The following is a 61161-nucleotide window of genomic DNA, read 5'->3' as shown; positions in this document are numbered from 1 at the left end:
CCTCTTCCTGTATTTTGTTTGTGTGTGCACACGTGGGAGGGAGGAGATTAGGAAACCCCAGGGGTCTGCCTTTGCTTCTTCCCCATTTGTGGTTGGTTATGCTGCTTTCTCAGCACAGGTTGTGGCATGCTCCCGAATTCAAGGGGCTGAGGCAGAGGCCTCCTTTTGCTGCATTTAGTAAACAAGGAGCTTTCCAGGCTTTCAGTGCTGTTTTGAAAACAATAAGGACACTATCTTGGTGCAAAACCAACTCCATCTAGAGAAAGACCAGAGATATGGGTCCTGCTTCAGAAAAGTAGCATTGACATTTTACTCAGAAGGGGGAGGTGACGTTGGTTTGAAATCTGAAGAAGAGCAATTGTCCTCTTTCTGTGCTCTTGAGACACAGGAAATTTATTTCTTCTTTCAAATAAAATACTTTTTTAAAAAAAGGCCTCTGTTAGAATATCCCTAGCCAGATCTCCTGCTGATGTAAATCCACATCTCTCTTTGGATACCACTGTAGCTGTGTCAATTGCAGAGCTAAGGGCACAACTGCCACGTAGAGGAATTTTGTCCATACATTTCCACGTGCACACACATTTATACACCCACAGGCTTACCTGTAACACAGAGCTGGGGTGCTCTTCAGACATCTTAGAAACAGGAGGCCTGAGCCTCACCCCAGTTATGGCCAGAGTTAATCAGCAGTGACTTCCTTTCAGGCAGATTACACCCGTGCAAACGGCGCTGTGCCCACCAAAGTCCACTCCACGTACAGGCTCAGCCCCTCATGGATGCCTCACGCCATGCTGGCATACAGACTGGGGTCAAAGTATTCCTGCTGCTGCACATTTTCCAGAGTCCAAACTATAGGGCTCATATCTTTATACAGCCTAATAAAACTAATGAGATTTCCTCCCCTGTTCTGAGTCAACAAAATGTTTCTTTCTGCCTTCTCTTCTGAAGCAACAGCACAAAGATCTTGCTTTTCAACTCAAACCTTCAGTACCCCTTCAACTCAAACCAAAGTACCTCAGTGCATCCTTACCCTTCAGCTGCTGCCCAGCTCGCAGGCTTTGGGTGAATAAGACCCCCTGTTTCTGCCACAGGGGGCAGGGGGTCAGAGATGCCCACCCAAGCCACTGGCCAAAGCCAGTTTGCAACCTGAGCCTTCCTCAAGAGTGCTGCAGTCAGGCCCAGCCCACGGGGAGCAATGATATTGGCCACACCTGAGCCTCCCCTGAGTATCTTTTTTCTTCTCCATAGTCTGCCTCTTGAGCTGCAGCTTTGAGCTCTGGAATATTTAGTTATTTCAGTTGCTGGGAGAGAGGGTGACTCACCATTGGGATCAGCATCTTGAAAAGGTCACGTTAAGGCCCTATAAAAATAATGAAATTTAGACAGACAGCTCTTTCCCAATATTTGCGACTGCTCAGTTTTTCATTTCACTTTGTCACCACTTGGCAGACTTTGGAAAACATTGCATGATGCTCTGTTGTTGTCTGAGGACACAGGGGGCTGGATGAGCAATACTGATGCTTTGCAGAGGGCACTATGAGAAAAACAAACTGCGTAAGCAGCTTCTTCATTCTAGGAAAAAGCACATCTGAGTATTACATGACTTTGTCAGATGTCTTTCGCTTTTTTAAAAAAAAAAGGCTTCTATTGGTAACTCATCTGCTCCCTTTCAGTGACCAAAAAACACCAAAGGATTCTCCACAGGGAGACTGGAGCATTTGGGCTTTTATGATGCTGGCGTGTCAAGCTAGATATTAATAGTAACGTGAGTGAGGTTTTAAATAGACCCCAGCAAATGCAAATCGAGCTATTTTTAAAGCAATGCACTGAACAGGAATCACACATTAGATCAAATACTACAGCAAATATTTAATTCCAGCAGCAGTTGAAAGGTCAGTGTCTCACTATAGTGACACTACGCAGTTTTGTGAGTGCAACACAGCTGTGGCGAACCCGAAACCAGCACTAAAACTGTCCGAGTGTGTATATGTGGCACCCATGAAACCTGAGCTAAACACTGATGCACACGGAAAGGGGATTATGGCAGCGCACGCTCGTGTGTTTGCTAACTTTGTGTGCCTCGTTAACCGGGGGCAAACAGACATCTACATACTCAGGCTGCCCAACATACATTGTTCCCATAGAATATCATCCCAGTCTCCAAAACCGACTCCTGAAACAGGGCAGCATTCTTTCGTAAAGTTATCTGGCAGTGAAAGAACTTCACTGCCTTCGCTGGGCACTGACACCGGAGTTTAAAAACCTAATTGTCGGCGGCCTTTAAAAATAGGAAGCGCGAAGGCGCGGCCCTCTCCCGCGGGGGCGGAGGGAGCGCGGCACTGCCGGGGACCTCTGCAGCTACAGATCTGCCCGGAGGAATGCCACCAGCCAAAAATACTTCGCTGGCCCCTGCCTGAACTCAAACCATCAGATAAAAATAAGCTTTTCTCTTCCTTTTCGCTGCCCTTTATCCCCACGGAGCCCCCAAAGCCACGGCTGGGGGTGTGAGGGAGGTGGCGCGCGCCCTGACACCGCCCGCCGCTGGGGGGCGCCCAGCCCGGCGGCCTCACGCGGACGCCGCTCTGCTTCCCTCTCGCGCGCGCCTGCGCGTGCGCGGCTCCGCCCCTTCCCACGCCGGGCGCGCGCGGGGCGGCTCGCGGGTACGTTGCGGCCCCTCGGGGGCGGGGGGGGAACATGGCGGCCCCCAGGGGCCCTCAGCGCGGACCCGCTCCGCGCCCGGCCCGGCCCCGCCGCCGGGGTGGGTCACGGCCCTCCGCGGGCCTGCGGCCTGCCCTCTGCAGTCATGAGGGGCGTATGGCGTGTCCGTGTGTAGATACACGTGTGCTTGCGTCTGTGTGTGTGTGTGTGTATGTGTATGTGTGTCTGTGCGCCTGTATGCAGGCACTCAGGTGTGCAGGGCTCGGTGTCCGAACGCCCTCACACAGGGAAATGGGGATGTGCCAGCAAAAGCTCCGCTGGGTTTCTGCTGCGCTGTGTTTCCTGTCTGTGCTGCCGCTGCAGGCAGCAGGGGGTTGCTGTTTCCTGCCTGGTGGAGATGCAGCGTTCTCCGGTGAAGTTGTCCTTGGGGAATTGTGTGAGTGTCGAGCACAGACGAGCTGCTAGTGCGGAAAAATCGTGCTAGCCATGGGAAAGGACTGGTTATAACTGTAGTTGGTTTGAACTGAGAGTGTTTTGCTGAATAACAGTTGTTCATCCTTTTACTTGTGTTTGTCTTCTGACAGTGGTCAGTGTCTTTTAGTGGCCAGTGTCTTTTGTTTTCGGGAGAAATAAAAATTAATTTTGAAGGAGTACAGCTCGTTCATACTTCTTTTTTTCCCCCCCAAATGGCTTTAGTCACTTTAAAATTACATACTTCTATATTACATATTTCTCTAATATGCTGCTGTAGTTATATTGTAAGACACGTCCTTAATTTTTTGTGTTTGTGTACACGTCCTGCTATTACTTTTTGTTATATTACATTTGATTCAGTATGATTCCCTAAATTTATGCTGGTGTTCTTTTGCAAAGTTTTTAATCAGAAGCTATTCACTACCTGCAGATCTAGCAGGCAGAATTTTAGACTCTCAGAATATAGATTATAATCTTTTTAGAATGTTCCATGTTATTATTTGCACAGGCTTTAAACAAACAAAAAAGGCCTTCTCTTATTCTTTATTCAGGCTTATAGTAGGTGTTGAGTGGTGTTTATTCTAGTTTAACATCTTGTTAATGACACTTATATCACTTTGTTTCCTAGAGAACTGGTGAGCAGAAGAATTGTTTTTAATGAAATATCCGGCATGTGCTGACAAACAAGTCAGAAAACCCAGCCAAAAGCTAATGTCATCTGAGTCACCCACAGACAGTCCAGAGGTGCCAATGGAAAATACCCCATTCCCTGAAGTTCCTGATGTGGACGGAAAGGTGAAGTCAAATGACAATCCAGTAGAGAGACTGGAGGCAGGCTCATGCCTTGAGTCCATGTCCAAGAGGCAAAGGAAGAAGCTGTTGAAGCAGAAGCAGTGGGAAGAACAGAAAGATCTACGGAGGTATGGTTTGCAAAGCAGCTTCCCATGGTTCCCATGTAATATTTAGTGCTAATAATAACGATGTGTCAGCAGAATGTGCTTGTGAATTGCTTCATCAAATCAAGGCAGTTGAACCAGTTTTCTCCCACACCAGGTTTAAAGCAGTAGCCCCAGGCCACTTGGTCTGCACTCAAGAGGCTGTAGAGGTAAGCGTCCCCTCCTCATACTAGAATTGTTCCTCGGCTTCAGGAGGATGTGAGGGGGGATTCAAACATGCATGTTGTTATTTGTTAGAAGGGAGACAGAACGTGTGGCCTTGTTCCTCTTTTCCTGGTGCTGTCAGACTTGAGATTCTTACAAAGACACTGAATAAAAGCAGCCGCATTTGAGACATGAAGTGCTGTGCTACAAGTTACGCTGACTTATATAGAGCTTCTGTTTTGATGTGTTGAAAGTGTATCTGCAGATGTGCTGATGGTGGTTTATTCTTATCCCACTGATTGCCACGTCCTCCTTCCCAAGACAGTGGTTGTTGCTGTCTCTGAAATTTGATCTCCCAACTGCCTGCTTCTGTCAGGAGGACAGGGGGATGGAACAGTTTCTTCAGAAGCCTTTTGAAAAACTGTGCAGTGAAACGGGATGTAAATTGTCTTCCTCATTCTGGTCCTGATACTGTGATTGCTGTTCATGTGTAAACTAACTACTTTTTGTCTAGTTCTGTTACGAGACTTGACTCAGAACACCTTTAAATCCATGAGACTCCCAGCATTGGGTTAATTAAGCAAATTGAATTTGTGTCAGATGTCTGTAGATATTTACAGAACTTCACAAAAGTGGGGGGAGTGTGTTTTGTGCTGGTCTCAGTGTGGCACAAATGCAGGCAACAGGCTGAGTTTAAACTATCACAGTCACAGGACAACCACTTTGGCCCTAGGAGTCTGCATTTGTGTGCACAACACAGTACCTCAGCAGAGTTGGCAGCACTTTTAGAGGATTGATTTGTTTGTTTACTTAGGCAGAAACGAAAAGAAAAACGCCAGAAGAGAAAACTGGAACGTCAGTCAAAATTGGATTCCAGTAGTGAGGGGAATGGCAGAAAGTGCGTGCGCAGGGAAGTTGTTCCTAGCACGCTTCGCCTCATCGTGGACTGCAGCTTTGATGACCTGATGGTGTTAAAGGTAAAAGGAGCTTCAGATTAACTAGGTATATTTAATTCTCTTAAATATAGACTGTATGTTCTCAGGATTTTCCCATGGGTTACAGACTGAGTGTTGTCACAGAGATAAACCTGTTTGATTCCTCAGATTAATTCTGTATGTTCATTAAATCCCTGTGATTTTTTTTCCCCTAGAATAATGTAAATCAGGCGCAATGCATAGAGGTGTCTAAGTACACCTGTGTGGAAGATGTGTCTGTCTCCTTGTCAGCATAATCCCCTCACAATGGGTGCTTTTCCTCTCAGGATCTGATGCCCATACTCTCTGAGTAGTCACTTTAGCCAGTTAAAAGCTTCCTTTTTCTCTCTTTAGCTTCTGACTGGCTCATGGTAAAGCATTTTGTGATGGTCTGTATAAAGGACTAAATAAAAACAAACTGTGTTGTGTACAGGATGTTAAGAAGCTTCACAAGCAGATTCAGAGATGTTACGCAGAAAACCGCAAGGCATTTCATCCTGTGCAGGTGAGTTTGAACAAACTGAACGCTGACTGTTGCCAAGTACCAAACATGAGAACTGTAGTAGGAAAAGAAAATATTTAAGCTGCCTCTTTCATAAGAAAATTACTTCTATTATAACACATGTTATAAGGATACACCTATATATGGAACAGTATGTGCATGCAGATGAAAAGTGCCAGATCCAGGTGTGCCAGTAAGAGGCTGTTGATACTCTTGGTTTTAGCTGTGGCAGATTTTTTAAAAAGTCATTGTAAGTCTGAATTTTTTAAAAAGTCATTGTAAGTCTGAATTTGTCTTTTAAACGTATCACTAACTATATGAATATAGTCCTAGTACCACTTCCATCTGAAAAATATGAGTTTTAGCTAGCAGTTAAGGGTAGAAAGAGAGGAAACAGATTGTGGCAAATTGACGTTTTTGTATTTTGTACCTCTTGTTTGTTCTGTTTGAAGTTTTACTTGACCAGCCATGGGGGACAGCTGAAGACAAACATGAACGAAAATGACAAAGGATGGGTGAATTGGAAGGTGAATATTTGAGTATTTCTGTAAAAAGTTAAAGTCTTGATTGTAGTTGTTAACTATATTGTTAGTTGTGAAGAACATTATTTTTTTCAGCATGGGTTTTTGTAATACATGTGAGCAATAGCATATTTGAAAAAGTGTAGCTTTTTGTCCTTTTAATTGATTTAACTTTAATAAGCCAAAGACTGCTTCTCTTGAATCTAGATTTGATTTTTGCTTGAAAAACTACACACAAATCCATTTTCACTTATTTTTTTTAACAAATTCCATTCTTGATAGACTGAGCAGGACTCCTTGATTTAGGCAGTTCCATCAGTTGTCTGTCTTGGCAGTGCTCTTTTATCCATGTCCAAAACAAGACTTTCCAGTTGGGATGTGGTTCTCTGGTGTGCACTTTCACTTTCATCACGTTCCTTTCAGCGCTGAAGTGTTCTGGAGAGAAGTCGCTTCTCCTGTGGTCAAGCTCTTGTTGGTTTTCCTTGTGACTCCCTGTTAAGCCACTATTCCAACAGCTGCAGAGGAGGAGCACTTAGAACAAATAAAAGCAGTCCTGTTTCCAGCAGTTCTTGTGCAATAGCTGCTCCATGAGAGCTTAGCATAAACTTCTCTTACTGAACAAGTAATGTGAACTAAGCGTTTGCTTCTGGGTTCACTTTTTTAACGGGCTTGAAAACTACTTGGATCCATAGGAGAAATATGGCAATGTTTGACAGGAATCACAAGAACTTAAGGACGTGTAAAGTTCTTCTGGGTCTCAGAAAATTTCATGTTTATTTTTACAAATCAGTGCTCTAGGGACTGGATTGTTTACAGAGAAAATCAATCTGCACTGTGCTACGTATTTGAACGTGAAGGAGGAATGTGGAATGACCACATACTGTTGGATTTATTTTGCCAGTCCCATCATGGGTCTGTAAAGCTTGGCCAGCAATTCATCAGTTGAATGTAACTTCTTTTAACTACCTTTTTTTGAGGATATCCAAATTAGAACAGAGCACTATAGTGAGCTAATAAAGAAAGAAGACCTAGTATATCTTACCTCAGATTCCCCAGACGTTCTCAGCGAGCTTGATGAGAAGAAAGCCTATGTGATTGGAGGACTGGTGGATCACAATCACCACAAGGTAAGCTGTGGGTCTGTTCCTTTGCAGCTTTTTTTTGGCGCCTTATTTGACATTATTGCTGTTCATGTGTAAACTAACATAATTAATAATGAGAAGTCTTCTTCAAAAAAGAATTTTAAAAAATGTTGAAGAAATGTGAAAAACACTTGTGGTGGTAGCAGTGGCTTGTGTTCCAGAGTTTTCTTATTCTTTACTCTTCCTCTGAAAAAAATATTGAGTGACTACAACCTGAATATCTTTGTACTTTAACACAAGCTCGCCTTTAAAACAGCCAACAGCTGATGGTTCTAGAGCTGCAGCTGCATGAACAAGTTTCATTTACAATCCTTTTGACCACAGGTCACAATGTGAAAATCATATAAAGTAGTGAGTTTTCCAGTGGTGGTAGCCCTTGAGGAAGGTGCTGTCCAATCGGTTAAGTTTCTTTTTGTAACCAACTTCTAAAGCAACACCATGGCAGCACAGGCAAAACTTTTGCCAGGAAATGATACTTGTAGTGAATCTGTATGGGCTCATCTGAAACAGTAATTCTCAATCCACTTGTTTTGGTGTCTTTTCCCCAGGGAATTACTTACAGAAAAGCTGTAGAGCAGGGAATTGGTCACGCACAGCTCCCACTTGGAAACTTTGTCAAAATGAACAGTCGGAAGGTGTTAGCTGTCAATCATGGTAAGTTCTAAATCACAAAACAATTACATTATTTTAGAATGTACCTGTAATAGTCACACTTCAAACCCACCGCACTGTAGTGCAGATGCCTAAACCTTGTTTTATTATGTTGATATTTCTTGAATTTAGTTGCCTTCAGAATACACTAATTGCCCTGACCTTTAAATATTGTAGATATGGTTAAATGTAAATGACATCTTAGCCATTTAGAAGTGAACATTGTGTCCTGTTGGCTTGTCTGAGGATTACTTGTGGCTTTCTTACCATCCTGGTCTTGTTTCCAGGTTTACTGTATAAGTGAGTAAAATGTTGAAAACTATCCAACATTGTATTTTATTGTAGGGTACACATTTTATGCCAAGGGAGGATGAATGAGTGTGATGTTTTCACCTCTTTCAACAGCTTTGTTCAGCAGTAACTGCCTCAGTACCTGTAGACTTTCCTCAGTTGGTATCAGCAGTACTCCAGCTACTGAACTTTCATAACTGTATTTTTACCTGATTTCCTGGTTCTGATTGAAGTATTAATGGCTTAACCAAGCCTTGAATCCTGCTCCTTTTAAACTTTCAGCTTTATTATTAGATTGTCTTTCAGTGTCATTAAACAAAAATACATGCAAAATGCAGCCTACTCAGACCTTCATGGAAATTTTTGACATGGTGCCAATGCCTTTATTGTGCTCCACTGCACATTCTTTAGCTTAACTTACCTTACTTTATTTCAAGTTTATTTTTTTATGTAACACATTGCTCAGTGATAACTTTATTTTCTGAAAGTGCCATTTTAATGAGGTTGGCATTTGCAAGATAATAAAGATTATTTAAGCATGGAGGTGAATATGGTATGGCACAGGACTTAAAAAATGTCCAAAAAATTATCAAAAAAACTTATGTATTTTTAAGATTTTACATGTTACAAAAATTGGATCTTTCACTGTTGCTTTATATAGAAAGGAAAAGCTAATTAGAGCTAATTTTAGGAGGGGTCAAAATCTTTAATCAAGTGCATCCACAGCAGGATTCCTATCAAACATGTGAAAGCATTGGTGCCTGTACAGAAGGCACTGGTGAGACTGAAGTATTTGTCTCAGTTCCTAACAGAAATACTGTCATGCAGCTGGAGACTTGGGCTGTGCTTGTCTTCGGGCTGCAGCAGTAGCAGAATTGCAGTGTCTGTTCCTGCCTGCATTTCATCAGCTCTGCTCTGAAGAAACCACAAGAGCATGCACCTAAACCTCTGTAAAGACGGATTTGGGGGTGTGTTTCTATTAGCAATTCACTTACCTCCCTGTAAAAGCTGATGGGCTTTTCTGATGTTGCAGTGTTTGAGATCATCCTGGCTTACCTGGAGAAGAGAGACTGGAAGGAGGCCTTTTTCAGTGTCCTGCCACAGAGGAAAGGGGCTGTTCCTTTGGGAGAAGCCAATGATTCATCCAAACATGCTCTGTCTGGGAAAGAAGATGAAGACAATGACTCGGACAGCAGCTAGGCTTCAGAATTGGATGATGGGAATGACGAGACATGCAGTTTGTGGAATAAAACTGGGGCAGGAAGGAGTTTTGCTTCAAAGACCATCTGCAGCACTTGTAATGCTGAATTGTCTCAGTGCTCGGTAGTCCCAGAGCTGTTTCTGTGTATGAAAGGTTAAGTTAAATGCAGGTTTTACCCTGAAACTTCAATATAATAGCTTTTTAAAAGAGAGAGGAAAAAAAGAAATTAATGGAAAATGCTGCATTTTTTCCCAGGGAAGCTGTTTAATTTAATTTTTTTAATATTATTTTTTATACATACCAAGTTGGATGTAAATTCCAAGAGCATTAGTAGTTAATATTTTAATGTATACATTCTTGTCTCCATTTCTGTTCAAAAGTTTTCTTAAAAGCAGTGAATGACAAGTGCTCCTTTGGTTCCAAAACCTGTACCACTAGTGCCTGCTGCAAAGTGTGCATGAACACTCCAAACAAAAATTCTGATTTTCCTGAGTATCTCAACAGAGAATCACAAGCAACTGAACTGCCTGATTTATCTATTGTGTTTAGTTGGCTGGGGTCAGTAGGTGAAGTATGAATGTGGGGTTAAGCCAGTGCTTTATACTTGAGCTTGAGAGGGTTGGGTGTTAGCACAGGTGCAAATCCTGTGCCTTGGTAGGCACATGGTGCACAGTGAGGTGATTCAATCACTTTTGATTATTCCTTCATATTCTCAGCAAAATTTATCACATGGCCTCAGAACAACACCAGGAGAGAGGAACTCTTCCTTTACAGGTCACTCAGATTCAGTATTACTGTGTAATCACAGGATCCTGTATGTATTGTATTGTCTATCAGATATTTTTCCTTTAAAAAAAAATCATAATCTTAGTCTTGGATGGACGTTCTGATTCTGATTCATCCCCTGACTTCAGTGCTGTGGCAGAGTAGTGAAGTGGACATCCTGGAAGTGAGGCTTTGCTTCAGCCCTGTGAGCCTGCCTGTCCCTCTCTTCTCCAGGGAGTAGCCAGGTGGCTGCAGTGCCTGAATAAGTGCACCTCTCACACAGGTTTCTCATGCCTGAAGAGCTTGAGGTCATGGCATCCCAAGTGTTCCTCTCTGCTGAGCTGCAGTCAGAGGGCTGATTCAGCTATGATTTGCCTTTTGCCCATTTTTCTTCTTCCCTTTATTGCTGCTGCTTTCAAGTGGAGACTGCAAGTGGGATCCCTGTGGCTCCCTATGGTCTGTGAAGGCTCGGCACACAGCTGGTTATGACTTACACTCTTAGTGCACTTCTCTCTATGCTTTCTAAAAGGCAAATAGAAAAGTTTATTCTGTTAAAAGGATGGATTGTGGTTTGTTACTGAAGATCCATGGGGCTTTTCTTAGGCTTTACAAAAGTGTGATTGCTTTGTTGCAGAAACTAGATCAGCCTTTTCATAAAAGCATTGCTGGTTTTATTTCTGTAACAAAAAAGGCAGCATAAGTGTACCCAGCGTGTATAACACTGATTCTCTAACTGAAATGTGTAACATTTCAAGGAATTACGCCTCTACAGCTGAGAGAACCTCATGTTAATCCACGTAGCCCATACTAAACCTGATCTAAGACTCTTCAGTCTGTCCAAGGTTTCCTTAAGACCATTTCATACATGTGCCTTATTTACTCAGGCTTGAGAGTATAGGAGCTCAGACAAACTGGAGGCTTTTAGAGACATGCTGGAAGGGTTCCAAAGCATCTTATAGAACTGTTGTACAACTTAAAACACAGCCTTACAACATTACCAGTGAAATAAGATACACACATCCAGATGTTTTAAAATTCAGTTGCTTAAATCTGAAGCTTACCTGTTTATGGAGAAATAGAAAGAAAACATGGTCTGGGGTGTATTGCTGTTCAGAGGCAGCTCATGCCAACTGCACTGTGTCACAACAGCTCAGTGGCTGCTGCCTGTTCATATGTGTTGCTTGTCTCACCCACACAGTGGGGTCTGCCTGTCCCCCATCATAAGAAGCATGACAGCAGCTCAAGGAAGGTGATCCTCCTGCTCTGCTGAGACCCTGCCTGGACTGCTGTGGCCGGAGCTGGGGCTCACAGCATATGAAGCCCATGTTTGAGCAAGTCCAGAGGAGGCCATGAAGATGCTCAGAGTGCTGGAGCACCTCTCCTGCATACAGGCTGGGAGAGCTGGTGCTGCTCAGCCCAGGAGAAGAGAAGGCTCTGGGGACACCTTACAGCACCTTCCAGTACCTGAAGGGAGCCTACAGGAAAGCTGGAGAGGTGCTTCTTACAGGGACAGGTGGTGATAGGACAAGAAGGAATGGCTTTTACCTGACAGAGGGTGGGTTTAGGTTAGATATTAGGAAGAAATTCTTCACTGTGAGGATGAGGACTTTTAATTGTTTTTCATTTTGGATTTACATAGTGTGTACAAGTTATAGCGGTGTTTGGCACTCTGGTGTTCTAGCTTGTGGCATGCTCCTTAAGAAAGCACGTTTATTCTTCATTTGCAATCTACAGACCTGGCTGCTCTCAATATTTTCAAGATGGTCACTTTCATATTTCAGGCATGGCCTACAAATGCATTACACTGGAAGCAGAGATAAATCACTGTACTGTTTTATAATAAGAAATGACAAGGAATTTGTTTGTGATGCCAGAAATAAATATTTACATACAGTGCTTTAGGACTTACAGAAAGATCTTTCTTTGAACCAGCTTTAGGTGTATGAAGTTAATGCAACTGTAGGAAAACACACTGGGAAGTTCTCTGCTTCACACTGCTGTCCTCAGTGAAGATCAGCTCTGACATGCTTGTCTAACCAAGACTTAGAGATCTCCAATGTGATTTGTTCCTGGGCCACAATGTTGAAGAACAGAACATTAAAAAAACACTCTGCACAGCTCTAGAACAGGATCCCTGTGTTTCACCACCAGGCGTGAAACACCTGGCATCATTGCTGAGCTTAAGAAACGCCACCAGGCGTCATTGCTGAGCTTAAGAAAGCTCTGACTTTCATCCCTAAGCTTTGTAAAATTTCAGGTACTCCCAGAACTATTGCTCGGCCATGCTGGGCAGCAGAATATATCCAGAGGTCTTTAAACCTATGTAGGAAAGCATTAGAAAGGCAATAAAGAAGGTATGGCTCAAGGAACCTGAAAAGAAAGAAACAGAAAATAGGAAGGGGATGTGGCAGAAAGTCAAACCTCACTGAAATAGGCAAACTTTCTTTTAGTTGCATTCAGTGGGGAGGCCACAGCAAGGTGCCATAAATAATCCTGTTGTTTTGTTCCCACTGAGCCTCAATCTCCGTGGTTCAGATTTCTGAAGTCAGGAACCTCAGCAGTGTTTATCTGCATCCATGTTGTGACAATTTCCCAAACACTGTACTGCTGCAGGTTGCTGTACTTTCCCCCTTCTTGTCCATTTCCTGGATTCAGCTCAATTTGCCTTTGATTTGGCTTCCACATGTCCCATATGCTCATTGTCCCATATGTCCCATATGTCCCATAGTGCTCCATGTTTGCTTATGGAGCAGTAGTGTTTGATTCTAGATATGAATCAGGTGCAGAAGAGCACCTGAGTAGAAAAGAGCCTCTCTGAAGTGCCCCATCTCAGAGGCTTTTGGTCACAAAGTTGACAATGATGAGTTTTGCATGGAGCTCAGGGGTGTAGCTGTCCAAGGGGATCCACACTGATGGTTATTCCAAAATCCTGTGTGCATGACAAGGCACATGCACTCAGGGCAATCTTGGGGTAATGTGACTACCAGGTGCAGGATGTGGCATTCCTAAAATCCTTAGAGCTTGAGGATAAGGTCAGGGAATTTTGAAGAGTTTGGTGTTTCTCTGATTTAAACAGAACTTTTTATTGCTCAGGCTGTGCTGTAGATCACACTGAAGATTACAGGTTCACTGCACTATTATTGGTATTGGCTCGTATTATTGTAAAGAATCCATTTATTCTGCAGGAGGGCTTTAAAATAAGCTATCAGTAAGCACACTATCTTCTTATCCTAATTTATTAGTTATTGAAAAGCAGAGGTGGACTTCAGTGTGACTTCCAAATCTAAAGCTGAATAAACTTTGGCCCATCTTTGAAATGTGTGCCTTAATTGTCTCTCTTCCAAGAAGGTGGCTTTGTTAGCTAGAACAACAGCATCTACTACTGACAATCCTAAAGCCAAATAATCAAATGTTTGATTTGTTTTTATTCCCTTTTGCTGCATTTTTATTTCAAGTACTATAAGATGTGCTTTTTAATTTCTTGTTTGCCTTGTTTGTCTGTGATAAGAGGCCTAAAAGGAAGAAAAGCATTATTTTAAAAAGGGGTGTTGATGCTTGATTGAGTACTCTCCTTGAATATTATTTTCCCCTTCAAATTCTTCTAGTACTTGCTCTAAACCCACAAGCCAATTTACACCTTTCAGCTTTAGCATTTCTTCAGCTTACTAAAATGAATAAGGCATTGTCCTGTGAGCAGTCGATTTATTTCCTGTGTGTGTTTGGAAAGGTGTTTATTTCTGGATGTCTTTGTTCATGTTCTCACAAAACTGGATGACATCCTGTATGTGCTTAATTCAGCTCCATTGCCGTGTCATGCACATTTGTATAATCTTCAGACAATCCCTAAACTTTTTGAAGGGCATAACTTGCCCTGCCAGCTAGTTCTGCTCAATCTCTGTGCTTCAATAACAATGAGCACTTGCACTTAGGGTTTTGTATACCTAATCTTGTGGACATTCTTAAATGTGCAGGTGGAAAAATACAAAGGAGTTGGAGCAGTCACGGCTTCTATACTGTGTAGGGTGGGACTTCAGAAATGTTGCTCTTTTTTTCCTATTTTCTGCTAACATGTGTGTTCCAGGGCTTTTGTGTTACCAAGTTCTTCGGAAGTGACTCTTAAGAGGGTAACTTGGAAATTGCTATCACACAGTAAGAAGAAATGCTGGATTTTCAATTTAAACACCCCCCAGAAGGTTTATTTTTCTTAACAGCTAAGTTGACTGTCAGAAAGAAACAAAGGTAACTTTAGTAAGTTTAAAAATCAACATGGTAGATAAGGAAGAAGTAACCTCTTTTTAAAAATTCTAAAGTTTTAGCTAAAGTTAGTATGCATTTTATTATTTGTCAGTTAAATCTGTGATGCATAACTGCTCTTAAAAGCTTTTTTTTGTTGTTCTCTGAAGAGCTAGAGAACAACAGGTTCTCTCTAGGTCACTTGAGCTGTGGTTAAAATAGTCTCCTGTTAAATAGAGCCACGTTCAGTGCAGAACTAATTTTTCATTACAAGAAAGCTATTTCAGAAAGCACTAGCTCTCTTCACCTGCAGTCAACATCATGCAGTACTTCAGGCAAGCAGTGCAAGGCTGCTCAGCCCTGGCAGGAGTAAGGAGTGGGAAGCAAGCTGTGCTGCCTGGCAAGTGGCAGCAAAGAACCACTTTGCTACAAGTGCCTTGTAGGCAGAAACTGTAGCTATGGCTACAATCTGCTGAGCATGGTCAATGTTTCATGTTAACATTTGCCCAAGTTACAGTCCCCAAGTGAAGATAACCTGGAGTGGCAAGAACAGGCCTTTGCCCACTGCTTCTGTGTGCAGGCTCACCAGCCTTGAACACCTCCAGTATGCTCTTTGTCTTCAGCCTCTGACACATATTTCACTGAAATCTGCTGAGGTTAATAAATAACTGGAGAGGGGATATTACTGCATCATGTTCAGTTGGATAAATTGAGATAAAAAAAATGTTAAAGGAATTATGTATCATATCTCCATAGAATTACAGGCTATCCTGATTGGAAGGGACCTGCATCAAAGTCCAACTCCAGGCCTTGTGCAGGGCAGCGCCAAGAGTCACACCCTTTGCCTGAGAGCATTGTCCAATCCCTTCTTGAATTCTGTCAGTCTGGTGCTGTGACCACTGCCTTGGGGAGCCTGTTCAGGTGCCCAATCACCCTATAGGTGAAAAACCTTTTCCTAATATTCAACTTAAACCTCCCCTGACACAACTTCATGCCATCCCCTTGGGTCATGTCACTGGTCACCAGAAAGAAGAGATTTTAATTGCACAACATGTAGATAAACACAGAAAAAATTTCTCTTCATAGTGACAGGCCTAAAAGTGGAGAGATCTAGGGATCAGCTAAGTATTTTCTGGCAAAGGGTTCAGCTGAGGGCCTGTGCAAGCAAGTTGTAAAGGGGTGGCACTGTGGTTTCCCTGCATTCCAGGGCCATTCCATGTCTGCCCTCAGCTGGAGCCTCACCCTCATTTATCTTTAGGAATTGGGCAGAGCAAGGCAAATAAAGCAACTTCTGCAACATGGTTATGCAAGTCTGCTCACGCTTCACTGGAACCCTGTGCTGTCTCTTTTCTTGTCACCTTTTGCCTAAAGACCATGAGGTCTCCCACACACACACCCCTCCCACACACCCCCAATTTCCTCACCAGTGTGGCCATATGAAACACAGAAAAGGTCTCGGCTCTATAAACCATGCTTAGCAATACCAAAAAATCCCTACATTATCAGCCCTATGTTCAGCACGAAACCAAAACCCAGTCCCAAACCAGCCACAGTGAAGAAAACTAACTCTGCACGAGCCAAAACCAGCACAGATGTTCAACTAGGCCAAGTGCCAAGTCCAGCCCTCAGTAACAACAACCCCAGGCAGCACCACAGGAAAAGCTGCCTGGAGGAAAAGGACCTGGGGTGCTGGTTGATAGCAGCTGAACATGAGTAAGCATGTGCTCTGGTAGCCAAGAAGGCCAGTGGCTTCCTGGCCTGGATCAGAAATAGAGTAGCCAGTATGACTAGGGAAGAGAAGAATCTCTTCTTGAATTAGTTACAGTCATACAGGTAAACATGAGAGAAAGCTATACTTAGTAATTACTACTAAGGTTATATGCAGCATTTTATCTCTTTTTTACTTGTTTATGAAAGAAAAATCTTGATTTCAGGATGCTGGGCATAATTTAAAAATAGATGAGGTTTGAAGTCCCCAGGAAAGGCATGCAGTGCCGACTTCCACCCAGTCCCTTGCAGCAATGTGTCGTGCCCGGAGAGGGGAAGTGTGCGGGCATGTGAGCAGTGATGGGGCTGTGCTTGTGGGTATTGACAGAACCAACAGGTCAAGCACAAAACAAGCAGGGGGTTCCATGTGGTAAGAAACATTCTGTCACAGCACTTCTGACTTACTGATTTTTGTTCTGCCCTCAGAATGATTGGCACATTGTCCTTGGACACAGTGAAGTGAAAGCCATTCCAACAGATTAATGAGTAGCCGGACTGTAACACGAAGAATTCAGGAGCACATACAGCCACAGGCACACAGTCAGTGTATGATTCTTAAGCAATCTGCACAATCCCATGTCTTCATGGATGAGCTGGGCTCTTACAAGTGTCACCAAAGTTCATCAGCAAAGCCTTCATGTTCTCACTGTGTCCCTGTTGCTGTGAATTCAAGAGGCACTCTCTCCGTTTCTCTTTGCACCTACAGTGCCCCTGAGACTAGTGGGTTGGGAGATCAGCTTCCAGGGAGGTGGAAAAAGGGAAATAACTTCTAACCAGGGCTGTTGCTTTTGCCCCATGACATTGAGGGCAACCACAGGTGAGCTGCAAAAAAAGGGTAGGAAGAGCATGACAAAGGAGTCAAGAAGAGGGAAGCACTGAAAGAGTGAGGTTTAATCCAATGAGTGCTTCACTGTCATTCTAGCACTTCTTCTGATTAAGGGGTGGGGCTCTGAGCTGGGAGGCTTGGCTAAAAGATCAGAGCAGTCCACTTGTGGGAGCACTTCACACAGCCAGGTTCCCGTGTGCTGGAGAGGGCTTGTGGTGCCAGCAACCCAACTGCTCTGCGGGTAACTGAGTTCTTGGTGCAGGAAATCAGCGGTGGCAAGCTTTAAAACAGACACAGCGGTCAACATGAGCACGGCAGGCAAAGTAAGCAACAGTTTGTATTAGGAAAATTTCTTTGCTGCAGCTGAGTAATGCATTTTTAAGTCTGAATTCTTTGCAGGGACACTGTAAGTCCTGGTGGTATAGCACAGGTTAAAGTTTAGGATGAAGCTGGTACAGAAGAGCTGCCTTTATTTGCAGGCTACTGTAGTTTCTCAGGAAATGGTTGTCAACTCTTCAAGTTTATTTGAGGCAACATAAGGTAATAGCACCAGAATAAGTATAACATCCTGTCTGGGTTAGCAAACTTTTTAATCTCTGGATAGTTTAAAATATGATAGAATGTACTAAATGTTTAGATCAATGTATTTATTTCCACTCTGAGATCCTACAGTTTAAACTATTTTTTAAACTATTTTTAGTTTAATTTATAATTCTATCAGCTTGTTTTCTAAAAAGAAGATATAGCTAATATTGTGTGAAATTTCAGGGTGAATTGTGCTGCCATTAGGACAGTTATTAAATTTGAATATGCATATAACAAGTCTCAAACTTTAGTTAATGAACACCAGAAGTAAATTTCGCATGCAATGCAATACTGCAATACTGAACTGTGACTCAAGTTATATCTTTGCTAGAAATTGGATTACAAGAGAGATGGAGGTTGATACGAATACATGTTCCTTCTTGCAATGCTGGCCAGATGCTAACAGGCACCCAGGGATCTGCAAGAGGGATTAAGGGACATGCAACTAGAAATGGGAAACAACTGAAAGCAGGCAACTTCCTAGAATGTGTCTTAAGATAGCACTAAGATCATTTGCTGTTACTGCCAGCTGTCTTCACTATTCTAAAACCAAAAGAGAGAGGAAAAAATGCTCTTTAACTCTGAGTTACTGCAAATACAAAATTAATTGTAGCTTACTGTAGGTAAATTCACCAAGTTCAGTCCCCTACTCAGCATAGGATGGAGATCAGTAAATGAAGGGTTGCGATGTAGCTTAACTGCTTTGATTTCACCATTTTTATCTGAGAATAACACGGGAGTTACAGTTGCAATTTATGTAACCAAACAGCATAATGTGTGTCCTGCAGAAGGGTGTGTTTCTACACCTGCCCTCCCCCTGCAGTAACTCACACAGCTGGTAGAACACAGGAGCAGAGAAACAACTGTTAAGGCAGTGCTTGTCTTAGCAGATGAGGTGGGTGATATTGTGCTGTTGCTGCATCTGTGGGACCCTATTGCAATCCATAAAAGCTCACAGGGACTAAGCAGTCAGAAAAATACATAATTAATAATGTCTCATTATAGGAGAGATTTGTTTGTTCTCGGCAATCCACACTTGTTGACCTTTGTTCTTAGAAACACTACATGTGCTTTGCATGTGCAAGTCATGGGATCATCACTGTGTTATGTGGGATACAATACAAATATATATATTGCCTTTTTAGGTAAGCTGGTGCCATTTGAAATGTGATCTTTGACCACACTTGTGAATTTTTCACTAATCACACTTGCATCTAAACATTAAATTTAAATTTAGTGCAAATATCTCTTGATGCATTTTTTTTCAAAGCATTGTGCCCACCCCACTTCTGTGTCTAGCTGCTGAAGTCTGCTATTTTATTTGTTTAGAATTTCCTAGTAATTATTTTCTTTGTTACCAGTTTTCAGTTTGTGGGTAATCAGACATTATTTCTACTTCTACTTCAAAAGTTTTGATACTAAACATTTGTTTGTTTATTGTTTTCCCCTGTGACTTTTGCAGCACGCTGGTGTTAAGTTGTCCTGGTCACGCGTGATGAATATGCATGTGCTAAACTTCTTGCATCCTAGATTTGATTCCCCTCTGTTTCCTTTTCAAGATCATGTCACCTGGACACTTGCAGTCAGTAGACTTAACAGAAGGACTGAGGACTTTATAGTGTGTCACCCAGGAAAATAATATTTCAGGGACTGGGGTTGTTTAAAGACCTAGAATGAGATCTTCAAACACCTCCAAGGAGGAACAGCAATTATGGGGACAGAGAGGTCCCACTGCTTTTGAATACACTAGGACTGAGCTTGCAGGGAGGAAACCTGTTTGAGAGCCTGGGATGAGGTGTGGACAGTGCTCTTCTCTGTTCTGAGGGGATTTTTCTCTCAGTGGCAGATGGTCAGAGGCGCCCTAAAGCCTGTCATTACCTGGACAAAGCCTGAAGAGTTAATGGACAAACTTCAGTCTAAGAGATGGAAAAAAAACTGTCTTGGATAGTTGGGTAGTAAATCCACCTGAGTCAAGTATCCCTTCTGAGAAGGGGGGTACCTTAGCATGCATAATACTGCAATTAAAGAGACTGTTCAAAATTGCCTCTGTGTAGTGCTACATCAGTTTGCACAGGTGTCCTTTCAGCCATCACCTCATGCCTGAACTTGAGCTCTACTAGAAGTTTTATAAAGCTGTACTAGGCTCTGAATTCCATTTTTAGCAATTTTGTCAGTTCCCAACACAGACAGTTCTAGGCAATACAGACTTCATCACAGCCTGATAAGTGACATCATTTAGTGTGCCATCTTCAGGAAGATAGAAATGCAGACAAGTAATCCAACACAGGAAAAGAAATTGACCAAGGAAGTTAGCAAAGGAGCAATGAGAATGGGTAGGGTATCCCATTACCTAGGAGACTATTACACATGATGCAGCTGAAAACTTGACAGAAGTGACAGAATGATGAGCAAAGTCAGACATGATTTTGGTGAGGGGAAAAGCAGGCTTACATTGACCTTTGGTGTTGACTTTTTTGTTGCTTGGTTTGGTTTTCTTCCCTGTAGTTTCCCTCTCATCTACACAAATATGAGCAGGAGTTTCACATGCAAAAGGGAAGAATCTGTGTGGTGACTTGAAAATGCAAATGCCATTCCCATTTTCTTTGCTCTGTTTGAAGGTTATTAAATGCAAGGCAGCAGTGCTGTGGGAAGCCAACAAACCATTCAGTATTGAGGATGTGGAAGTTGCCCCACCAAAAGAACATGAAGTGCGTGTAAAGGTATTGAAAATAAAATTTAAAACACCTCCTATGACTTGCATTCTATCTTGCTTTTAATCGGAATTAGTTCTATAAATTTTTAAAACCCAGTCAGAAAACATTCTACTAGAAAGTAGTTATTAATCAGTCAGCTTCTATGAAACACATTTAAAGTCCTTAATTTGATAATGAGGTTCTTTTAAAAAAAATAATTTTTTCAGGGTTGTATTTTTTGTTTACTGACATCTGTTTTTCTAATAGGCTGAAAAAATTACAGTACAAGGCAAAAATCAGAATTTTCTGTAGTGTGGAGCAAGAAAATTTATTTTACTTTGTTTGAATCTGTGCTAGGAAGTAGCTCATTAGGCCTGGGAGCTTCCTTTTTTACCTGGATATTGGCCTCAGTGGAATGTAGCAGCTGCCTTAATTTTTGAGCAGTTTCAAGTGTTACATACGTGAGTAAAACCCTGTCATGGGGTTGACAAATCCATTTGTCAGAATAAAAGTTGTAAACACATACCTGAATATTTCAAAAGAAATAATGCTGTTCTAGCTGGAAGAAAAGGCAAAATGTCATATAAAACACTATGTAGCCTACATTTTTTAATGTAATATATACAAATATTTTAAATATATACACAGCACAGTAACATAATTATTGTGCAATTATCTATAATATAAAATCATTCTATAATACATTATTTATATAAAATATCTATTATACATTATCATATAATCTAAATGTAATAAATACAAAATATACACAATATTTATATGTTTATCAATAATATGTGATGGGTAATTTGTATTTACATAATTTTATAATATTTATATAATATTTCACACTCTTTAAATATTTCACACTTTTCTTTTTAAGTATTTATATATAAATATCAGGAATAATTTAATTTACTCTGTTCTCCCTATATAATTGTATTGCTAGAACATTGGTTCTACAGAAAAACCATTGGACTCCCCATACAGCTCAGTACTGCATAGCAAAGATTCACAAAGGGGCATTGCCGTGTAGATTAAAGACTAATAAACACCATGAAAATCTTAGACAGCTAAATTTGTTTTACCTGTAGATTTATTGTGTGCATGTTGGATTTTGGGGAGAAGCAAGTGGCTTCTCCAAATTAGAATATCATTTCACTTCCATATATGACATGACACAGTTAAAAGCAGAAATATTCTTGTCTTTCCTGTGAATCAGATCGTGGCCACTGGGATCTGCCGCTCTGATGACCATGTGATAACTGGTGCACTGGTTATGCCTTTTCCAATAATTCTTGGGCATGAAGCAGCTGGTGTTGTGGAGAGTGTTGGGCAGGGAGTGACTGCAGTCAAGCCAGGTATGAAACAGCACTGAAAACAAATCCTGTGCTAAGTTTCCAGACCCTCAAGTCAAAGATTATTTCTTTTGTGAGTATTTTTACTGCGCAGGAAAATATTCCAATTTCAATTTTTTCAAGGATACCTCAAAGGATATAAACCTGCTGTTTATGCCTTTCTGTGTCCCCAATATACTTTCAGATTTTCTACTCAATTTCTTTTGGTTTTGGCAAAAAACATCTGCAGCTTGCTTTCCACCTACATCGTGCTTTTCCTGTTGTGGGACTAAGAACGTAGAGTCTTTGCTGTTGTTCATGTGAAATCAGGCATTAGCTGCAGGTTCTCTGAACAGTTTATGTGGCTCACCTTTCTCAAGGATAAGGCAAAGCAAAGCACTAAATGACAAACAAGTCAAACACCTTTTAATTCTCTTAACAGCTAAAGAATCCATTGACTTAAGTTGACCAGAACTGAGGTCTTACCTCACTTTAAAAGCACCAGGGCACAGCTGGGTTGCCCACCCTGCCTGCAGGCTTTGCATGTGGGCAGCACCAGTGCAGGTGAGGCAGCACTTTTCCCTGAGGGCTGGATTGCTCTGAGCACACTCATCTGGACCAGCTGCTCCTCTCCCTGTTCCCTTTGAACCACAGTGCATAGATAGTCAGTGAAAGACGACAATTTTCAGCCAAGTGCTGCAAGATGAGATGGGATTCCTCTACACTTTTATTGGACGGAAAAAATTCTAACAAGGGTTAAATTATTAAGAGAAAATAACATGGTTTTATGACATAGGTCACACTCAGTTCTGTGGAAAGACACCAGAAATTTTGCATATCAAAATTAGTTGTAATAACTTTGCCCTAATTATGTCTTTTATATAAAAGACAGAGAGATGGTTCATCTTAAAAATGTAGCAGAAGGAAATAAAACCATGGCTGTGTTCCTAGTGTATATTTGCCTGGAGATTAAATACACTTACTTCATGTTTTTACCTGCATGCTTCTTATTTGCCTTTTTAATCCTCTGTCATTACTGTTTTATTTCTAGGAGACAAGGTTATTCCACTCTTTGTTCCACAGTGTGGGGAGTGCCAGAACTGCTTAAACACCAAGAGTAATCTGTGCAGTAAAACTGAGTGAGTTTTTCTGGATTATTTACAACCCTAATTTAATTTGACTTTACCCAAAATGGATTACTATCAACAAGTTTCACTTGCCATTATTTCTGGTCATCTTTCAAACAGTCTTGGTACAAGTGGTGGATTAATGGCTGATGGCACCACGAGATTCACCTGTAAAGGAAAAGCAATTCACCATTTTCTTGGTACAAGTACCTTCACTGAATACACAGTACTGCATGAATCTGCTGTGGCCAAAATTGATTCCGCTGCTCCTCTGGAAAAAGTTTGTCTAATTGGCTGTGGATTTTCAACTGGTTATGGGGCTGCTCTGCAGACCGCCAAGGTAAATATTGTGCTGGGTGTTTCTGATATTTTTTGTGGTGTCTATTCAAGATTGTGTAGCCTGCAAGTGGGTTGTCAGCATGGCAGCGAGAAGGTACAGACTCTGCGGAAAGAAGATACCAGTTCTTTGCCTACTTCAGATTCTGTCTCTAGGGTATACTCAGAAGTCTTCAATTCAAAATCCAGTAAAATTATTTATTACCATCTATAGTGTTTTCCCTTATAGCTTTATCACCCCTAGAAAAATGTTATAACAGAGTTAATTTTTTTTATTGTAACTAAAGTATAGGAATAGATAGAAGCAACACATATAGGCAACACTCACAATTATAGCAATATATGAATGTGAGTTTTAGAGCTGGCACTGTCAGGAGTTGAGTGACACTACAGATCTTAACACCACTGGAATATAAAGCGTCATAAAAAAAAGGTGTGTCTAAACCCAAAGCTGAGACATATAATGAAAACCTGGTCTCAGAAATGTATTTTAGGGAGAATTCCTCTTAGTCACACGTAGCATTATAACAGTACAGCTGGCTACTGCACTAGCAGGTATGCATGTGCAAATTCCTTCTCAGCAGGAATTTCTCTAAATTGCAAGAAGTGGCTTAAGTGAAATCCTGCTGACAATGAAGAAGTGCATGGTAGTTTCCCTAGCCTGTAACATTATGCCATGTTTACATGGTTGTTATTACAGGTGGAACCAGGCTCCACTTGTGCTGTTTTTGGCCTCGGAGGAGTTGGCCTCTCCGTTATCATGGGCTGCAAGGTGGCCGGGGCTTCCCGCATCATTGCCGTGGACATCAACAGTGACAAGTTTGCCAAGGCCAAGGAGCTGGGAGCCACTGACTGCATCAACCCCAAAGATTTCAATAAGCCCATCCATGAAGTGTTGACGGAAATGACCGGCGGGGGTGTGGACTACTCCTTCGAGGTCATCGGCCGTACGGATACCATGGTATGCCACCAAAGGAGGGGGTGACACTCCTCAGCACTCCCTTCACCAAGCCACCAAGCACTGAGGATGAAGAGGAGCTGGGAACCACTGGCCAAGTACCAAGCTCACTTCAAACCTGTGAAGTCCAGCTGTGGGCCAGTGAGATGAAGGGACAGAAGCATACTCAGAAATTTAGGAAAGGGAACTTCACTGTAGTGCCCTGGCCACACCAGGGTGGCTACATGTCACATATTTCTCAATATTTCTCATGCTCTCCAAAAGTGACTTATCACTAATAATTTAGACAAAATGGGCAAGAAGAGCAAAGCTAGGATATACTTAACACCAGTGAGAGCAGATACAATGGTGTGAGGAGATAAAATGGACAATTTTTTATGTGGTTTCAGCTACAAAAAAATTGCAAGCAGAGCCATGAGAGGAGGAGATGGAATTCAAACTTCTGTGCCCCAAGGACAAATCTTGCCTGACCCTGGGTGTCCCTCTGTCTCTAATGCAGGCTGCAGCCTTGGCCTGTTGTCAGTATAACTACGGAGTCAGTGTGATTGTGGGAGTGCCCCCTGCAGCACAAAAGATCACCTTTGATCCCATGCTCCCTCTTCTCTGGTCGCAGCTGGAAAGGCTCTGTCTTTGGAGGTAAGGACTTGGAAAGATGTGATTTACCTGGCTTGAGAAACTTGTAAATCATCTTGACTGAAACAGGGATACATGAAATTAATTGCTCAGGCTGTTATTGGAAGCAGTATTGACGGTTGTTTTGCTGATAAAGAAGTTGAAATGGAATTAATTACGGGAACTATAATGTCAAGTGAAGGAAGCTAAAAACCAGAAGGGGAGGGAGGGAGGGGGAAGAAAGGGAAGAGAAGAAGAGACAAAGAGAGATATAAGAAAACAGAAAATAGAGCAGAAGAGAAGGAAAAGGAAAGGAAAGGAAAGGAAAGGAAAAGGAAAGGAAAGGAAAGGAAAGGAAAGGAAAGGAAAGGAAAGGAAAGGAAAGGAAAGGAAAGGAAAGGAAAGGAAAGGAAAGGAAAGGAAAGGAAAGGAAAGGAAAGGAAAGGAAAGGAAAGGAAAGGAAAGGAAAGGAAAAAAGAAGGGAAGGGAAGGGAAGAAGGGAGGAAGGAAGATGAGAGAAAAGGGAGAGAAGCAAAAGAGAAAAGGAAAATGAGGGGGAAGGGAGGGAGTAGGATAGATAAAAATAAAAAGGAAGAAAAATGAGAAGGAGAGAGAAAAGAGGAGATAAAGGATAGAAAATAAAGCAAAAAGAAAAAAAAAGAGAAAATCATAAAGAGGGAGAGAGGACAGAGGGAGGAGAGAAAAAGAGCAAGTGCAGTAGTGGAATAGAAAAAGACGGAGAGATAGCAGGATAGATGGAGTGTCAGAACTGTAAAGGACATCAGGGCTTATACTCAGCTGATTTCCACAGGGGTCAGACCCCCAGCTTAGCCCTTGGCCAGCTGCCAAGAATCCCTTCCCATTCTTTCTCTTTTTGGAGCTCTCTCAGCAGTCCCACACTCAGGAAGTCCTAGCTCACTGAACTCAAAGGCCACAGAAAACTTGTTTCCAACAACAGGTTTTCTCACTCATGACCTGTTCCTCTTATGTATTCAAAAAGACAGCTGAATAAAATAGCAGAGACAAATCAGGTTCCTCTGGAAGGGCAGTCTACTATTTATGACACTTTATCTGGTGGTGTTTATAATAAAAGAGAGACACATCCACCACCCGCTCCCCACTTTTGAGCAGACAATCAAGTTTCAACTTACCAACACGGATGTCAGCACTCTGGCTTTTGTGTGACGTGATTAAGTTGGAAGTGCTTGATGTGGGGGAAAGTTTGGATTCTGTAAAGACTGACAATTATACTGGTCTGCTGGGTTTGCCATATGTGGAATAGCTGCACTTTGTCCCATGTTTTCTGCTGGCACCCTGTGTTACAAAGGTAAAGCCATGCAGCCACATTTCATCCCATTACTCTGCCATAGAAAGTTTATCTAAAAATTTAAGCTGCCCTGGGTTTTATGAATTTTCAGAAGCATTTAATTTCATAGTGCATTTTCTGTGGGGATTTTTTCAGGCTGGAAGAGTAAAGATGCAGTTCCCAAACTGGTTGCTGACTACATGAAGAAAAAGTTTGTTCTGGATCCACTAATAACCCACACACTACCTTTCACAAAGATCAATGAAGGATTTGATCTTCTAAGGACAGGGAAGAGGTAAGCATAATTTCACTGTAAAGGTTCTGTATAAATAACCTAAAGGAGATCTATGGTAAGACAAAGTCTGACTTCATGGCAGAGAATGGGGAAGGCAGCCCAGCATGCCCTTTAATCCCTCCCAGTGTGTTCCCATGGGCTGCAGCTGGAGTCATAAAGTCAGTAAACCTTCAGCTTCTGAATGCAGCGGGCCCTTGCAGAGGAACTTTCAGATTGTGGTTTGAGCAGAGACACTGGGTGGCAGAGGGAGAAAAGACTGCACAATTGAGGAAGTCCCAGTACTCACTGGAAAAAAGCACACAACCAAGGGAGCATAGGCGTGCCAAGCTGTTGAATGCCAAGGGTTAGCTACATCATATACCAAGAAACATTTCGGGATGAGGAGCAGGAACACAGAAATAGCCAATTTCTCTTGTGAGTTAGGGAACACAATCCCAGTCCAACTGGTCTAAAATCACTGGGTACTTTACCTTGAGCATCAGAGCTTTTAAAAAGTTAAAGTACTTGGTATATATATACATTGCAAACTCGGAATTTAGCTCTTGTGCATTCCTCAAATAACATGAAATTTCAGCTCAGACTGTTTTCTCAGGGTAAAGAAATTGGAAATATTTTTTGACAGAGACATTTAACAAGACTCACCACGGGAATTGAAAATTGTCCTTAGCAGAAGTAGGAAATAGATTTGTATATCTTAGTATGTGTGGAGACTACCCTCTGAAAGGTCTAGATGTTTATAACTTACAGAATCTGAAGAGTTACATTCATGTTTTCTTTTCATTGTCATTTGCTAGCAGTTATTTTAGATGTTCCTCGCTCTGAATATAAAAGCAAGTAACAGCAGAATTTCAGCCCCTGAGGTTTGTTCTCAGGTTCTAACGATGCAGCACACACTTCATTTTTTGACTGTCCTTATTTTACATAGGCTATAAATGTTAGTTTTAGTCTTTAGTATAACAAATGGAAAAGTGGTGAGGACAGAGATGCCAGCAGCTTTGCTAAGATACTGATAGTCATCGTGAAGATGGAGGCACGTCGCAGCGGATCATTTTATGGAGTATAATACTTCAGCATTTCAGAGCAGAGTAAGCTGTACCAGTTACTCTGTAATTGGAAAGATGTGTCCAAGCCCCTCTCTGAGGAACTTCTCTGACTGTAGCTGGTAATAAATTACCAGGAGCCCTGGGCTTCATCAGTGAGGGCTTTGCAGTCTTCTGTGAATTTTGTTATCCACATCTGCAGCAAAGTTTGCACATCTGTTCTGTCATTTTGCTGCAGGCTGGGGTGGGGGCAGGCAGGGAGGGAGTACCTGTTTGACAGCAATAGCACAGATTACAAGAGAAAACAGCCGTGTTCTGTTGATGCCAGCCCAGGGGATCTTCTAGTCACTAACTTGTCTTTTTATACTGCAGCATCCGCAGTGTCCTGACATTTTAGGATTCCCAGACATTAAGCAGCGGATGGCTCAGCACCAGTATGAACTTCACCGTCCTCCAATTCAACTTACATGAAATGCAGACCAAGGCTTTCCTGAAGGATCTACCACTGCCCTTGAATAAAAGAATCAAGCTCAAACCCCACATTTCAAGAACAGAATTTATAAATGAAACCATCTTTTTCCTACTACCTCCCTCTCCTCATTCCTGTTTTATATTCTTTATATTGTGCTGCAATTTTAATATCCAGTTATGAATTACAGGACTTGCTCCTGTCACAGATGTTCTAAAAATTTGGATTTTTACAAATTACTTATAATATGCAATCTTTTAGTAAAATAAAAAGGAAATATGCTGTTTGTTTAGGCTTCCATAACACTGCAAGCTTAAGAAATTTGTAGGTGCAGTTCAGCATAGTGAAACTCTAGATTAGAACTGTGTATCCATCCTGAAGGACTGTATCATTCCAGTGCCTAATAAGCAAGGAATGATATAGCAGAAATTAAAATTTATGGTGACCATGTGTTTGAATCAATAATTTAAGTAAATCATAGACTTATGACGCTGTCAAGTCAGGGATGGAAAGAAAGACTCCAGTCTTCAGGTGGATCAGAAGGCTAACTTTAATGAAAGTAATGGATCTCTTATAATGTGACTCAATAAAGTGATACTTGATTGGTCTCAAAGTAGAAACATCTCACACTACTGGTGACTATGAATAGCACACTGTGAAGAACCATAACTATTAATAATAGTTACAGAAAGAGAGATAATAGTTGTTTTAATTCTTTCCTCTAAGATTCCCAGGCTTGGCCTGGGAGAAATTATCTCTGTTCTTTCTTCAACTGAACTGAGAATCTCCATAGACTTAGGTACTGTAGAATGTCTCACCACTCAGTATTTTACCAGATTACCACTCCCAGATATTTTATGTAAAACTGGCATATTATTGTTCTGTGTTATGGTTTGTATTTGGTGGTTTGGCATTTTTTTACCTTTATGCCTCTGTCTTGAGGCTGTTTTAGTTGTTGATCAGTGTGGTTTAACACCTTTGGCCAATTTATACAAATGCCTCTGAAGTTTGGGAAACAGAGTGAAGAAACACGAACGTGCATCAAGTTTTTTGTTTCCATTATACAAAGGGGAGGTTCCTTAATTTCTTAAGTATGAATACAGAATAAATGGGAAGAGACAGGTGAGTGGTAACAGTTTGCAACAATCCAAACATAGAGCATCTTACAGTTTTCTGAATTTGCAATGTGGAAACAGAAACAAGGCTATTTCTATCTTGGCAAATATGGTCAACATTGACATATCTTTAGCATGGACTAATCAGAGCTTGCAGGCACTCACACACATGGCACCTGGGTAGAAGAGGTGCCATGTGAAGCAAGAGGACTGTGCTACGGATGACTTACCTGTCAGCAGAAACGGCCTTTGAGTGGCACAGCTAGTCTCATGATTTGAGTACGAGATCACAGTTTAATGATTTGAGAATCAAGAGATTACAGTTTAACCTTAAACATTTCTATAAATTCAATTTACACAACAATTGAGAGCTGAACTTCAGTCGTCAGTGTAAAAGAGCTGAAGTACAACAAACCTCACTTCTGTCCTCTTCAGGATGATGCAAAGCCCATTTTTGTGGTTGTCGTCTGCCAAGCGTAGTAAATTCCAGCTGTTAGTATCTTTCGTACAATAGCTGCTGGAGTCCAAAACAATAAATCCATTATATAATTTTTATTAGGGATATTTTATAAGGCAGCCATCTAGATCTGTCTTCACATGGAGGAATGAAGTGTATTCTGACTGAGAAACAACAAAAAGTTCCTACTTTCCTAGCTTATTTTGCCCTGCAGACCCTCATCAACACTCAGCTGAAGATGAATTTGTTTGTGTGATTGTATAGCTTGGACAGAAGGTTTCTGCCAGCCCTTCCTGATGACTCTCTGGCTCTGAGGTACTCCTGGGGAGCCCAGGACAGCTCTGGACAGCTCTTGCACAGCCCTGTGTAAGCCTCCCTTTAGGAGCTTTCCTGGCAGCGAGTAGAGACCACATGCCCCATCAGAGCACCAGCTGTCCACTAGCACATGATGACACCAGGAAAAATCCACCAAACACATGAAAAATCCAGGAATTTCCCAAGAAGCAATCTAACTACCAGACAAAGCACAAAGGGTGTTTCCTCAGACCTTGAACTACGGAAGAGTTTAACTGAACATCACTTGGCTTTGCTTACAGCTGAGCACTCCCATGTTTCTGCTCTCCCACCACACCCCACCCACTCAGACACTCCCCCAGGAAATGGCACATGCTCCAGTGTGCAGCTCTACTTTCACATGCTTTTAAGATCATGCTCCTTGACAGCGCATCAAAGCCAAATGATCATTCCCACACAACATAATTCCCTCCAATGCTTCCAGGTTATCAGATGGAGAGCACAGATCCCAGTAATAAGAACAATTGTGCTACACAGATACCTGGGAGACAAGAAGCCCATGTTTGTTCGGGGGTTAGCAAATGTTTGGACAAGTGAAAAAATTGCTCTGGACAAGTGAATTTATTTTTCTCTAACAAGATACACAAAACATACTAGAAGTCATGATAGATTTATTTCTTTTTAAATGAAACAGGTTGACCAGGCTGAATACTGAAAATCTTTAAAACTTCATTCTAAAACTCCTTATTCCTGGGAAATTATACATCATCATTGTTTATGGTCTGATTGAGGCTACCAGAGGTTTGCAAACAAATGTATGAAAAAGTAGAAATTTCTTGGGAAAAACTGTTAAACATCCCTGTTTACCTAAAACACAGATAAAAGTGATCCACAAGTGCATGTCTGCTCTAGAACCAGCTGCTCACCTCCAAGACAGGAGCGTGTCTTCACCTAGAGGTCGAGTTGACCAGCAAGGCTGGAGAACTGAATGCCGAGCAGCACACCCATGTGGCTGGGACCACTGTCCCACCACAGGGCTGGCATGCTCTGTGTGAGAGCTCAGACAGCTGCTGGGGCAGGACAGAGCAGCTGGGCTGCATCCCTGGAGCTGGAGATATGTTCAGGGTTCTTGAGAGCTGGGGGCTTGGCCAGCCAACTCTGAGCCCTGCAGCCGCTATGAACCTCCTCCCCAGCCCATGAGAAAGGGCTGGGACATTCAGTAGCCAGCACCAACACAAACCTCTGCGGGCACTCCACTGAACGTGTAAACGTGGGGCTGACCTCTTCCCAAACACAGAAACAGTTCCCAAACACACACAGTGCTCATCTTAGCCCAGTCCTCCAATAAGCTCTTGCTCATCCTGTTTCTCCTACACATCACCTTTTCCAATGCCTCAGAAGAAAACAACTCTGGGGGAACCTAAAGAGCCCAGGGGATGTGAACCAACAAACCTGGCTACACTGGAGTGAAGCAAATGTGTCCTTGGAAAACAAATTCCTTTCTTGACAGACGTTCCCCTTACTGCTGTGGTGAAAATAGCTCCAATACCACAGACAGTAAAGCTTCAACCCAGACAGCAACGTGTCTTTGTCATCCACACCACATCTTCACTGCCTTTAACTGGATTTTGTTTATTTTTTAATTTTTAACCTCTTTGCAAATATGCTGGTGTAAATGGCCACCAGGTCAACTGCTCCAACCTGGCAAAAAGGGGATGCCAAGGAAGCCCCAGCAGAGACGCAGATCTCCTCCCTCCACACCTGCCAGAATCATCTGGAAGGAATAATCCAACGTTTCCGAGCTTCCTGAGCCTTTCAGGCAGGGAGGGCAGGCAATGACCCAAGGGCAGAGTCACTGATAGAAGGCTCCCTGGAGGATTTCTGCCCCCATCCATCTCCCTGCCGCTGTCCAGCTCCTCCCCTCAGCACTCCCTGTGCAGCATCCAGCCCCCGACACACATTAACCAGCGCTCTCCAGAGACGGTGCCGCGCCGGGACTGCTCCCGCTCCACGCCTGGCGGATCCTGCAGCACGCCCGGGCAGCAGCTTCCCTCCAGCCTGCCACAGCCACAGACACGGCTCTGCTACGACCTCATGGCCACTGCGGGAAAAGTAAGGACAAGGCATTTCCCATCCTCCTTCCCAGGTGCCCTGCTCTTGGCCAAATCCGCTGCAGAAGGCTCAGCCTGCACACCACTCCGTGTGCCCTCTTTCCTCTGACCTTACTCTCCCCCCTCTCCCAAACCCCTGAGAATTTCACCAGACACTGCTCTCGGGCAACTGCACACGTCCAGACCTGCATTCGGTAGTGCATTCCCCCTCTGTCCTGCTCGGCTGCTCAGGAGACAAAATTTGCAATTGTGCTGGCCTGAAGAGCACCCTCTTGCTCAAAAATCCCACCCTGAGCTCCTGCTCTGGCAGCAAACGCAGCTCTTCAGTGGTGCCCTCTTCAGCCACTCACCTCCTGCACTCAGCCTTGTCCATGGCAATAACCTTTCCAGGCTGCAAGCCCCATCTTGCTGATGCCAAACTGCTTTGAGTTGATCGGGGAAGGGTTTGTGCCATGTCACACATAAATCATCCTTTTGGCAAGGAGAGAAATGATCCAGTTGCCAGCCAGTCCCAGGCTGGGACTGTTTTGTAACCTCTTTTTAGATACCATCAGCTCACTGAAATGAACAGTTCAGTCTTGCTTGCCTTAACCTGCAGAAGCGCTCATGTTGCTGTCACATCTGCCCATACACCAGACAAACCAGTCACTTCATTTTGTATTTCACACAATGCCGGTGTTTACTGAACGTTGTTTAGCATTGCATACAGCTGAGCACTCCAATGTCTCTGCTCCCCCACCAAATCCCACCCAACCAGCAACCCTCAGAAAACAGCACAGGGCAGTTGTGTAGCTCTGGAAGTGTTGCAGTGTGCACAGACATGTGTTGTGCAGCCTTGGCTTTGGTGATTGTAGGACAACTGTCCTGGGCTGTTGTCAAAGGTGAACCTTGTCACAGACATCTTTTGTGAAAAATCCTTTCTTTAGGATTTTTCTCCCTTATGAGAAGCTGTGGCCTCAGCAACAAAATGTAAACAATGGTTATCTGCTGCTGTGGAATGCAACAGGTGCATCCGTGATTGGTCTTGGGTGAATGTTTGGATTTACTGACCACTCAAGGCAGAGCTGGGTCTCACTCTGTGCTGAGACACAGACCTTTGTTTATTGATTCCTTTTCTATTCTTAGCTTACCTAGCATTCTGAGAACTTTATTTCTTTTTAGTATAGTTATAATGTAATATATATCATAAAATAATAAATCAAGCCTTCTGAACATGAGGTCAACATTCTCGTCTCTCTCTTCACCCTGAAAAACCCTTGCAAGCCCTGTAACAGAACCTTTCCCTGCAATGAATTCCTCTTGGTTGTTTCCAGGTTATCAGGTGCAGGGCTGCTGTTGCCTGGGCCCCGGGCAAACTCTCTGTTGAGGAGGTGGAAGTTGCACCCCCAAAGGCAGGGGAAGTCCGGATCAAGGTAAAAATACATTTCAATAATTTTTTCTCCCTGAAGGGAGCTGTTCTTCTTGTGGCTGTAGCTTGGATATAATCCAGTGATCAGTGTCCACCCATCACCTTAACTGCCCAGAGAAGTTCTGTGGAACATCCTTCCACAAACTGAAACAAACAATGTCTGGAATATTTCTAGAAATCACCATTTACTCTTTCCTCTCCGAACAGATTGTGGCCACTGGCATCTGTCACACAGATGAACACGGTTTGAAAGGTTCCTTGCCTAATATGGAATTCCCATTTATTCCTGGCCATGAAGGAGCTGGGATTGTGGAAAGCATTGGAGAAGGAGTGACTGCTGTGAAACCAGGTAACCAACAAACACTCAAACACATGTCCAGGATTCAGTCCTCACAGCTCTGCCAAGAGCTCAGAAATTTCTCCCTTCTCCTGAGTCACTGGTTAAAAAACAAAGTGCAGAATCAATGCACTGGACACTCATGTCCAATTTTACAGTCTGTTCCCCATGTAGACAAATGAGGAGTGGAGCATTCATCCTCACAGGGAAACAAGAGGGTTCATTGTAGGTTTCTACCATCATAAAGCTCAGAAGAGGTGATTCAAAAGGCAATGCCCTCAGGGACTGTGGAGCTAAAGGCACCTTACAGAGATCCATTTTGTTGCAGGAGACAAAGTGATCCCACTTTGCATCCCTCAGTGTGGGGAATGCAGCTTCTGCCGGAATCCTGAATCCAATTATTGCCAGAAGTCCCAGTAAGTTTACTTTGCCTTCCCCTACACCTACATGGGATGGACTTTATGACAAATCAGTGCTTCACTCAACCAAATACAAATACTTGCATCTCCTCCACAGTTTCTCTGAACCGCAAAACCTGCTGCCGGACAAGACCAGCCGCTTCTCATGCAAAGGGAAGCAGATCCATCACTTCCTGTGGGTCAGCACCTTTGCAGAATACACCGTGGTCCCAGAGTACACTGTTGCCAAGATAGATGCTGCAGCACCTCTAGACAAAGTCTGCTTGTTTGGCTGTGGGTTTTCCACAGGCTATGGGGCTGCCATCAACACAGCCAAGGTTGGTGTTCAGGCCTGTTTAGCACTCCAGGGTCACCCTCACATGCTCATCAATCCTGTGCAAAAGAAACCTTCTCCTCCTCCTGCTCTTGCTGCTGGAGACTCACAGGCTCCCCTCTGTGTAGGTAAAACCAGGCTCCACCTGTGCTGTTTTTGGCCTTGGAGGAGTTGGTCTCTCTATAGTCATGGGCTGCAAGGCAGCTGGAGCTTCCCGCATCATTGCCGTGGACATCAACAAGGACAAGTTTGCCAAGGCCAAGGAGCTGGGAGCCACTGACTGCATCAACCCTCGAGACTTCCAGAAGCCCATCCAGGAGGTGCTCACTGAGATGACCGGGCAGGGCGTGGACTACTCCTTTGAGGCCATCGGGCACAAGGACACCATGGTAGGTGGCACTTGAGCATCTGTCCTCCCTCCCAGATCATCACAGGCTCCTCTCAGGGCAAAATTGACCCCCATGGGAAGATCCTCACAGGCTGCCTGCACTGCTGGGCATATGTTTGTGAGAGAAAACAGCATGATCTTAAAAAAAGCCCCATGCTCTCCAGGTGTGCTCCACAAGGGGACATGGCATGTTTTCAGATTCCCAGAGAGGAGCAGGAGATTGCACAAAAAGAGCACTCCCCTGACTGACCCATAAGGGCTCTCTCTCATTCTCCTGCCTGTCCCATCAGATTGCTGCCTTGGCTTCCTGCAATATGAGCACTGGTGTCTGTGTGATGGTTGGTGTACTGGATTCTGGTTCAGAGATTTCCATCGATCCCACACTTCTGCTGATTGGGCGTACATGGAAGGGATCTGCGCTCGGAGGTATTGTACTTAAGGAGGCACTCTAAACAATTCAGCTTTTTGTTTCTTGGCAGTTGACAATCCATAGGAAAAGAGGGTTTTCAAGCAAAAGATAACTAAAGAGGAGCATGCCACTGCCTGTATTGAACATTAGCATTAGACATGCAAATAGTCCTCCACCTGTGTCACACAGTAACCCACTCATCCCAAAGAGCAGAAAACATCTCACAAGGGTGTGGCACCAGCACTGGTCACTAGTCCTGACCCTGACAGTAACACTACCGTGCCAAAAGAACCTTTCCCCCAATATTCATGCAGCTGCTCTCTCCTGTTTCTAGGCTGGAAGACGAGAGAATGTATCCCCAAATTAGTTTCCGGCTACTTGGAGAAGAAATTCAATTTGGACTTGCTGATCACGCACACGCTGCCATTCGCTAAAGTGAACGAGGGATTTGAGTTGCTACGTGCAGGAAAAAGGTGAGACCCTGAACCAGCAGGAGGTTCAGCAAACCTCAGCACCTCCTCCTAAAGTTCCAACAGGCAGAGCATGCAACACTGGCTTCCCAAAGAGCACCTGAGCCTTTTGAGGAAGCAGGGCCTCCCAGCTGAGTGCTGGCAAGATCTGCCACAGCCCCAAGGGAAGAGCCCATGTTCAGCACAGGCAACCCTCCTGCTCATGGTTCAGCTCAGCACAGATCCTGTGGCCTTATCCCATGAGGGGCTCCCGTCAGCAGGGATTTGAAGGCTGCCCCGCTGCTGCACGCCTCATGCAGCTCAGTCAGGAAGAGGCTGGATGGCAGAGAAGGTGGCCGGTCCCCAGGCACACCTGCCTGCCACACTGCCTGCTCCTGAGCTGCAGCCAAGCCTCCCTTCCCTTCCACGTTTCAGTATCCACACTGTCCTGCTCTTCTGAGGGACGCGGCCTAGGAAGCCGAGCGGAGGGACCAGAGCAGCAGGTGCTCTCCAGGCCCGGGCCCTTCTCAACCAGCACCTCCCCTTGTGGGGCACCAGGAGAAGAGAATGAGGAACTCACCTGTGCTGCTGCCACTGCTGGTCCTGCTGTGCCCAGACAGGACATGGAAGGATGTCTCTCCCAGGAAAATGCTTTTACTAATAAAGGTTTTTAAACCAACTCATGTAATACTGTGCACTCCATCAATAGAGCTTCCAGGGCCTTGGGACAATTGGTTGACAGATCAGGAACACTGGTAGTGATTTCCTTGACCTGTCGGTAACAAGGAATTATACTGGTAGGAATAGGCAGATCCTTGGGGTCAATGCATGGCTCCAAGGCTGGTGCAAGCAAAACAAAAATACTGGGTATTTGACTGTGGGGTGATCCATTCACCTCCTCGTATACAGCCACCTGACAGGATGAGCTGTTCTCAGAGTGGAGAAGGAGTTCTAGCACAGGAGCTAGCATGGCTGCTTGACAGAGGTTTAAACTAGTCTGGGAAGGGGAATGGGAGAATACCAGGCTGGCCAGTGATGAGCAGTGGCATTGTGTGCCAAAGCGTGAGGAGAGGAGCAGGAAGGGAACCCCTATATCTGCTTGATAAGTGTTGGCTACAAAACACCACTCGTGAAAATATTTCTATACCAATGAATGCAGTTTGAGGAACAAGCAATGGTGACCTGGAAACTTTTGTCAGGTGCCAGAGACTTGATATCATTGGCATAAATGAAACTGGTGGGACAAGTCCTGTGACTGGAGTGCCCTGGGATGGTTGGATGGTTACAGGCTCTTCAGGAGGGAAAGGCAGGGCAGAAGAGGCAGGCAGGCGGCACTGCATGGAATAGAAGGGTTGGAATGTATGCAGCTGTAATGGCACAGTTGAGAGCCTCTGGGTGAGAATCAAGGGGCAGACAAATCACGTGGATGTCAGCATGGGCATCTACTATAGACCCATCACTGTGCTCTGTACTATTCCCTCCTCAGTTTTCCTTCCTTCCTTCATTCTTATTTGTCCTCTTTAGATCCTGATCTTAGAATGGAGGCTTTTCTCCTGCTCTAGTTTTCATCTTGAAACAACCTCAGAGAAATGTACAGACTGTAATGGGGAAGAGACATGTGCATTTGTGTCCCATCACACACAAATGTGGGTGCTAGAGGTGCTATTCCTAGGCTATCAGAAATCATAAAGTAAAGTTCCTCCTTGGCAATGTAATTGCAGAGTGAAATTGTGGAGGATGTATTATGATCACAGCTAGTCCCACAAAGGAAATTTTTTTGAGGAAAAAAAAAAAGAAAGAAAACAGAAAGGCAAGGCTGTGGTCCTAATGGGTCCCCCCCAAGTTGAGATATTCCATCATTCTATGATAGCATGGACTCAAAATCAGCAATTGTTCCAAGAGTCCTGTTCTCTATTTTAACATTTCTTCCCTAGCCATTCTCCTCCACTAGGATGAACTCAATCAATTGCTCATTTTAATAGATCTTTGTCAGAATTGTTTTCTATATCTCTGCTAGGTACAATATATCAGAGTGAATCTAACTCCCACTTTCCTTACCTCATTTGCCTCAGACCACTATCATTTTGTAAGAGGTGCAAAATATTTCTGTTCTTATGGAAATTAAAGCACCAGGGCGTCTTTTAGAATAGGGAATTATTAATACTGCTAACAAATCTTGTAGGATATGGTCTAGTTTGTCCTTCACAGTAGAATGCAAAAATTGTCTCTGAAACAGGTGCCCTCTTACACTGAACAGAAATGTAATGCTGGGTCATTAATAAGGGAACTCATATCAGACTCTGACTTGTAATTAAAAATTACAGAAACCTGATGCTGGCACCAGGAAAGATAAGATTTGTACTTAGCCCTCATAACTGCGTTTCAGCATACGTTCCACAGAGATTTCTGTCAAATATTCTACTGTCTTACCACCTCTTTGATACAGGCAGCAAACAACCAGAACATAAAGTAGGGGACACAAAACTGACTACCAAGATGAAGACAAACACCTTGAGGTCTGTGCCTGTGTGTAAGGGCATCTGACCTCACAGATCAGCTCTTAAAGCTTATCAGATACATGACTACATACAGCAAGTCAGGATAGCAATTATTTAGAATGTAGATACACAGGATTGGCCATTGAAAAGTTAATCATTAAATCCATGCCTGCTGACATACAAGTTTGATCTTATTTTCCCTCTATTACCTGGATAAGACAAAAACAACAACAATCTCCTGTCTGAAACAGATACAAAAAATCTGCATAGCAAGAGGATCTCAGTATCAGCTCCCTACAATAATTACATACATTTCAAATGTTTTGCAGAGGTGCCAGCTCCCCATGGCCCTTAACAACTGCAAGCAGGGCAGACAGAAATTCTCATTACACATCAGTGGTGGGTTTGCAGATCTGGGGGACTAGAGCATCACATGGATGTTTTAAGGAAAAATAACAGTACATATTTGAAAGATCTTTTTACAACTATTGTGTAGATTATCCACTCAACAGCAGACACTAGACATGTCTTCAGAGCCATGAAGTGCCAGCACAAGGAGCACATTTATGTCCTTAGGTGTGAGATGAGATCATAAGCCATCTGTATGGAATGCTATCTAGGAAGCAGGTGAATGAATTCCTTATTTGTTACAGGACTTTTGCAATTTGTTGGTTTCAACTTCAAACACTGCCAACCCTATGGGCTATCTGAGCTTTCATCCTCTGGAATTGCCTTCCAGCCCTTGTGCAATGCAGAAGACAGAATGGGAATCAAAGCCAACTACTCTGTGTCCCAGGAGTTCTGTACAGTGGGTCTGTCTGCACAGCCTACAGAGTATTTTTGGTTTTGGCTGAGCACTTAAATCAGCCCACCTTGGGGCTGAAGAGGGCACTGCAAGGCACAGGAAAGCACATGAAAATCCTGGAGAAGAACTGTATTCTTCTTCTACAGCATCTGGTGGGTTTGCCCTGCTAGGATAAGAGGCATGAAATATAGCAAGTTTGATCAGATATTAAGAGGAAATTCTTTACTGTGACAGTGCTGAGGCACTGGAACAGGCTGAGAAGTGGCCGATGCCCCATCCCTGGCAGCATCTGAGGCCACTCAGATGTGGCTATGAGCAATTTCCTCTAGAGAGAGGTGTTCCTGCCCATGGCAGGGTGGGTGGTACAACATGATCTTTGAGGTCCCACGTAACCAAGGCCATCCTGTGATTTTGTGAAGGACATATGAATCTACCATAGAGCTGAATGTGCCATGCTTGAGTCTACAGAGCAATGCCCTCCTCATTCATGAATGTTACACTTTTTTTCTGATCATGTCTAGTCCCATTTGCTAATCCAAATATCAACAAATGTCCCTTGATAAAAAAAGAGGAACCTATATATACCTATATAATTATTCCCAATAGCCAAAGACCTAACTTCTCCTCATTATAGCATTCTAAATGCTCAGTGATCCAAAAGGGGGTTTATGTCATTAGTGGCAGTCTTCTAGGAAATTATCCCATGCCTTAGGTTTGCAAAAGTGTCTTTTCAGCCACACAGAAGGAAGATTCCTTTCTAACTGTGGGGGTAACATCACACTCAGGCTGCTCATCTCAGCCTGGTCCTCCAACAAGCTCTTGCTCATCCAATCCCTGCAATACACCACCTTGTCCAATGCCTCAGCAGAAAACAGCTCTGGGGAACCTGAAAAGCCTGGGTGGAGTGAACCTACCTACAAACCTGGTTACACTGGAGTGAAGCAAACGTATCCTTGGAAAAAAAATCCTTTCTTGACAGACCTTCCCCTTACTGCTGTGGTGAAAATAGCTCCAATACCACAGACAGTAAAGCTTCAACCCAGACAGCAACGTGTCTTTGTCATCCACACCACATCTTCACTGCCTTTAACTGGATTTTGTTTGGTTTTTTTTTTTTTTTAATTTTTAACCTCTTTGCAAATATGCTGGTGTGAATTGCCACCAGGTCAACTGCTCCAACCTGGCAAAAAGGGGATGCCAAGAAGCCCCAGCAGAGACGCAGATCTCCTCCCTCCACACCTGCCAGAATCATCTGGAAGGAATAATCCAACGTTTCCGAGCTTCCTGAGCCTTTCAGGCAGGGAGGGCTGGCAATGACCCAAGGGCAGAGTCACTGATAAAAGGCTCCCTGGAGGACCTCTGCCCCCATCCATCTCCCTGCCGCTGTCCAGCTCCTCCCCTCAGCACTCCCTGTGCAGCATCCAGCCCCCGACACACATTAACCAGTGCTCTCCAGAGACGGTGCCGCGCCGGGACTGCTCCCGCTCCACGCCTGGCGGATCCTGCAGCACGCCCGGGCAGCAGCTTCCCTCCAGCCTGCCACAGCCACAGACACGGCTCTGCTACGACCTCATGGCCACTGCGGGAAAAGTAAGGACAAGGCATTTCCCATCCTCCTTCCCAGGTGCCCTGCTCTTGGCCAAATCCGCTGCAGAAGGCTCAGCCTGCACACCACTCCGTGTGCCCTCTTTCCTCTGACCTTACTCTCCCTCCTCTCCCAAACCCCTGAGAATTTCACCAGACACTGCTCTCGGGCAACTGCACACGTCCAGACCTGCATTCGGTAGTGCATTCCCCCTCTGTCCTGCTCGGCTGCTCAGGAGACAAAATTTGCAATTGTGCTGCCTGAAAAGCACCCTCCTGCTCAAAAATCCCACCCTGAGCTCCTGCTCTGGCAGCAAACGCAGCTCTTCAGTGGTGCCCTCTTCAGCCGCTCACCTCCTGCACTCAGCCTTGTCCATGGCAATAACCTTTCCAGGCTGCAAGCCCCATCTTGCTGATGCCAAACTGCTTTGAGTTGATCGGGGAAGGGTTTGTGCCATGTCACACGCAAATCAAAACTTGCTAAAGGAAATAAAATATCCAGGTGCCCATCAGATGGGGACAATTTCATAGTCCCTCTCGCTCACCTTCAGCCCAGTGTGTCACAAGGCTGACATCAAAGCTCTCCATTGGCATTTCCATCAGGTAGGGTCTGCAGTGCTCATGGCAGCACAGTCTGGCCAGTAACGCATGGGGATATTATGAAAACTCCACCAAAGCCATCAGAACCCAGCAGCTTTCTAAGGCTACACCTGACACTCTTTGTGTCACAAACCACAAATGGGGTTTCCTCAGACCCTAAACCAGGCCAGTGGTCATTGGACAGCACGTGGTTTCAGGTGCAGTTGAGCATCACCAGGTTTGAGCACCTCGGGTTTAGGTGATTGCAGGATGACTTCCCCCAGCCGTGTGCTAAAGGCAAACGTTCCCATGCAATGAATTCCTCTTGCTTGTTTCCAGGTTATCAGGTGCAGGGCTGCTGTTGCCTGGGCCCCGGGCAAACTCTCTGTTGAGGAGGTGGAAGTTGCACCCCCAAAGGCAGGGGAAGTCCGGATCAAGGTAAAAATACATCTCAATAACTTTTTCTTCCTTCCTTGTGGGAATTGCTCTTCTTGTGGTTATACCTTCAGTAAAACTCAGGGATCTGCATTCTCCAAGAGGCTTTCATTGCCCAGGGCTGCCTTGGCTCAAATGCACTATCTGCCAGGGACTCCTTTTTGGACTAATTCTTGTCTAAGCTGTCACATAGGAATTCCTGTCTCCAGCCCTTGCTCTGCTGGACAGGGCTCTGGTGTCCACACTGTGGCCTCTCCTCCACTTCCACCTCAAGCTCAGTGCAGAGGAAAGCCACATGGAGCATTCAGAGTCAGCAGAAGGGGAAAGCCCAGCCTGGGCTCAGTGTGCTGTCATAGAGTGCCAGCACTGACTGAGGGGCATCATAACATCCCTGGAAAAATTGCTTCCACAAACTGAGTTAGACAGAGGCCAGGACATCTGCTTGTTCCTCTCCAAACAGCTTGTGGCCACAGGTATCTGTCGCACAGATGATCACCTTCTGCAAGGTTGCTTTCCTAATGCAGAATTCCCAGTTATACCTGGACATGAAGGAGCTGGAATTGTGGAAAGCGTTGGAGAAGGAGTGACCTCTGTGAAACCAGGTAACTGACACACACACACAAAAAATCACATGACCAGGAATCAGATCTGGCACAGGTAGCATCCTTAGAACCACATAACATGGGATATTGCTTTCTTCCAGGTGACAAAGTGATCCCACTTTGCCACCCTCAGTGTGGGAAATGCAGCTTCTGCCGGAATCCTGAATCCAATTATTGCCAGAAGTCCCAGTAAGTTTACTTTGCCTTCCCCTACACCTACATGGGATGGACTTTATGACAAATCAGTGCTTCACTCAATCAAATACAAATACTTGCATCTCCTCCACAGTTTCTCTGAACCACAAAACCTGCTGCTGGACAAGACCAGCCGCTTCTCATGCAAAGGGAAGCAGATCCATCACTTCCTGTGGGTCAGCACCTTTGCAGAATACACCGTGGTCCCAGAGTACACTGTTGCCAAGATAGATGCTGCAGCACCTCTAGACAAAGTCTGCTTGTTTGGCTGTGGGTTTTCCACAGGCTATGGGGCTGCCATCAACACAGCCAAGGTTGGTGTTCAGGCCTGTTTAGCACTCCAGGGTCACCCTCACATGCTCATCAATCCTGTGCAAAAGAAACCTTCTCCTCCTCCTGCTCTTGCTGCTGGAGACCCACAGGCTCCCATCTGTGCAGGTAAAACCAGGCTCCACCTGTGCTGTTTTTGGCCTCGGAGGAATTGGCCTCTCAATTGTCATGGGCTGCAAGGCAGCTGGAGCTTCCCGCATCATTGCCGTGGACATCAACAAGGACAAGTTTGCCAAGGCCAAGGAGCTGGGAGCCACCGACTGCATCAACCCTCGAGACTTCCAGAAGCCCATCCAGGAGGTGCTCACTGAGATGACCGGGCAGGGCGTGGACTACTCCTTTGAGGCCATCGGGCACAAGGACACCATGGTAGGTGGTACTTGAGCATCTGTCCTCCCTCCCAGATCATCACAGGCTCCTCTCAGGGCAAAATTGACCCCCATGGGAAGATCCTCACAGGCTGCCTGCACTGCTGGGCATATGTTTGTGAGAGAAAACAGCATGATCTTAAAAAAAGCCCCATGCTCTCCAGGTGTGCTCCACAAGGGGACATGGCATGTTTTCAGATTCCCAGGGAGGAGCAGGAGATTGCACAAAAAGAGCACTCCCCTGACTGACCCATAAGGGCTCTCTCTCATTCTCCTGCCTGTCCCATCAGATTGCTGCCTTGGCTTCCTGCAATATGAGCACTGGTGTCTGTGTGATGGTTGGAGAAGTGGATTCTGGTTCAGAGATTTCCATCGATCCCACACTTCTGCTGACGGGGCGTATATGGAAAGGGACTTTGGTTGGAGGTATTGTACTTCAGAAGGCACTCTAAACAATTCAGCTTTTTGTTTCTTGGCAGTTGACAATCCATAGGAAAAGATGGTTGACAATCCATAGGAAAAGATGGTTGACAATCCATAGGAAAAGAGGGTTTTCAAGCAAAAGATAACTAAAGAGGAGCATGCCACTGCCTGTATTGAACATTAGCATTAGACATGCAAATAGTCCTCCACCTGTGTCACACAGTAACCCACTCATCCCAAAGAGCAGAAAACATCTCACAAGGGTGTGGCACCAGCACTGGTCACTAGTCCTGACCCTGACAGTAACACTACCGTGCCAAAAGAGCCTTTCCCCCAATATTCATGCAGCTGCTCTCTCCTGTTTCTAGGCTGGAAGACGAGAGAATGTATCCCCAAATTAGTTTCCGGCTACTTGGAGAAGAAATTCAATTTGGACTTGCTGATCACGCACACGCTGCCATTCGCTAAAGTGAACGAGGGATTTGAGTTGCTACGTGCAGGAAAAAGGTGAGACCCTGAACCAGCAGGAGGTTCAGCAAACCTCAGCACCTCCTCCTAAAGTTCCAACAGGCAGAGCATGCAACACTGGCTTCCCAAAGAGCACCTGAGCCTTTTGAGGAAGCAGGGCCTCCCAGCTGAGTGCTGGCAAGATCTGCCACAGCCCCAAGGGAAGAGCCCATGTTCAGCACAGGCAACCCTCCTGCTCATGGTTCAGCTCAGCACAGATCCTGTGGCCTTATCCCATGAGGGGCTCCCGTCAGCAGGGATTTGAAGGCTGCCCCGCTGCTGCACGCCTCATGCAGCTCAGTCAGGAAGAGGCTGGATGGCAGAGAAGGTGGCCGGTCCCCAGGCACACCTGCCTGCCACACTGCCTGCTCCTGAGCTGCAGCCAAGCCTCCCTTCCCTTCCACGTTTCAGTATCCGCACTGTCCTGCTCTTCTGAGGGACGCGGCCTAGGAAGCCGAGCGGAGGGACCAGAGCAGCAGGTGCTCTCCAGGCCCGGGCCCTTCTCAACCAGCACCTCCCCTTGTGGGGCACCAGGAGAAGAGAATGAGGAACTCACCTGTGCTGCTGCCACTGCTGGTCCTGCTGTGCCCAGACAGGACATGGAAGGATGTCTCTCCCAGGAAAGTGCTTTTACTAATAAAGGTTTACTGTCAAACTCGTCCCATGCAGTACACTCAATCAAAAGTGTTCCCAGAGGACAGGGGGAGCTCTCCCTCACATCACATCCCTTCCACCACACCCTTGTCCTCAGCAGTGAGCAACAGCCTGTGCCCCTCCTCTGCTGCTGCCCCCTCCTTCATCTCCCTCAGAGAACTGGGCCCGCTCCTCTCCGCCCCTGTCCCCAGCTGGGTGAATGCTGCAGCCTCCAGCAAAGCCCAGCAGGGAAACAACCCCTGCTGCTGCTGCTCTGAAGCATATTATAGAAAGCAGTAGATAACTTTCCTATAATGATGTAACACTCATACAGCTTCCATGGATGCTGTTTCATTTTTGGCAAATGTTATTGTACTTTTAATATATTTTCCACACCAAGTCCCACGGTATATTACAGCACAACTCTGGAAAATATTCCCCAAAGAACAGGCTTATCACTCCAAATGGCCATTCTGTTAAACAGATCCTTCTATCAGTTTCTGACACTGGACCCATAACATTACTGTGCCTTTTGACCTCTTTTGTGCAACATTTATCACATCCCACAGCCCTTTGAACTTCTGGAAACCTCTTAGCACAATCTGCAATCATACAGAATATCATGAACACACAAATGAGTTATCAAAGATAAATAAATCCCATCCTATCCACCAATTTTTACTACCATGCCTATTGAGGGCTTTGTCTTTGGGAAGATTTTTTTTTTAAGCATCCATGCCATGTCCCACATATCTTCCCCTCCAAGCTGTGTCTTCCTCCTTGATTTTTTCCCCTGCTTTTGCAACATCTATGAGCTTAGTTTTGGCATGTTTTGGTCCTTTGCACTGCAGCTCATTTTCTCAGAGACCATTTTCTGGTAGTCTCTAAATGTCCCAATTTTCTGGTTTTTGGGTTTTTTTCTGTTGCATTTCCTTTGATCCTATCTCCTTTCCAGGGTGTTTGTAAGCCTTTTTTTCGGGTTTGCAAGATTCCGTTTCCTTTCCGGATGTCTTGGTGTGTAGTAGCAGCAGACTGTTTGTGGGAAGAGGATTGTGTTATGGTGCATTGTTTCCAACTATTCAGTATCCATTGAAAAGAAACTCCATGGGAATTCTAAATATTCCTCTAATATATATTTTCCCTTGTTTCATCTATTACCTATCATTTCTCATTTCTCTCCCCTTTGCACAAGATTTATACCAACATAGGACACCACCAAAGGAGAATTTAGAAGTCCCTATAAAGGCATCATTCTTGCAATGATGCCTTTCTTCTTTCTCCAAGTGGACCATTTTTGCCCTTTCTCCAGTTCCAGCGGGAAAGGGCCTGGAGACCTATCTTGATCTGAGACCCAAGAAAACACAGTGCTTTTTTATCCATTTTAAGGGTTCAGCAGCATTACCTAGATGCTGCTTTAGAAATCTTACCTCTTACTGGATTATTGGCAGTGTTCTTCTCCAGGAGCTAATAGAGAAAAAATATACCAGGTAATACCTTGAGGTCTGACATGTATGCTTTTCTGGGGAAGGATATGGATAAAATAATTAATATCTGGGCAATTTTACAACTGAAAAGGCATAAAAAATCAGCTTTACAAATAGATAAATATGCATCTAATTGATGTTGTGAAAGTAAAAGTGTGATTATATCAATTACTGTTAAATTATATATCCAAGCCCAATAAAAGATGTATAGAAAACAATTTCTGCATTTGGTGAAGGGTTGCCTTAGTTTTCTTTGTGACCCACATATTACAATATCTCAACAGTATAAATGTATATATTAATATTAATATTAATATTAATAATTTCCCTAATGTCATACATGTAATAGATATGATAATTCTCTTAGAAATGTATGAATAATTCAATTTACTTTGTGGAATTTTTGCTGCATTTTTTAGCATGTTATCTTGAACCACTACTTGCCTAAGTAGACTGTTGATTCTTGCGTACTTTGGTTCAGAAGGCTGGAATGAGGCCTACTAATTTTGCCTTTAAAACATTCAAACAGAGGGTTATTCTGACTTTGAAGCAGGAGTTGTGTCCATTATACATAACACTAGTAACGAATAGGATAGGTGTCAGTCCAGATTAGAATCCAAAGATGTTTCTACAGAGCTCTTCACTTTTGTGTGTGACCTCTGTCGAGTTCCCCTTCTCTTTTCTGCGTGATGTCAGGGAGAAGGAGTGAAAGGATGTTTATTCATTTCTCACAGCAATGCTCCACAACATATGTCTTCAGGGCTGTATTTCTTAAGGTAACATTTGCCAAAGGTTCAGCAGATCTCTCTGTGTATTTGCAAGCTGTTACACCACTTTTAGTGACATCTTTTCCTTCATGTTGGAAGTATAACAGAAAATATGACAAATATAGTGGAATATATCACTGGAAAGAAGTAGTGAGCAATGCCAGGACTGTGGGGAGGTGGGGGGTAGTCATCCACCCTGGCAGTCCCTTCAGAAAATGACCAAATGAGGGAATAATGTGCTGATGGAACCAAAACTTCATTCCTAATTCTTCTTTTTGGTCTCAGGTTAAAACTATGTGGTTTTTAATTCAGTCTTGTATTTCTTTTGATGTAATCTTTAAGAAAAATTTGTGGGAGGACATCAAGCTACTGTCCTGCCTTAGTTAAACAAATGTCTTGGTCTTGACCCTTTTGGAATTCATAAACCTGGAGGATTTGCTATTGCTTTTTTTTTTGCAACAGTTAGAAAAAAGATGTAGTATTATGCTAGTAGTAGAAAATTGACCCCATCCAGTACAGATCTGACACTTGCTACAAACCCTGGTGATGGGGCTCAGGATTTAATCACTGCAGAGAAGTACCTTTAGATGGAGAGTTTGTTACTCTGAATATGTGTGCTAGAAAAATGTGAAAAAATGAACGTACTATAAGATGGGTTTGTGTTCACTGGGGCAGAAGCACGAGAGTATAGTGTAGTTCCTACTGTACTGGCAATGACCTGCAAGATTAATAATTCTGTGGCTAGGCCAGATATTGAGATATTGTGAAGAAGGTCAGCTGAGAAAAATAGTGTGTTGTTTCTGTAGGCAGCAGGAATGAGGAAGTAGTGCTGGGGAGTTGGTTGGTTAAATTAATTTAGTGCCTCAGGAGGAAAAAATCTTATCGTTACTTGGGAAAATTTTTGGTAAAACAGATTACATTTCTATAGCTATTTAGCAATTGTTGTGATTTTAAAATTGAAAGCAGAATTCAGGTAGTATATGATGTGTTTGTGACCTTCTCTTAGGTTATAAGTTTTATATATGCTGAGGGATTTTTTCCTGAAAAAATGTTCCTTACTTTGTTGGGTTTTGGTTTTGTTGGTTGTATTTTGGGGATTTGGGGGGGGGGGGGGGGGGGGGGCTTTTTTTTTTTTAATTTTGTTCCCTTACGACATTGTTGATAAAGCTGATATTTTTCCTCAAGTTCTGCAGAATGGCATAGAGTGGATGAGACAATGGGAACCGGGAACAAAGTACAGCTATTCCATGTTGACTGATGGGTATGTCCTTATGCAGCCTTCAGCACAATCTAAAACTGCAAAACCACGTTTAATATTTGTGAGAGTACTGCTAAAGATGGATCAGGACGCTGCCATTTTGCTGGTTTTATTTTAATTGAAGCTTTTAGTAAAATTTGTAAAGCTGAACTGAACTATTCAAAATGAAGCTTAAATCCATCAGAGGGCGCCATTTCTTTCCTAGTGGTCTGTATGCAACAGAGTGATGCTGAAGACTTTATACTTTGTTGCTGCTGTAATTCTCCATTTATATCTCGCACATAATACCTAAAAATAACACTCTGCAATTTTTAGTTTTTAACCTATAATTACATTGCTATCTTTGGAAACTACAGAATTAAAAAAAGAAAATGCTAAAGAAAATCTGATGCAAGACTGGTTATGTTACTGGGCCTAAATGTCTCTGGAATTCCCCTCCAGAGGAATCCTCTCGGTGAAATTCCTTAAAGGAAAACAGGTGCATTAAAATATCTGTTGTATAGGTGAGATTGCATAGACAACTGGAAGAGATGGGAGGAAAAAAGCTTTACTTTAGCTTGCAGCTTAAAAACTTGTTGGGGTGGTTCCCTTCATGAAGGCAGGCTGCTAAATAAATAGGATTATAATTTCTCCATATTTTCATAGAGATCTGATTTCTCATAAAACTTGGTGCAGTCTAGTTTCAATAACCTACCTGAAGTAGAGAGATAAATGCATACACAGATTATCACGAATATTTAAGGTGTTGCTTGCTTCCCCGAGGGCTGTGTAAGCATCTAATTTACTGGCAGTTTTCAGTGTTGATGTGGTAGTTGGTGTGCTATTTTTTGTCCCAAGCACTGTGAAATCATCCTGGTGAAAGTCTTGCCCCTGTCATTATTTTTTCCCCCATGATTAACAAATTCGTATCAAAAAATTCTTTACCAGGATTACAGCAAATGAGCTTTTCCCAAACTGTTTTCATTCTACTGATCACCAGAGACAAGACAGCTTTTAGTTCTACACCAGTACAATATGTAGAACACAGGATTATATATGACTAACAATATTCCTCTTTTGACTTTCTAAGATCTTGGGACATGAGTAAATTTTTGAACATCCAGTGCTTTATTAGCCGTACCAAATACCCTTCTTTTGCCAAAAAGTGGATCAATACTCACAATTATGGGAACCTGTACAAGGTTTATACAAATTGTTGTTTCTCTTACGGGAAGTTTTGGTTTAAAAGTCTAGAATGACCTGCTGTGCTTGTCATCTCTACTTGTGTAGTATAAAATTATAGTACTTGAACTACTTACCTGGTGCCTGATTTTCAAATGTGTTTCATGTGCAGATCTCACTTCACTAATTGAAGATCATATAATTACTACATTTTGATTTTAATCTTGTTTTTAAGAATCGGGATGTGCTCCTTCAAGGATTGTCTAAAAATGTTATACCACTCCTCTTAGATCAAGTAGTTCAGCTGGAAAGACTGTCTTGATTTTTTGATTACTTTTTCCTGTTTTCATGCAATACACTAAAAAACTAATTTGTACCATTCCCCTCATAGAATCTTGACTTTTGACAGTGTAATGGAGACAGAGAAAGATTAGGATGTATCTACAGTGGAATCAAATTGTCAAGAGAAAAGTAATACTGAGTTCAGTGCTGGACCTTATTGCTGCTTTCTGTCAGACTACCATAAAATGAGTTATTGGAGATTCTAGCAAATTCCCAATCAGCCTACACTAAAGTACTTTTTTTGAAAGGGATTTCAGCATAGCTAATGGTCTTCATTTGAAGGGCCTTTTCATCCAAAATGTAAGCTCTAGATAAAAGAGAGATTGACATTTAATTAGGGAAGAGCTTTACTTTGTGCTGGACAAATGTTACAGGGTTGCTGTAGGTGTTGCTGATCAGATCCTGTGAAGGTTGAAAGCATTCAGGAGCTCGATGTCAGTGAGAATCAGGAGCTTGGTGCTTCTTTAATCACCTAGAATTTAAAAGGAAAACCAAACTCAGATTCACTCTGCAATGTCAATGTTTTTTGTTTTTTATAAAGATGGTTAAACTTATCTAGGTCACAGCTTCCACCCTTGCCAGCACAAGAGTATCTTGAGCTGGTGCTGGTCAGAGGCTCTTGACCCAGGTCCCAGGTCTAGACAAACTCCTGTTGACTATATCTCCTCTGTTAAAATGAGAGTCTCTGTCTCACCAAGGTGCTTTGAAGTTAAATGGTAAGTGATCTGACAGAAGGCAACATGAAAGTCATTTGTGATTTAAGTAGGCTTAAAATCTGCATGTGTTTCTACTGCCCCGTGTTAGATTAAAAAGACTTGGTACCCAACCTAATCCTTGAATGTTACTCACTTTCTCCATCAGGTTCCTAGGAGTCAGACCAAGCTGACAATCATGCTTGAAAATCTGGGCATGAGTTATGATGGGAGACCTCACAGCGGACTTGATGACTCTAAAAACATTGCGAGGATCGCCATAAGGATGCTGCAGGATGGCTGTGACCTGCGGGTGAATGAGAGAATTCACGGTGGACAGCTGATGACAGTCTCCTCCTCAGGCCCCTTAGAGGGAGCCCCTGCTCCACAGATGCCCCGCTACAGAAACTGGCAGATCAGGGCTCTGCCCCGGGGGCTGCCCTCACATACCCGCTAAAGACTCCAGAGTTGTTAAATGGGCACCTCTGCCAGCTTGTCTGCCGTGCAGAATCCTAAAGCACCTTAACTAATCATCTCTGTTGAAATAAAGAGGAGCATGGAAGCTGTTTGTTCTTTGAAGCCTATTACAGCAATTTATTTTTGTACTGGTGACTTCTGCTAGCAGTGAGGTTGATATCTGGAATCCAGACAAAGTGTTGAGCTTTTAAGAAGGTGTAATTTGAGCACCTGCTAAGAGGGATTGGGCCTGTGTGCTGCTGTGCCACCCCAGCCTGTGGGCAGTATTTGTTCACTGTGATGTACTCCAATGGTATCCAGCATCTATCTGCTTATTCATTGCACACAAATAAGCCATTCCCGGGAGAACTGAAAGAGCAGTGGTTGGGCTGGCCCTTCCTGATGAGGCACTCTGCTAAGGGTTCCTATCAATTTTTTTATTTTTTACAAAGTCTAGGAGAAATGGGTGTGCATTCATCAGTTCTAAAGCAGTAGAGGAGTACTCTGTTGTTTGAGGTTCTTCTTTAAGGGATATATTTGTCTGCTTCCCCATCAAATGGAAAGGCTGGGTGTTGAATAAAAATTTCATCAATGTAGAATGATGGTATTTTTCTATTGTTTCAAACAAAAAGGTTCTTTAGATTTTCACTTTAAGGATCCCATCTCCTATTCCTGCAAAGCTGTCCTTCATTTAATGTTGTTTTTAAACACCATCAGCCATTTGCTCTTAAAAATGAGTGAAGTAAAAGTAAGTTCAAAACATGCCAAGTTGCCAAAATTTCATTCTCTGTGATTATTACATAAAACAAAACAAGAAGCTTCTCATTCATGGCTGAAGACATGTCCAGCTATTTTTGGTATCTTCTTGTGCTTTTGCCACCATGGAGCTATGCTTTTATTACAAAATCTAGCATTGGAAGATTAATATAATTTTATTGCTAAAGGCCACAGTTAATTACTAGCAACTTCTGCTTACTCCCCAGGCCTCAGATAAGATGATATTCAAAGGAGGCCAAAATACTAATTTGCTTTGTCTCAGAGGGCTGTTACAAAGTGCACCATAAATGTGATTCAACTTTGCATTAGAATGGTTGTTCTGAAAAGTGAAATAATGTATTTTGGTTGCTCTTGGTTTAAAAAAAAACTGCTATCCCTGTATTACAATTCACCCTTTTTACCACCTACATTCAGGACACAAAATAACCAATTAATAAACTTTGTTAAGAACACTGACTGACTAATCCAACTCCTCTCAGCCCTGTTTTGCTCTTCTGACTGTTAAACTGCATCAATGGAACTGTGAAAACTTCCATTTTAAGTTCATGGAGGCGGGAGAAATATTAGTCAATTCTCAGTTGCTTCATATGATTTCTTTCTTGAGTCACAGATTTGGACAGTCATAACTGCTTCTGAGTTATGGTTTTTGGTGTTGAGTTTTTCTTCCCTGAAAGTTTGGGTTTTCTGGGGGGTTTTTTGTTTTTGTTTTTGTTTTGTTTTGTTTTGTTTTGGTTTTTTGCCTGAAAGCAGATAGTTGCTCTATTGTAGAGAACTTTGTTGAACTTTATAGTTGTTTTTCATTTTGTAGCCCTACTTGATGGATTTTCACAAGGTAAAATAGAAATCTCTGATATGCTTTCTCCTCAAATGCCATTTATCTGCCAGCCCAGATTTTGTACAAATTCCTATATACATGCTTTTCACTGTAGTGACTGTAGTATCCCCTTTTTCTGAAGTACCATGGTAATTTACTTTATTGTGTCTGAGTTACATTTGTGCAAGTTTCTTTGACAAAATTGAGTCTAGTTCAGCAGATCAGGTCTCCCCAGGGCATGGTGGCAGCCAGAGACTTTATCACTAGTCTTTATTTACAGGTCTGGAACAGGCTCACAGTCAAATGAGAAACTTTTTTTTTTTTTACAGATTATACTACAGATTGCATAAGAGCTGTTGTAATTGTACATAATTTATTTTAAGTACAGAGTTGTTTATTTTTGCTAAGTAACTTCAAAAAGATATTTTGAGATAAGGGTTAAATCATAACTGTTTTCTGTTTGGCTGGGATGTTTTCTATCAGTGAGCTGCAGAAATCAGTAGAATCATTCCAGACACTATTTTATCTGTTGAATTAATATCAAACTGTAAGGTGTAAGTATTTTCACAGAGTATTTGATTCTGTGATTTTGAGATGAAATGAATTTTAAAAATGTTTGCTGATTTGTTTAAAATTTAAACAAACTTATTAAAATAATTTTATATTTTTAAACATGTCAGGTACTGAATTTGGTCTGTAAAGCATGAGATGATTTCAACAGTCTTGGGGGGTCTTGGCATCAGCTCAACTCATGATTTGTCTTCTCCAGTAGACCAGCAACATTGCCATGGATGGATGGCTTAAATCCCATGCATGTGACTAGTTCACAACACTCAGTTTTGAAATAAATTTTCCTGGATACTTCAGACCACAGGGGAAAAATTTGTTTGGTGATTTTACTAGTGATGCTCATATTCAGCCAAACAGTGTTTTTTCAAGTTGATCTCATTTGTTCATCCAAAGAAGCTTGCTGAGAGCATCTGCTGTAATGAATATTTTAATTTATTACAGGAGTCTTCCCATGCTGGAAAAAATAATTGACAACTATGTAAAAAAAAATCCAATCTCATTTTTATGCAGAAAAAAACCCATGCAGACATTGATTGCCTTGTTCAAGTTAGAAGCTTTGTTCTATTGTTGCTTTTTATTTCACATTTCAGGAGCTGTACTTGAGCAATTCTACTGCAGACAGCATTTGTGGAACAGCAGCAACTTTAAACAAAGGGATTGCAGACTAATTTCAACATAAGTGCTTTCAAGTAGATTTCTTAATGTATATTTATATGAACGTGAGAGGGCTTCACAGAATCTTGGGGTTATGTTAGGGGAAAAGGTTTCTCAGACAGGTTAAAGAGCAGTAGCCTCTGTTTCAGTGAGCAAATGCCTGAGCAAATGGGAAAGAGAGGTTACAACAGTTCATAGCATCCCATTAACTCCTTGTTGGAGGTGTGGCTACAGGGGCCACTCACAGCAGCTCAGCTGTCCACAGAAACTGCTTTTGCCTGAGCTTGTCTGATAGCAAGGTAATTTAATAAATTGGTTTAACAGGGTATTTGTTTCCATATTTTGTTGGAAATGAACATTGCAATGAGGAAGGGGCTATTCTCAGCAGTGGAAATAAGTAAAAACTCAGTTCACTGTTGTCATGCCCTTGGAGAGCTCTCTGTGTTTCCCTGCAGGCCTTGACAGCTCTTCGGTGACCTTGTGAAAGCAGTGTTTTTTCACTCATTTCTCTCACCCTCTCACACTTACCATGGCTGGTTTTAATTCCTCCTTTTCCCTTTTTCTTCCACTAATAAACATTTGTCTCTTCTGCAGAGAGGCTTGTGCCAGGTAAGATCGTGTATGCTCTTTCTAAAAACAACTGACAGGCCCTTTATAGAGAAATTGGAAATCTGTATGGAAGTATGGAGGGTAGAGGAGACCCAGTTACTGACTGCAGGCTTTTGAGATGGGCCAAATGTATAGAACGTCATTCCTGCTGCAACCAAAACCATTCCAGCCTCTTTTCAGGGACTTCACCTATGGCAGCCCCATGGGGTGGCAGTGACATCTCGCCAGGAGAACTCCCCAGATGGAGATCCATGAGGTGCCCGGGGTGTGCTCAGTGCACGCTGCTGCTCTGCCTTGTACTGAGCTGTGGCCTCAGCTGCAGAGCCATGGTTGGGAACAGGCTCACACTTTGTCCAGAACACCTTCCTCCAACAGAAAACGGGGTGCTGATCTGCAAGTATGGGTGCTCACAAGACTTTGGAGGTTGAGCGGTTGCATCTCTCTTGGGTTCTTTCTAGTTCAGTCCTTTCCCATTCACTGCCTCCAATGCTGACTGGCTTTTGCCCTTTTTAAATTGGAGGGCTTGGTGTTGTGTGAGGAAAACCTGAAACAGCTTAAGGGATGTGCTTTTTAAACAAAAAGATTGTGATTGCTTCACACTAAAGTGGCTCCATATGGCAAAAAGTCTTTTTTGAGTAAATGGCAGGAGCCTTGAACACCTCTTTACGGCAGGGATGACCTCTGGGTGTGTTCTGATTAGGGATGTGATTCCATGGGTCAGGCATCTGTCTGCTCTGTGGCCACTCAGTTCAGGAATGCCCATGGGGAGCACCATGTCCTGCTCCTGTGATTTTAACTTGGTGTGGTCATGACTGCACATCTTAATTGTAAAGCTTGTGGTGCGACTTGCAGATATATCATGGTGAAGTTTTTGCCTACTTTGCTGGCTAAATTAGTGCTAACTATGAGGTTTTGCTGTTTGAAGTGAACGGTAGTAGTGATCTTGCATTGGTAAAGTATTTGCAGGTGATTCTGACCTCCTTTGTTTATTTGCCCTGTTTCAGCAATGTTAATTTTTAAAGAGCACATGTAGCCAGATGGATCTCTATGAGCCAGAGATGTCCCAATAAGCAGGAATTGCTTCAATGTGGTTGTGCTCAGGTTTGGAGTGGTATGCAGGACCTGGGCTGTGGAGCATGACACACCTTCCCAGAGAGTCTCATGCTGAGTAAAAATTATTTTATTCCTAGCTTGAATTCAAGCTAGGTAAGTAGTTGAATACTTATGCTGTGTGCAGCATGAAAGTGTTTTATATGTAATTTAGAGGCAGGTGTAGCAGCCTGCTGTGAGACTCAGTGTGCCCTCCTTTGCTCACTTGAAAACACTCCTATGTTTGTGATTCATTTCCATTTGTGCATATAGGGACTGAGATGACAGAGGACTCAAAAGAAGGGAGAAGTGACATTTTACTAGTTGATCTAGGCAGTCTAGGCCAGATATTACCTGTCCATATAGTCTGAGCATTTGATACAGCTGATCTATGACAACAGGCTCTTTGGGATGCCAAGCACCATGTCCAGAGAGGTGACATGCTACTGTGCTGAGCTTGGCTGTATTTAAGCACAATCTGGGTCACACTACTCTAGGCACACTTCAGTAAACAGGCAGACCTGAAGAAAAGGAGCATTTATTTGAGCTGAGAAGCCTGGGAGGGGCACAGCTGAAACAGAAATCAGGCTTCCTGCATTGGAGGGAATTGTGGTGGTGCCTGCAAAGCCTCTCTGGTGGTGTGCTGCAGATCTCTGGGAGCTGATTTCTTCAGCTATGCTGATGCTTTGGTTTTTCCCTGCAGAGTCATGTGGGCATGTTTCTTCTTTGGACCCTTCTCAAAAACTTCACATTTGCTGGTATTGGGGGCTGGCTTCCCTGAAATTTGCTGGTTTGCTCCTTTTTCTTGCTTGTTTTGCATATATGAAATAGTCCTTCTCTGACCCTGCCTGTACTGATTTTCTAACAAGCCATGTCTGGAAGCAGCTGTACTCTCTGCTGCAATCCTGTCTGCACTGCTGGCCTCACTGTTACGCACAGGTCTTACAGAAACCTTATCAGATCAGGGACTGCTGCCTTGTGGAGTGTGGTGCTGGGGTTCCTGAATGCTGCCACAACCATTTAGCAGACACCAACAATAGGGAAGACAGTATAAGTAAATGGAGATTCTGTTGGCTTCCTTCACATGTTATGGCAAACAGTTTGTGGCAAATTCTCATGGTTTAATGGCACTTTCATTCAAGCATGCTACCACATGCACATCGCTAGAGGGGCTGCCACCATTAGAGATTAAAAATCATGGGAAGGACATTTTGAAACGAAATGATAATTAAATTAGATGTGTGATAGGTATTTGTGTGATTGGTATTTATTTCCACACTAGAGCTGCATTGGTAAATGTTGCATCATGTGCAGGAAGTAGTGTGACACTTTACTAGATTCTGCAAGTAAACCTGTTCAAATGCCTTTGATTTTTCTGATAGATTGTCATTAGTCTTCAAGCATGGAAAATTTTGTGTTGGCCTTGAAAGAGGAAAATAACGTTTTTAAACTGAGAAAACTCTTCAACATTTTGTATTTGAGGGATTGGGAAGATGAAGAGGTCTGCATATGATTTTAACATAGCAGGAGGTAGTTCTCTTTCACTCTAGTCTGGGAGATGGTGATGTCCCTGCAAGTGTTGGATCAAGGCTTCCAAAATGAATGATCTCCAGACAGTGCTCTTTCACTATGTGAACATAATCATTGTAAAAGCCTATGATTTAGCTCCCTTTCAGGGAGAAAAAAGAAATGCTGCCATGTTGTCCTCCTGCCAAGAGAACCTGCCCCACCTTGGTGGATACTGACTGACAGAGACATGGGAGTTTTTGTCTTTTAGTGACACGATTTGGCAGAGACTGAATAAGTTCCCCTGTGCTTGGTTCAGTCTGTGCGTGAAACATTTCTGTAGGTGGTGTAGCAGGTGTGTCATACTGGATGAAACTTCTGCCTTCAACCAAGGTGGTCATGCTCAAGATTGTAGAACTGCTTTTCTGACTCAAGAGGCCACAGACGCTCTTGGTAGCTGTGGTAGTGAGCAAAATGCTCTGAGATGGAAACATCAGCTTTTGTGTCCAAGAGATGAAGAGCATGAATCTTGGCTGTGTGCTGCTGGGTATAAAGGAAGCTTATCCCACCGTGTTCATACTGGATATGAAATGTCTTCACATCTTAACAACTGAGTTGGTGGCTGCAGCCACATGGCCATTGCTATGGGGACCTTTCCATCTGTTCCTCCTCTTCTGCCATGTGCAGAATATTTTTTTAATTGTGCAAAATCTCCTTGAGCACTGAATCCCACAGTTCAGCCAGCTCCTTGTGCTCTAGGGCCATATAAGCTGTTGTAATCTTTAAAGTGCTCCCCCCACCCCTAATCTTTGAGTTTTGGAGCATGTGTAGAATGGACTGAATTGTCTTCATGCACTCTAGCTGACCTCTGTTCCTCTATCCACACCACCTAACTTTCAACCTGGCAGACAACCCCTGCTCTGTTCACTTATGGTTTTTTTGGCAGGACAGAGTGTCTATAACATACATACCTTGAAGTACAACTGTCTCCTTTCTGTCCCACTTTTTGCTTTTCTGTCCCACTTTTGCTTTTCAAGCTTTCCACTCTGTCCTGCACCAGCTTTTCTCTGCATGTCTGGGATGCAGCTTCCCTTTTGTTCCCTTTCTTCCTCTGCTTCCCCATGCTGTGGTCCTGACCATGGCATCCTGCCACAGTTGGGCAGCTCCTCGCTGTCAGACACACAACCTCCAAAAGCGTGTGCTGAGCCCTGTGGTTGCTTTAAGGAAATGGACAAGTGTAGTGACTTTTTGACACCAACTGTGGTTTTCAGGGAAGTTACTAGTCGTGTTCTAAAGAAGAAATCCAGGCATAGAATTAAATTGCTGTTCAAGTTTAAGCAATGACTAAGGAAAGTGCAAGAAATGGAAACCAGCTGCCTTGCGTACCCAGCTGCTGTCTTCCCTAAGCCCTCTACTGTTTCCTCTCAGTAGGCAACATTTTAGTGTAGGTTGCCACCAGAGGAAGAAGCAGTGCTGCTGCTGTTGTAATTTTGGCTGAGCTTTTGAAGGCAGGCCCTTGCCTGGGGGAATTCCACACAAGCTCCTTGTCTCCAAAGCAGCTGGCTCTGCATATCCTCTCTGGACTTGCAGGATGTGTCTTCTGGGAATGTTTTCCTGAGCAATGGGGCATTGCAGTCTGCTCTGGCTCTAGCACTGAGACTTCCAAGAGCTCTGAGTGCATGCAGTCACTTCAGCTGGCAGCATAAAACCCTCTGAACTGTGTTTGTGATGACTGCAAAGAACATCAGCAATTGCTCTTCTGCTCTTTTATGCTGCCAAGAGTTGTAAAGATTAGTGGAAGACACACTGACATAAATAGAAAGAATGTCTAGAAGCATCAGAAAGAAATAATTAGAGGTGTCTGAGAATGACAGGTGCTGATGGCACATGTGTTAGCAGGTCATCAAAATTAGCACACCTACAGCTCAAATAATCCTAGAATGGTCTGGATTGGAAGGGGCCTTAAAGATCATCTGGTTTCAGCACTTCTGCCATGGGCAGGGATGTCTTCCACTAGATCAGGTTGTTCAAAGGCCATCCAACCTGGCTTCTAACACTTCCAGGAATACCTACATGGAATAAACCACAGACAGCCTAAACCTGACAAGACAAATCTGAAATCTCAAGGCATTAAAATATGCTGGTTGGATAATAAAGGAATGGGATTGGCACTATTAGTTGTTGAGATAAAGAGACAAAAGACAGTGAGTTTACCCTAATGATTCACAGAGCTAGGACAAGATAATCCTAGAATTATAGTTATGCCAGGATTCTCTACCCATCCATGTTGTTTGATTTATTTTGGCTTCATGAGAGCATAGAAATTGGTCTTAGGAGTATATATGCAGATAAATCCTCAAGCTACAGGGTGGCTGTGGGCCATTTAAGATGCTGTAAAGTCACTGATGATTTACTGGATTGTACACATCCCACACAAATACAGAGGGCAATGTGGCTGTGCTTGGAGCCATCCTTCCAGAACCTACTGACATGAGAGAAAACTCAAAAGATGGCAGGGGACTGTAGTTTCCTGCTACAAAACAATTTTGTTGATCCACTCCAAAGGGTACAACCTAAAATGACAGGCTTTGAAATGGAAAAGGAGTCTGTGAGTCTTTCCAGATATGGTGCACAGAAGTATGATGGAGCATGCATTTTCAGCAGAGTTTAACGGTAAACAGAGACCAACTAGGGAGTTGTTCTCTCAAGAAGACAGAAGGATGCCTGTTGATTAGAAATGGTTGTCACTTGCTGGATTTACCATAGAGTTATAGATTTCAAACTAGTCCTGTTCCAATTCCACTTTATTTCTTCCTCTCTCAGAACAGCTTGGCACAAACAACACATAAGTCCCTCTATCTTAAGCTCTTTAAGAATTACACCTGTAGGGCCTGCTAGGGGAAAGATTTAGCTACCTAAACATAGGTGTCTGGTGCCCTCTGGTATCTGAGGTGTCTGCACAAAGCATGTGGGACCTGCAGGACCTCCTGTCATCTGAAGCAGCAGCTGGAGGCCAGCCTGGAGGCCTGAGACATTTCCAGTAGCGCTGCTGCTCATACCCATGTGTAGGCACTGGAATGGTGTCCCTGGAGCAATCCCATGGCCCAGTCAGCTTAACAGGAAGAGACAGGTACTGTCAGAGGATGAACTGTCCCCTTGGTCTTTGCTGCCTCTTTATATGACTTCGCTGGGAGGTGGAAACTTGCTGCTGCTGGTGCTGTGCAGCATCCAAGCTTCCACAGAACTTTCGCTAGAGAGATGGGGATTTCAGGGACCCAGGAGAGGGAATGCAGTTTTGAGGCCCACACATGATTTCCCAGACATCAAAGGCTTTGGGAAATGGGGATGTGTCTCTCTGCAGCTCACTCACCAGCAGTCTCAAAAAGCATGGGAGGAAGATGGCTAGGTCTGGATTTAGGTGTTTTATTTCTGCGCTTCAGTGAAAATCAATAGTGACAACTGCTCTTTGATTGTGAAGGTTGAGATCATGTTCTGCTATACTTTGCACTTTGCACAGGGGTGGTGGAGGAGCTGATCTGGAGGTCAATTACTTGCCACAGTCCTCAACTGCAGATCGAGGTGCTTAGCCTTTGGCCTTTAGAAAATCTTGAACTGGTTCAAAGCTGGGGAGAGTCTGAAGTGACAAAAGTATGGTGCTTATTTTTTGATAATGGTTTGGTGCTAAAGTTTAAGCTGGGATTAAGTGATTTCAGCTTTTCAGAATCTTAGATTGAAGATTGAAGGTTCTTCTTCAATCTCATTTGGGATGCCTGGTCTTCATACTTTCATGCTTAGGTGTCACTCCCTCTCAGGGCAACTTATGGCTGCTACAGTATCTCTGCGGTTGTCTGCAAAAACCACAAAGACTGAGACTATTGTCTCTCCTGGTGGAACATGAAAAGGTACATTCTGCATGGGTGGGACAGAGCTAATTTCTGTGCAACTGTGTTAAAACTAGTGAAGCAAACCATAGCACTGGGCAGTGAACCCAGTCTTGCAAGACACTGAGTCACAGCTGATTACAGGTGAAGGTGTTGGCAAGAGAACTGTCCCTCACCTGCAAAATGAATGCCCCCCAAAAATGGAAGGAAAAAAAATAGTTCTTTATTATTTTATTATATTATATTATTTATTTATTTTCCCCTTTGTAATTTTGGAGCAGCCGGTCTTTCTGGGCTCCCTTCAGCTCCATCCCTCCTTCTCAAAAAGCAGTTTTTCTGCACTAGAGGCTGTTCCTGGTAACAGAGTCCTGCCTCTGGAAAAGGTAGTGCAAGGCCTCAAAGGGATATGCATGTGACACTGGTGGTACAGCCCTAGCCTCTTGCACAAGCATGGGAGTGCTTTGTTTTAATTATTTAGCCAAGAGAATTGGGAATGACTGTGAGACTGTTGAAGGCAGAAAAGGACAGAGGGCTGGCTATAAACAGAGGGACAGCAGTAAGAGAAGTGCATCTAACAAT

General features: G+C 43.3%; 5 protein-coding genes across 6 annotated transcripts; all 5 read left to right on the top strand.

The window, feature by feature from the left end:
* The first annotated feature begins 2631 nt into the window (after window positions 1–2631).
* On the top strand, window positions 2632–11196 carry TRMT10A (tRNA methyltransferase 10A). Of its 2 annotated transcripts, none has more exons than XM_058803637.1 (8): window positions 2632–2660; window positions 3761–4052; window positions 5047–5209; window positions 5640–5711; window positions 6161–6235; window positions 7207–7356; window positions 7920–8025; window positions 9347–11196. In XM_058803637.1, exons 2-8 carry the CDS (start codon window positions 3790–3792, stop codon window positions 9511–9513), a joined length of 996 nt encoding a protein of 331 aa, XP_058659620.1. In that variant the 5' UTR covers window positions 2632–2660; window positions 3761–3789; the 3' UTR covers window positions 9514–11196. The 2 variants fall into 2 exon arrangements, with proteins under 2 accessions (XP_058659620.1, XP_058659622.1); XM_058803639.1 differs by lacking the exon at window positions 2632–2660 and adding an exon at window positions 2927–3094.
* A 6005-nt stretch (window positions 11197–17201) lies between these two features.
* Window positions 17202–28888, top strand: LOC131556604 (alcohol dehydrogenase 1-like). The gene is given in 10 exon segments (XM_058803323.1): window positions 17202–17428; window positions 20309–20410; window positions 21606–21744; window positions 22772–22859; window positions 22968–23187; window positions 23884–24144; window positions 24641–24736; window positions 24738–24777; window positions 26216–26354; window positions 27767–28888. Coding segments are annotated over 10 exon segments (1128 nt in total). The 5' UTR covers window positions 17202–17410; the 3' UTR covers window positions 27792–28888.
* A 2665-nt stretch (window positions 28889–31553) lies between these two features.
* Window positions 31554–36207, top strand: LOC131556704 (alcohol dehydrogenase 1-like). The gene is made up of 9 exons (XM_058803513.1): window positions 31554–31841; window positions 33154–33252; window positions 33456–33597; window positions 33914–34001; window positions 34102–34321; window positions 34446–34706; window positions 34996–35131; window positions 35449–35587; window positions 35999–36207. Exons 1-9 carry the CDS (start codon window positions 31824–31826, stop codon window positions 36021–36023), a joined length of 1128 nt encoding a protein of 375 aa, XP_058659496.1. The 5' UTR covers window positions 31554–31823; the 3' UTR covers window positions 36024–36207.
* Window positions 36208–38824: 2617 nt separating this feature from the next.
* LOC131556837 (alcohol dehydrogenase 1-like) lies at window positions 38825–44517 on the top strand. Its single transcript, XM_058803726.1, has 10 exons — window positions 38825–38869; window positions 40271–40456; window positions 41369–41467; window positions 41925–42066; window positions 42168–42255; window positions 42356–42575; window positions 42700–42960; window positions 43250–43385; window positions 43751–43889; window positions 44301–44517. The coding sequence occupies exons 1-10, from the start codon at window positions 38825–38827 to the stop codon at window positions 44323–44325; spliced, it is 1341 nt and encodes a 446-aa protein (XP_058659709.1). The 3' UTR covers window positions 44326–44517.
* Window positions 44518–47918: 3401 nt separating this feature from the next.
* LOC131556836 (3'-5' exoribonuclease 1-like) lies at window positions 47919–50683 on the top strand (the record flags this gene model as incomplete). Its single annotated transcript, XM_058803725.1, has 3 exons — window positions 47919–48034; window positions 49101–49212; window positions 50396–50683. Coding segments are annotated over 3 exons (516 nt in total), but the record flags the coding sequence as incomplete, so codon positions are not given.
* Between the last annotated feature and the right edge of the window lie 10478 nt (window positions 50684–61161).

Source organism: Ammospiza caudacuta, chromosome 4 (genome assembly GCF_027887145.1).
Source record: "Ammospiza caudacuta isolate bAmmCau1 chromosome 4, bAmmCau1.pri, whole genome shotgun sequence".
Lineage (NCBI taxonomy): Eukaryota > Metazoa > Chordata > Aves > Passeriformes > Passerellidae > Ammospiza > Ammospiza caudacuta.
The sequence above is the reverse complement of the archived record's forward strand: the minus strand, read 5'-3'. Positions and strand labels throughout refer to the sequence as shown.

Bases quoted from the DNA above. Each gene is read 5' to 3' on its own strand.
- TRMT10A (XM_058803637.1), top strand. From the start codon at position 3,790: ATGAAATATCCGGCATGTGCTGACAAACAAGTCAGAAAACCCAGCCAA. The intron at 4,053-5,046 runs GTATGGTTTGCA...TTGTTTACTTAG, and splicing joins GAACAGAAAGATCTACGGAG to GCAGAAACGAAAAGAAAAAC. The intron at 8,026-9,346 runs GTAAGTTCTAAA...CTGATGTTGCAG, and splicing joins GGTGTTAGCTGTCAATCATG to TGTTTGAGATCATCCTGGCT.
- LOC131556704 (XM_058803513.1), top strand. The intron at 33,598-33,913 runs GTAACCAACAAA...ATTTTGTTGCAG, and splicing joins AGTGACTGCTGTGAAACCAG to GAGACAAAGTGATCCCACTT. The intron at 34,707-34,995 runs GTAGGTGGCACT...CTGTCCCATCAG, and splicing joins TCGGGCACAAGGACACCATG to ATTGCTGCCTTGGCTTCCTG.
- LOC131556837 (XM_058803726.1), top strand. From the start codon at position 38,825: ATGGGAATCAAAGCCAACTACTCTGTGTCCCAGGAGTTCTGTACA. The intron at 38,870-40,270 runs GTGGGTCTGTCT...TCCTCCCCTCAG, and splicing joins TGTCCCAGGAGTTCTGTACA to CACTCCCTGTGCAGCATCCA. The intron at 42,256-42,355 runs GTAAGTTTACTT...TCTCCTCCACAG, and splicing joins AATTATTGCCAGAAGTCCCA to TTTCTCTGAACCACAAAACC.